At 54.3% G+C, this 69985-nt stretch overlaps 2 protein-coding genes and 1 long non-coding RNA gene across 3 annotated transcripts; 2 read left to right on the forward strand and 1 right to left on the reverse strand.

Moving 5' to 3' along the window:
- Nucleotides 1-20077: 20077 nt before the first annotated feature.
- LOC139603499 (olfactory receptor 14J1-like) lies at nucleotides 20078-21220 on the forward strand. Its single transcript, XM_071454463.1, has one exon. It carries the CDS (start codon nucleotides 20078-20080, stop codon nucleotides 21008-21010), a length of 933 nt encoding a protein of 310 aa, XP_071310564.1. The 3' UTR covers nucleotides 21011-21220.
- Nucleotides 21221-44809: 23589 nt separating this feature from the next.
- On the reverse strand, nucleotides 44810-45742 carry LOC139603519 (olfactory receptor 14J1-like). Its single transcript, XM_071454481.1, has one exon. It carries the CDS (start codon nucleotides 45740-45742, stop codon nucleotides 44810-44812), a length of 933 nt encoding a protein of 310 aa, XP_071310582.1.
- A 12215-nt stretch (nucleotides 45743-57957) lies between these two features.
- Nucleotides 57958-58505, forward strand: LOC139603501 (uncharacterized). The gene is made up of 3 exons (XR_011683701.1): nucleotides 57958-58011; nucleotides 58135-58233; nucleotides 58487-58505. It is a non-coding gene; the product is annotated as an uncharacterized lncRNA (long non-coding RNA).
- Nucleotides 58506-69985: the final 11480 nt, after the last annotated feature.

Here is a 69985-nt window from a genome sequence, read left to right on the forward strand (position 1 = left end):
TCCTTGCCTGGGGAGCGCAGGGCTGGGCTGTGTTCTCCGGCCTCTCCCGCAGCCCCTCAGCTCTGGCTGTGCTCGCTCTTTGCCAGATGCAGCCCTGGACAAGACACGAGAGCAGGAACCCGGCCCTGGCCGCTTCTGCAAAACCCTGAAGGTACCTGCAGCCACCCCCACCCGGGCTGGGCCTGCTGTCCCTGCTCAGCCCAGCACCACGCTTGGAGCATGCCATGGAGCATCCCTGCCTTCCCTGTCCTTTGTTCTGCTGCAGAGGTTACGGAAATTCCTGCGCATTCGACGTAGGAAGACCGGCACCTCAGCAGCTGAGGGCCCAGCCCAGCCTGACTCCAGGCCGACCCAGTTCCAGGCAAAGCCTCATGCCGGCCCAGAATGGACAGCACACTCAGGAAATCATGCAATGAATTATCAAAGGGTGAAGGCTGTTCACATGGCAATGACTGGGAACATGGCCATCAGAAACACTGACACCAGAATGACTCAGGGCATCACAAACACTGGCACCAGGCCAGCTCCCACTGGGATTCATGCTCCCACTGAGGATTTTTTCAAGGAGAGTGATATTTATCCTCAGCAGCAGGTAAGCAGCCCGAGGCCAGGCCTGGAGGCCTGCCAGGATCGTGTCCCCTCAAGCCATGGTCACTGGGCCCCCTCAGCCTTTGAGTCCAGCACAGTGTGACCGGAAGGGAAGCCCTTCTTGGGGGAAGCTGGGCAAGTTCCTGCCTTGGACTTCAAGTCTTCCCCATGCCTCCTCCAGGTGCCAGCCATTGTAAGGAGCATTCACCAGAGGCTGGTGTCCCATGGCACTGTGGATGCCAGGCTGAAAAGTGACATAGTGAGGCTGGCTGAAAAACACCCTGTGGATGTGGTGCTGACCCTCCTGCGCTGTGCCCCAACGTGTGACAGGTACAGGGCCCACGTGCCTGCACAGCTCAGGGCTCACCAGCCTTTGGGGCCCGTGGCCCTGCACAGCCTGTGCTATGGGCTCTGCCAGACAGGCAGAGAGGTCCAGGACCCTGGGGCCCCTCTGTTTCCCGAGCCTGCTGCCAATGCTCCCTCCCTGCCCCTCAGGGCATCGGGGCTCTGTCACCTTGGCCCCCACAGCTGCACAGGGCGAGGTACTGGGACTGAGATGCCCCTGACACAGAGCTCTGATCCCTCAGAGCTGCTGCAATGATGTGGAGAACCATAGGGTCATCGGGACCAGCAGTGGAGAAAGTGCTGCCAACACTAATCTGCGTGATGGCAGATTGGCCTCTGCACAGCACACGCACCTCTGATGGGGACGACAGGGACGTTTTTGCCCTGGCTGTGAGTTTCTGGATTTGGCCTCTGCTTACCCCTCAGTCACCTCCCCAGCAGCTCTCCATCCTCTCCATGCCTCAGGCACTGGGCTGAACCCTGGGCTAGGGGCAGGCTCAGGGGGCACCAGGCCCACTGCTCCTCCTGCATCTGCCCTTGGGCCTTGCCCCATGGACACCTCGGCACTGAGCGCTGTCTTGGGCTGCTTCTTTTGCAGGCAACTCTGGCGCTCTGGGTGATTCTCCAGGTGCCCAAGTGCCACGAGGCCATGACCCTTTATTCCTCCCGCCTGTTTGTGGCTCTGCTCTTCCATGTTGTCCTCACCACACAGCAGATGCCACCAGTGGAAGCTAGTAACTTCTGGAGAGCATGCCAGGAGGAACACCGCCTTCCCAGCAATTCCAACAGGTCCCAGTCCTCCTGGCCTTCCCATGCCCTTGTGGCCAGTGCCAGTGCTCCCAGTGTGACCTGGGCTTTGCTCTGCACACAGGTTTGCAGTGCAGGCCATGAAGGCTCTGCTGTGGCGACTGTGCTGTGACAATGAGGTGGTAGCTATAGAGCGCAAGTGTGGCTGGGACACGCTGCTGTGTGCTGACACCCAGCACTATGCCATGGGTCTGCTGGCCAGGTGAGACCCCCTGCTCCCCATTGCCCCCGGCATTTGTGCCCTGTGCCCCACTCAGTCCCTGTGTCATGGGCCAGAGAGCCTCGTCACTGAGGGACGGCCAAGGAGACTGGAAAAGGCTGGGAGAGGAGGGTGCCCAGAAGGGGCCACCTCCCAGAGCACCCACATGCCCTCCAGGGATGCTAGGGAAAGACCAGACCTCTGTGAGTCCCAGCAAACCTGGGAAAGGTTTGCTCTCCACCTCAGGGTCTTGGTACCTTTTTCCCCCTGCCAGGGAGATGCGCCGTACCTTGGTCCCTTTGTGCTCTCGCATCGCACTCCACTTGCTCGGGCAGCTCAGCACTCAGGACCCATACTGGGATCTGCCCTTCCTGGCATTCTTTGTGGAGGTGAGCCTCAAGGCCAGCGCTGCCTCCCAGCTCTCTGCCCTCTCACAGCCACAGCTGCCAGGACGGTGCCTGTGCCCTGTGCTGCTGCTGCTGCTGCTGCTGCTGCTGCCTGGGCCCAGCCCTGTGCGGTTCCGGGCTGCTGCTGGCTGGCTCCCTGTCACTGCCCTGTGCCTTGCAGGTCCTCGAGTGCCTGGACTTGAGGAAATGTGGTGGCATTGTCCTGAAGGTCTTGTTGAGGTTCCTGCACAGCGAGTGCAGGGAGAGGCGTCGCCTGGCACTCAGAGGCCTCGTTGTGGTCAGCAAGGATCCCTCGATGGTGAGAAGGGGGCAGCGGCTGAAGCTGCACTGGGGAAAGCAGCTCCATGGGCTGGCACGGTTTCAGGAGCTGAGGCAGCTGCTCCCAGCTCTCCTGCCTCACCTGCCCCAGTGCTTTGCCTCAGGCCTTTGGCCCGTGGGCCCTGCAGCTGCAGGGTGGCCTTGCAGTGCCAGGGTGGTTGTGGCGGTGCAGCCATCCATGGATTCCCAGCACAGCCTTGTGTTCCACACAGGCCAGGAGAATGTGCAGTCTGTTTCCAAGCCTTCTGGAGCTGCTGGATGATGCAGAAGGAGAGGTGGTCAGCATGACCCTCTCTGTGTTCACAAATGTGCTCCAGCAAAAAGACAACCTGGTATCCAGCACCACGGCCCCAAAGCTGGCTGAGGCACTGCTGCTGCTCTTTGACCATGTAAGGTTCTGCATCCTGAGGCACAGACATCAGGTGTTTCCCAGAAACTTTGTGCCCTCTGGATTTTCAGGCCTTTGCCCAGGTGGGACTGGAGCAATTGATGTAGGTCTTTTGTTTCCTCTAGGACAACAGCCATGTGCAGGTGCTCTCCATTCAGCTCTTCAGCAAAGTGATAGAATTGGTAGTGGATGAGGGAAAAAAGCCCCTGAGGACAATTGTGAGCAAGAGCCTGTATGCACTCTTAATTTACTGTCATGATAAGAACTGGGATGTGGCAAAGGTGAGGTTTCCTGTGATGCTGGTGGATCTCTGGCAGGGGCTTGGCTGCCTCCTGCCCTGGTGCCTCTTGGGCTGATGCCTCCTCCAGGCCTTGGCACAGGAATGTGGGTCCTGTACCCTGGGCTGTGGGGCTATCTCTGGGTCTCTGCTACTCTCCAGGCCTCTCGGGAAACGCTGATTAATGTGGCCGAGTTCCTGAAGAGGAGGAAGCTCGTACAGCTGTTGAAGAAGCAGCCACCCTTGAGGGTCGATGAGTGCCTGGTAAGGAGGGCCTGGAAGGCCCAGGCTCAGCCTGGAGAAGGCCCCTGAGGGCAGTGCTCAGGTGCGGGGCCGGACAGCTGTGCCCGTGCCCACTGCTGCAGCCAGAGGCCGCGGGGGCTCTGCTCCAGGCTCCCGTGGGCCCCAGCCGGGTGCCCATGGAGCCCCGGCCCGGCGGGGCTGCGGGCCGGCACCGCGGCTCCCCGGGCAGCAGCCGGCCCTCTGCCCCCTGCCCTCGGGAGCCCTTGGCCAGCGGCTGCTGGCCGCGCCTCAGGCCTGTGCGGCCAGGGGAGGCCGGGGCTGGGCGCAGGCAGCGCCCGGCCCAGGGGCTGAGCCCGCGCCAACCCTTCCCTCCTGCCGCTCTCTGCAGCTGGCAGAGGACAGGAGCAGAGCGGCCGAGCACTTGCGCCGGGCCCTGCGCTATCTGCGGAGCCCACAGGAGCCCCTGCGAGAGGCGGCCATCAGGTTCATGGGTGAGCCACGAGCCCGGGCTCCCTCCCCGGCCCGGCCCGCCGCAGCTCGGCCCCAGCCCCGCCTGCTGCCCCGGCAGCGCCAGCAGGGCCCGGCGCCGTGGAGCCCCGCCCGGCCTGGGCATTGCTGCTGCCGCCCTCTGGCAGGCGTGCCCTGGGGCGGCAGCGTGCGGCAAGGGCCCGGGCTGAGCCCTGCCGGGCCAGCAGCCCGTGTGGCCACAGCGCCGGCAGCGCCGCCGGCAGGGAGCTGTGCCGCTAGGGCCAAGATGAATTCTTTGTTCTCAGAGATGGCCGGGTTTCCCAGGATGAGGGAGCAGCAGCAAGAGCTCCAGGATCTCAGTCAGGGTGAGTGAGGGCAGTGGCCTGGGCAGGCCAGCTGCAATGCCTGAGCAGGGAGCTGCAATCCCTGCCCCGGCTGCAGTGGGCTTCCTTCAATGTGTTGACAAGAGGTGGCGTGGGAAGAGCACACAGAGATTTCAGGGACACGGGCGGAATTCCTGGCCCGCAGCTTGCTGCTGATCCTGTTGGCAACACCTCTCTCTCAGCCATGGCAAGAGTTGGGTGGGGTGGCCCTGGCTGGATGCTTTCCTCAGGTCACTGCAGATCCAGGCTCTGACCATGGCTCTCTTTCTCTCTCTTCCAGGCCTAGAATCCCCAAAGAACAATGCCAGCCCATCCTGCTCTAACATTGAAAGTCATGCTAAAGTAGGCCTAAGACCTGAAGAAATAGGGTCCTTTTCTGGATCCAGTGAGCCAGTGTCCCAAGAACAGTACCAGGAGACACTGAAGAGGACACCATCTCCCATTGCCCCTGGAGCTCTAGACATAGTTGATGATTGGTACGGCTGAGCCTGTGGGAAGCTCGCGTGGCTTCAGCCCTCTCCCTGCCTGTAGATAGCTCCCTCCCTCCAGCCCTCAGACACTGTCCATCCACTTTTGCCCCTCCACCCTCCCTCCCTTTTGACAGCGTCATCTCACCAGCCCTCAGACCATGCCTATTCCTATGTTTTCCTTCCACTCTTCTTTTGATAGGTCCATTTCTCAAGCCCTCAGACACTGCCTGCCCATTCCCTTTTTCCCTCCCATATCACCCCTTTTTTTGCCTTCCATTAATAAACAGTTTGGCTTCTTCACTTTGCCTGCATCCCTGTGGAGCTGAAGCAAATCCGGGGCCCTGGGACACACAGGCCCCAGCTGCCGTTCTCTGCCACGCCGTGTTTTGTGCACAGAGCCAGGCTGGAAAGGTCCCTGTGCTGAAGGTGCAGTTCCACAGCACCGTGCAGTTCCACATCTTGCTGAGCACACTGAAGGCCAGCAGTGAGACAAGAAGCCTGTGTGTGTCAGGGACCAAAGTCATGTCTAAGACCCTGCCATATTTGGTCCCCTGTTGTGCACGTCAACAAGAGAATGCAGAGCAGAGAATGAAGGAAACCTTATGGTTTAACTGGTGGGAATTTGACCCTTCAGGGAAACAATGGACTGGTCAATCGATGGGAAGTGAACCTGTGAAAGAGGAACGATACACAATGGAGCTGTGGTTGGCATGGAGGTGGTATCACAGGTCACTGCAGCCATCTCACACACTGGCCAAGCATGAGATGACCTTGTAACTGGAAAAACTCCACTCCAGAGGAGGAGATGTCAGGCCTGGTTCTGGGCTGGAGGGATGAAAAGGACAAAATGCCTGTCCTTTTGGTGCAGGGGATGCCCTGAATGTGGGAGGCCTGCCTGCCCTTCCCACTGGAGCCCCATGCTGAGATACCCTGAGCGCAGCCCAGTGCTCCTTGCTCCTCTCTGCTGACCTGTGAGCGTTTGTCTGCTTTCGGGATGGCCCTGGCTGTGTCAGGGCTGCTCCATGGACATGAGACAGCCGGTCCTGTCCCGCCGGGTCCCAGCAGTGCCTGGCAGCAGCCCTGCACCCACGTCAGGATGCTGGCCAAGAGAGGCCCTGGAAGCTGAGGCACCTGATTTGAAGCTTTTGCAGATCCACACAGGGGATGGCCACACACAGGGGATGGCCAACAGCAGTCCTGAGGGGCCTCCCTCATTCAAAGAAATCCGCAGACAAATGCATTGTCCACCAAAAGCCCATTTATTGAGCTGGCAGGAGGGCAGGGGTCTACAGCCACTAAAATGCTGCTCTGCCACATGTAAATTTCAGTGGGATGATGTCAGAAATGTATCTCAAAAATACCATCCATCTTGACTCTGCTGAGGTGATTCGATAGGCAGGGGGTTAGAAATACATTCTGTCAGATTCCTGTACTTGAAGCTAATGTCCAGGCGCTGGCCAGGAGTGGGCTCCATGCCCTAAAGCAGCACTTCTTCCTCATGGCTTCCCTGCACAGGGCTCATTTTACACTTGCCCTTAGTTCTTCTGGTAGAATGTGTCTAAAGCTTTTTGTCAAGTCCCTCTCCTGTCAAGTTAGGCCCGCCAGGTTTTTCTTATGCTAACTGGTGCTAAGTGCTTATGTAGGTCTGTGCTAAGTACTTGTTTACTTATGGGAATTGCTTGTGCTTATGTCAAACAAAGGCCTTGTTTCATTCTCCCCTTCTCTTTATCCCGATGCAAATTCTTTTGCAAGATCCTCTGGACAGTCCACAGTACATATGTACTGTTCTGCTGCTGTTTTAATTTTCTACCACATCCATAGGTTTATGATGGTTAAGAGGAGGGTTAATTTTTTTAAAATTAGAACTGGTTTGCTGAGGAAGCTAAAAATCTGAGGAGCTGTTGGTGGTTCCAGATTTGTCCATCACAAGAAGCCATCTGACTCATGATGTTCTCTTTCTTTCTCTATTTTGGTGATGATTTCGGTAACAACTTTGATACCGGATTTGAGTGTCCATCAGGCTCTGTGAGATGCATTTTGGACTCCTGCCACTAGCTATTCTATATCAGGCTGGTACAGCATTTGCTTTAGAACATTAGTGTCCCGTCCAGTTTGGAATTTGGGCGCTTGCTGATACCCATCATGTGCATTCTGCAGCATCTCTAGAGAAGTTCTTGTGTGGTGCAGCTGAAGTTGCATCCACTTTTGGTTGTGAAATTACAAATAGAGAAGTTAGTATCATTAGTAGTTTCATTAAAAGACTCTATTGGAATAGTTGTGCAAGCAGATCTCACACAGGCACAGCCCCTTCCCACATAACACACCTGTGATAGTGCACAAGTAACTGGGCTCATTTCAAAAATACAAGTGCTGCCCTCAGCATGCAGACACCCATCCTCTCTTTCAAGCACCGCATTTTTGCACACAAAATTCAGTGCGTCCCTTGGTACACATGCTTTGATACTAAGAGTTTGCCAGCTTCTAGTTTTCTTGTTGAAAATGGCCCAGACATTATGCTGAATGGGTCTGACAGTTACGTGAGTTCTTATAACTCCAAGGGCCAAAATTGGAATGACACGGTATTTTGTTGCATTCTTAACGGTTAATACAAAAGACTGCAGGGTTCTGTTCATTCTATGTGAAATTGGCCAATTGCAACCAAGTGTGGAAGTCTTTTTCAAATTGCTTTGTGGTTTCATTTTTAACCATGATTTAGTTCATTCTTGTGGCAATTTCCCCAGCTCTCCTTTTTTTAAGTTTTCCTGAGATTACAGACCGTAGCCACATACAGCTCAGTTTGTATACATTAAAATGCTTAAGAAATGTCACCCTGTAGTTTTCCCATAAAGCCACCAACTGCTTGAAAATCCTGCTGTGTATTGTTGGCCAGGGTGCTTAATAGGTTAGCTGCCAGGCTTTGGGTATGGGCAAGTGATAGCAGGGTTGATCTGAGAGGAGTTTGTATCTGTCCAATATAAGAGCTCACAGTGCTTACTTTCTTGAGTAAGACTTCTTGATCAATAGAATTTAATACTCCCAGTTCAGACCCAAACCATCCCCTTAAGTCTATTTTATACCTATCATTTGGTGTCTGGGAATGTATCCACAGCTCCCATTCTTTTAGGCTTTGCTGTATGAGTGGGCAGTATTGCTGTTTAATTTTGGAAACATTAGCTTGTATCTTTACCTCCAGCTTTTTCAGAGAGTACTGTGGATTTAGAGGCAACAATTGTTCATTTGTTTGTCTTACCCCAGAGTGAAAGACTATATTATTTCACTTATGGGTCCTGTTCTACGGAGTTGTTTGCTGATGTAAAGTTGTTTGTTTTGATTTTAATTTTAAATGTCTGTTGTGTGACCCATTCCGTTTCGCTCCTTGTCGAGTGCCCAAGGCATGGTAACTGGTTTCTTCAGATACATTGCCTGCCTGTAGGCAAGCATTTCAGAAACCTTCAGAAACCTTGCACTGGCCCCTGGGAGTATTACAAAGGATAACTTACGAAGTTCCCACTACAAATAGTTGAGTATTCTGAGTACCTCAGCCCATAAGAGGATGCAGCTGTGCTATTGGATTCCATGCATATCTGGGTTGCCATCACGTGGTCATGAAATTGGACATGATATACCCTAACAGGACGATTGTGCTCCTGGCTACCCCTCTAGCTTGATTGGTTACTATTTCTGATGGCCTGGAATATCCCAAGAATGAAATTCAATTCTCAAAAGCAGATCCTGTATGAGACCTGTTCCATGTACTGAGCGTACAAGCTGTACAATTTCTAACTCCAGTCGCACAAGAGCTGCCTGTTGGAAACAATATGTGTTGGGTCGGATTCCTGGCGGGCTCAATTCCTGGATCTCTGTGTGATGATGGTCCTCCCACCCCACCTGTGCGCCGCAGAAGAAGGCAACTATCTTGTGCTAGGTTATAGTCTCCCATTTTAATTTGCATAGGGCAAAAATCCTGAGGGGATTCACATGAAAATGAATTCACACCCTGCTTGTTAGAAAGGTCGCAGATGCGCATGATCACTCAAGCAATCTTCTCTGAACGAGGTTTGTGAGTTTCAAATTTACAAGCCACAGAGATCCTGCTTTTAGGTGGGACAAGAAAGGCATGGAGTCAGGTTTTCCTCAATCTTTAACTGCTCAGTCATTAATCCTTAAAATGGTGTAAAGTGCTTTTACCTTTTTAATCTCTTTTAGCCAGTTAGGTCCTGAATATTTTTGAGTGTTCCATCTACCAGGATCTTGCAGGCCAAGGAGATCATTATGGTAGTGACAGCCGTCTGCTGTGGCTTGCATTCTGATTAGAAGTATCAGGAAGACGATGATGCTGTGAAATGCATCTTGGTTTCTCCTGTTCTTTCTGAGGTCCACTTTTGGACTCCACTTGCCTTTTGCAAAGCATTTTAATTCTGGAATAATGTATCCAAGAGATGAACGCTTTAAGCTTTAAAGGCTGTGTAAGTGATTAAAAGTACTAAATAGACTCCTTTTTAATTTTGGGATAAGAGGCTTTCTACCTGGTCTACCTGGTCCCCAGGCTGGATTTGTGGAGGGGAGCATCCTCTTGCTCATGTGCTCAAAATGTGTTGGTTTATTTTCTGCAGCTGTTGTGTTAGTTGGACAACATGGTTCTGGAGATACCCTTCTCCAACTTGTACAGTATCTTCCCCTTGCTAGTTTTGCTTATATGGTCTTCTGTACAGTATTTCAAAGGGATTCAGATTTTCTTTTGTTCTTGGTCTTATCAAATCCATTATAAAGGCAAAGGTAGGGCCTGGGGCCAAGGTATGTTGGCCTCTGGTACAGTTTTGACTATCTGTTGTTTTACCGGATAATTCATCTTTTCCACCTGGCCACTGGCCTGGGGCCAATCCAGTGTGTGTAGGTGCCAGTTGATTTGGAGATTATTGCAAAGTTGCTGTGCAATACTTGCTAGGAAACGTGGTCCTCAGTCAGAGGAGATGTCTAAAGGCACTCTGAACCAGGGCATTATATTGTTTACCAAAATGTTGAAAACTTTGGCTTTATTTGTTTGGGTTGGGAATGCCTCAGGTCATGCTGAGAAGGTATCAGTTAAAGGCAGAAGGTATTTCTACCCCCCTTTTCTTGGCAATTCAGAAAAGTCAACTTGCCAGTGCTGTCCAGGATATTGTCCCTTGTCTACTGTGCCAAGCTCAACTCTAGTCCTGGTTTGTGGATTGGCTCTAAGACATTATTTCACACCCTTGGGTTACCTGCTTTACACTAGAGTACAGGCTGCATCTTACTGTTGTCCTTATCAAATAATTATGTAAGGCATCCCCTTCCCAGTGTACACAATTATGTTCATCTTTAATTAATTTCCATGATGCTCTTTCTGGCATAACTGTCTATCCCTGAGGAGCTGAAAAAACATAATGTTTTCATTCTGCTTGCAAATTCTTTGGTAATTCTAGATCTTTCTGATTATATGACATACATCACTGTCATATTGTTCCTTACCTTTGGGCATTAGTGCCTGAATCTCAGCATGGCTTTGTTCTGCTGCTCTTTTTGCAACCTGTTACCTCTTTAGGGGTTTGTTTCCCCTTTCTGATGTCCTTTTCAGTGCAGAATTGCAACCTCTTGAGGCAGTAGTACTGCCTGCAGCAATTTTAAGATTTCTTCTGAATGCTTCAACTGCTTTCCTTGAGCTGTCAAAAGTCCTTTATCTTTCTAAACTGCTTCATGGGCGTCTATTACTCTAAAGGCATTCTTGGAATCTGTTCATCTATTGATCCTTTTTCCTCAGGCTGGTCAGAGGGTACGGGTTAAAGTGATTATCTCTGTCTTCTGAGCTGACTTGTGCAGGGCTTCTATCCCCTATTGCTCCGTGCTAATTGTATATCCTGATTTTCACTGATCTGCTCTTACAAAGCCACTCCCATCTGTGTACTGAGATTCTGCTCTTGGAATTGGGGTTTCTTTAAGATCTGGGCAGCTGGAATAAAGTGGACTGAATGGTTTTGATCCAGTCATGCTACAAAGGCTCCTTGTCTGTCTAGTGAGTAGCTGGGAATGCTGCTGGATGAACTAGAGAAGAGATTTGTTTTGTAATGCTGCGTTGTTCCACCAACATTGCCTGATATTTAAGGAATCTGGAGAACGTGGGAGCCCTGGAGTGGGGAGAGTGCAGAGCGGCGATGCCGGAGCCGGGGGATCCCCAGCAGCCTGGAGGAATGGGGGAGGCTGGGGATGAGCAGGGTCCGGGTCCCCGAGGCTGGAGGGAGCAGTGACATCTCCATCCAAAACTTGGGCAGCGGGACCATTAAACCCACCATGCTGATCCCTTGTTTTTCCCCAAACCAGGATTCCCACACCTTGGCCAGATGGAGCAGGAGACTGCGAGGAAGAGGAAGATGGCCCAGGACACCCAGGCAGGTGAGGAGGAAGTCAGTGCCCCTTTCCCCCTCTCTCCTGCTCCATCTCCCAGCCCAGCACAGCCCCCAGCTGCAGGACAACCCTGCTGCCAACGCCGTCCTGCTGGGGATGCACTGGGGGGATCTCCTTCCCCTTCCCTCTGGCATGGAGGCAAATCCCATCCTCTCCTTGTCCTTCCTCCCCCAGGGAAGGAGCTGAGGATGGAGAGCAGGGAGGACAAATCCCCACAGCAGAACCTCATGGAAGAGGCCGTTTTGAGTGACTCCAGGGCACAGGAATCCAATGGGGAGGAAAAACCTTGGAGAACCTGCAGGATGAGGGGCTCCAAACCCAGCCCAGGGTGCTCTGAAGAGGAAAGACCCAACCTGAGCCAGGAAGGTGGACAGAGCTTCAGCCAGAGCTTGGAGCTGGTGGCCCAGGAGCAGCTTCCCAATGGGGAGAAGCCCTACAAGTGCTTGGAGTGTGGGAAGAGCTTCAGGCAGAGCAGCACCCTGATCAGCCACCAGATGATCCACACCGGGGAATGGCCCTACGAGTGTGGGGAATGTGGGAAGGGCTTCAGCTGCAGCTCCACCTGTTGGATTGGCAGAAGAAATGCAGCACTCAATATGAGTGATCAGCAAGTCTCAAACTTTATTGATAGTCACACTTATTTATATTGGTGTTAATGAAGCTCATACATATTGCAAGGCTGAGCTCATTATTGGTTAGTTACTTATCAACCAACTATGCCTACTTCTGCATTCTTATGGTTATTCTGTTGCTACTTCTACATTCTTGTAGTTATTCTATTGAAACTATCTTCATATTTTTGGCAAAAGATCCTCTTCCCTATCCTGTTGTTGCACCAAGGGCACAATGCCCTTGTCCACTATTGGACACTGACTGCTGACTCCTAGACTTGTCTCCTTGTCGCTTAACCAACGGTATTATGTCTACATGACCTTTCTCAGCTAGCCAACTGTCCACAAAGCTCTCCACACTTCCCCCGTTTTTCTGTTGAACAAGCATGGTCTGATTAAATGCAGCAGATATCATCCTTTGCACCATGTTCTGTAGGCACATGCAAAACCACGGCAAAATTAATACTACTAACAAAGCTATAATGCCCACTATAATGCTGACCTTAACAATAGAGCGTAACCATCATCCCAGGCCTAAAGATTGGAGCCATTCATCAATATCAGCCCAATTCTACCTGTAAGTTTCCAGTTAACCTCCGCAACTCAGAGAGTTGGGAGTGGATGGATCATGAATGGTCAGAAAGGTTCATGCAACGCATGCCTTCAAATTCTTCACAACCATGGCCTTGTGCAAGTAAAAGAAAATCAATTGCAGCTCTATTTTGAAGCGTTGCATGGCGAATAGAATCAACATCAAGCAAAAGGCTAGAAAGCACCATAGAAGTGGCATTGGTTTGCTTCGCAAGCCAGCATCCCAACTTATTTAGGGTGGCATGGGTGCCTGCTGCTGCCACCCCTGGAGCCAGAAAGCTACCGACTGAGCTATCTAGGCTGCAGGGCTCCCATACTATGCATCTGATCATTGATGGCACGTAGATCATGCAGGAGACGACACCTGCCAGGATCATCTCCTCTTGATCACAAAACCAGGAGCACTCCAAGGACTAACAGATGACCGGAGATGTCCTTGGTCAAACTGCTCCTGCACCAGCTTGTGTGCCTGAATGAGACTTTCCCCTTTTAAAGGCCATTGCTCAACCCACACCAGGTCCTCTGTTTTTCATCGGAGTGGGATCAGGAAAGTCCATGCAATGGCCGTTAGCCCAAAGGGTGCTCATTTGTCAGCACTACTCCCATTTGAGCCAAAATATCCCAACCAATGAGGCACTGCACAGTAGGGGGCAAAGGTACAGTTGAGAAAACATTCTGTAAACTTTTTCCGTCAATAGTTACAGATAACATGGGTGATTTTCTTGCAAGTGTTAGGCCTCCAACCCTGGTAACTGTCCCTGTGGTTGGCTGTAATGGCCAGTTGTGGGGCCAGAAATCTGGACTAATAATGCTGGAGTCCGCACCAGTATGTAATAAACCTTCCAAGGTTTGCCTCCCACCCTGCTACTCTATTATTACAGTGCGCTTTGGTCGATCATTCAGCTTCCTTGTTAATAGAGTGAGTCCTCCAGTGGAACCAAAGCCTCGTTCCCCTCTCGACTGTGATTGATGAGGGGTAAAGTTTTAGTCATCTGCTCCAATGGAACCAATTGAGCTATCCTCTCTTGATTCGTACTGGCGGAAAAGGAGTATGCACCATGGCACAAAAATTTCCCCCATATAATCAGCGTCTATTATCCCGGCTAAAACAAACAATTCCATCATAATGGCTGATGATTGTCCCAGGAGCAAAGCTTGGATAGGTTGTCCATCAATGATGATTGGTCCCTTTATTCCAGTCGGAACCTTTTCCGGTTGGGTGGTCATCAATGTTACTGCTGCTGCGGCTGCCACATCCAGCCCGAGGCTCCCGCGGTGGCTGGTTGAAGGGAAGCTGGGCTGAGGTGTTGACAGGTTGAAGGGAAGCTGGGCTGAGGTGTTGACAGCAGCTACTTGTGTCTGGGCACGGCAGCTTGTGGACGCGCTGGCCTTCCCGTTTCCCGAGCGGCGTCGGCAGGCTCCGGTGTTGCGGGTATCCAAACGACAATTTTGGCACCAGACGCTGGCTGCTTGACAAGCCCTTCGGGTATGTCCTATGCTTCCACACCGGTAACATTTAAATCGGCCAGCAGATGGAGCCCGTGGAGTATTTGTTGCTGCTGCTTGTAGGGGTGCAAGAGCAGCTAACACCTGACTGTGAGGCTGCTGCCTGTTTTTGTAATCCTGCTCCTAACTCCTTAATAGCTTCTACTAACATCGCTTGATTTCCTATGGGCACATTTGCCAATTGTTCTAAAGCTTCTTCTATAGACCAATTAGCTCTTAGGGTATTTAATACGTTCCTTGTAGCCTGATTACAGTTCTTGAGTGCGCATTGTTTCAACAAAGTACCCTTCATGAAATCAGGGACTCCTGCCCGCTCGATAGCGTTGGCTGCCTTATCTATAAAAGATCCGAATGACTCATCTCTTCCTTGCTTTATTCCCATATAAGAGGGGACCCCTCCTGGCTCTTTTATCCTATCTATAGCCAACAGCACCAGATGCATAGCCTCCCGACATTTATCAGGACCGAGTAACGCCTGTGCTTCTGTCTGAAGAAAAGGCCCTAGACCCATAAGCTCCTCTAGGGTTATCCTGTGTAATGGGTCGCCTGGCTGCCGTATTACTGCTACGCATTCCTGGCAGAGTGCCTGCCAGTGTGCATTAAACAAGAGCTGCTGATGCTGAGTGAAGATAAGCTTCGCTATTCCACTGCAATCAGCCAGCAGTAACACCTGAGTCCCCTGGATATAGTCAAGCATTTGTTTTGTGGGCTCACTGGTTAGCCCAAATTGACTAACTGGGGACCGTAATTGCGACAGCAGCTTCCAGTCTAGAGCAGTTATTGTTGCTTGAAACCCGCCCCCTGCCACAGGTGAATATATCACTGGACAAGCAACATCCATAGCTGCTTTTATAGGCTCTTTATCCCCCGTAACGATGATATCTTTTGCTACCGCTGCCCATGCCTCCCTTCGCCCCCGTGCAATGGCCCCTGCTAGGTCACTCTCTGACCCAGGGATCGGCTCATTACCAGGAGGAGGAGATGGAGGGTTTGACACAGGCGGTGCAGGCAGTGCTGTTGTAGCACAGGCGGTGGGTGAGCTGCTGCTTGAAGCAGGAGCTGATGTTGGTGGCAAAATGACTGTAGATGTGGCAGGAGGTCACGGACAATTGAACCAGTCCCCATAACTCTTATTCTTATCATGCGCCATGCTAGCTTGCTGCGCAGCCTTCTTTTCTGCCTGATATTGTAATGACTCATTATGCACAACTCGCCATAGCTTTCCCAACTTTTTTGCAGTTTTATTTTCATCTATAACTGCCTCCCACAGCGTGTCCCCAAATTTACACCACTCCGTTAGTTCATGTACTGTATGAGGATTTTGAAAAATTCCTTGTTCACACCCGTAAGCTAACCTGGGAAGCTCTTTCTGCAAATCTATGCCCTTAACCTGACGCTTTTGTAAAAAGCAAGTAAATAAATCATATGCTGCTTGCCTTTCTCTTTCCATTTTAAGAATGTCAGTGCTGTTGCAGCCCTACAAGGTCTCGGCAGCACGTATCGGCCGGGCTCTTTGTTGAGGTCACCCAGGGCGCGGCACCTTCCCTTTTTCAGCGGTGCTTGTTCGCCGTCCTTGCTGCGACAGGACCCGAACTCCTACACCGATCCACCGTGGTTGCCGTTACAGGAATCACATTGCAGGGTCACCATATGTGGGAAATCAGCACAAGAAATGCGGCACTCAATATGCGTGATCAGCAAGTCTCAAACTTTATTGATAGTTCACACATATTTATATTGGTGTTAATGAAGCTTATACATATTGCAAAGCTGAGCTCATTATTGGTTAATTACTTATTGGCTAACCACACCTATATTCTGATGGTTATTTTGTTACTACTTCTACATTCTTGTGGTTATTCTGCTGAAACTATCCTCATATTTTTGGCAAAAGATCCTCTCCCCCATCCTGCTGTTGCACCAAGGTCACAATGTCCTTGTCAGTGGTTGGACACCAACTGCTGAATCCTAGACTTGTCTCTGTCTAACTTAAGCAATGGTATTATGTCGACGTTACCTTTCTCAGCTAGCCAACTGTCCACAAAGCTCTCCACATTGCCTTATCCTAATGAGCCCTGTGGTGCATTTGGAGCTGAGCCCTTGAACCTCAGGGCCTGGGAGGAGATTGCACAAACCTTTCCAGGATTCAAAGTCAGAAGAAAACTCCAAAGTGTCTCAGAGCATTAGTGGGTCTCACTGAGATCCATCCCGAACACAGGCTCCTCATGGACTCCTTGGAGGAGAGAATTGGTGGCCAGGATGGCACAAAAATCTCTTGGACACTCAGTGTGGAAAGGAAAATCCAAACTACCTTAAAAAACTTGAGTATCTCCAAGCATTACTGAGCACCACTGAGTGCCAGTACAAAGCTCTCAGGGGACTCATTAAAGCAGATAATTGGGGCCATGACTGCACAAACCTTTCACAGAGTCTATATCAAAAGGGAAACACCAAGTACCTTCAAATAACTGAAGTACCCTGAAGCATTAATGAGCCCCACTGAGTGTTGTTACTGACAAAGCCTCTCCAGGGACTAATTACAGCAGATAATTGGAGGCCATGATTGCACAAACCTCTCAGAGACTCCAAGGCAAAAGCCAAAGCCAAAGTCCTTTGAAAAACCTGCAGCCCCTGCAGGGAGCATGAAGGAGCCCCCAGGGCCATTGCTGAGCAAGGCTCCCCAGGGACTCCTTGCAGCAGATCCTTGAGGCCACTGGGATGTGGGCTAGGGGGGGATGCTGAGGGCAGCACAAGGGGCTGACAGTGCCCAGCCTGGCTGGGGCTGTGCCAGGAGGCCCCAGGGCCTCAGGACAAGGTGTCTCCTCCCAGCCCTTGGTGGCACAGACCCTGCTGTGCCCCAGGGCACCAAGACTTGGCTTCTCTTTGTCCCCACCTGTCATCACTGCCTGCAGTTCTCTGCTCTGCCTGGGGCCTGGGGACACTTGCTCAGTCGTGTCCCTCTCTGGGACCCATTAAAAGTCCAAGAAACTTTGGAGTTGGATTCTGCCTTGGAGTTCTGCAGAGGTTTCTTCAGCTCCCTCTCAGGGACTGATGTCCAGGGCCTGAGCACAAAGCCCCAGAGGCTGATTAAAGTCCTTGTGCTGTGTCTGTGCTGCTGAGCTGGGCTGGGCTCCTGGCACAGAGGCAGCTCCTGGTCACCAAGAAGAGCTTCAAAAGCACATTTCTCTGGATGAGCAGCTCTTGTGCCAGCCCAGCAGGGCTGGGGCACTGCCTGCAGCCAGCGCGGGCACAGCACAGAGGCACAGAGAGCTTCAATCAGTCAGGGCTGGGAAGGGGCTGAGAAGTGCCTGGGGCACAATCACTGCCAGCCCTTGGCACAGGAACCTCTGGCTGCAGGACAGTGCAGCTGCAGCTCCTGGAGCCATCTCCTCAAGCTGGAACATGCCAATGCCTGCAGAGCCTGTGAGTACATCCTCTGCTTGTCTCTTGTGCAGAGCAGCCAGGGGTGCCCAGGGCTGTCCTGCAGAGCAGGGTCCTGCAGCCCAGGGTGCTGTGCTGGGGCAGGGACTCTGCTGCCTGCCAGGGACAGCTCTCAGCCAGCCCTGGCAGCTGCTCCCAGCGCTGGGGAGAAGCTCTGGGGGGAAGGAGCCGCCCTGAGCAGGGCCGGGGCTGCTGCTGAGAGGGGCTGGGTGGGGCAGGGCTGCTCCCAGCTCCAGACCAGCCTGGGCACAGCGCCGGAGGGCACTTCCCAAAGAAGGTAAGCCTGGGATTGCTGTAAAGATCAGGAGCTTTCCAGAGAGTGTTTTCTGTTTCCTGCTTGGAGCAGGGTGGGAAAGTTGGGGTGATGGCAAAAAGATTATTGCTTTTTATACATTTCTGATACATTCATAGCTCTGTAAATTACTATTATATAGTTATAAATCTACATTCCTTACTTAACACTACTAAATTCCTATTAACTATATTAAACTACTCTTATATACTTATATAAATATAATCCTTAATTAACTCTAGTACATTTCCTAACCATTCTCTTAGATTTTAGAAAAATGAGCTCACTGTCAAAATACATTCCTGAAATACTGTCTTATCAGTCTTATTATCAAATAGTCCTATTGTCAGGAAGAAAACCTACAAAAACATTTTTTTATTGACCAGAATGTGAGCAGTCATAACAAAAAGTGAAGGTAAAGAAGCCCTTGGACCTATTCCAATGCATTGAGCCAGGGTGTGTAACTGGGGCAACTGAATCTGCTATTGGATGTTCCTGTTAAATATCCTAATTAATCAACCTTGATAAATTGTTGAAGTCAGGCACCGGGTGTGCCCCATCCCCATTGGGACACCTGGAAGCTTCCAATTTATGTCTGGTTTTTACTTTACTGTTCTAACCCTGTTGCAAGGGTTGTTTTTTTTGTTTTTTTTTTTTTCTCTTTTGATTATAGACAACAGGGGGATGAGAGGAGCAGAACAGGAATTGTAATCAGATACAGAATATTCTGAGTTGAAAGGGACACACAGGATCATCCAAGGAGTGTTTGAACATTTACAGAGACTCCAGAACTGTAAGTTTGGGTGGTCAGTGTCCCTGCTGGGAGCCTCCCAAAGGGCCCTCAGCCACTCCTCAGCCCTGCACAGCAGCAGCATCACCTTTGCAGGGCCCAGCAGGGCTCTCCGGAGCTGCCCTTGCCCAGCTGCACACAGAGCCTGCCCCAGCCAGGGCCCTGCACACAGGCAGGTTTCTGTAGGGCCCCAGCCAGGGCACACAGGCTGGGATGGGCTCTGTGAGCGCTGGCAGGGACAAGGCTCCTCTCAGCAGGGAATGTCCAGGCCCAGGGAGATGCTCAGGGAAGGAGAGGGGGCTGGAGAGAGCAGGGCTGGGGCAGGAGGGCACTGTTGGTGTGTGGGAGGTGCCGGGCACAGCTGGGCACGCGAACACTGTCCTGAGTGCCCGGCTGTCTCTGCCCTGCCCTCTCAGGCACAGCACCACAACATCTGCTCTTGGTTCTGCCCTGCCCTGACATTGGCACTGTTACCTGCTGCTCTCAGGGAGGCTCTGGCATCTGCAGCAGCTGAGTCAGGCACTGCCCTTGGCATTCCTGCCAGGCAGGGCTGTCCATGGGAATGGGGTGTCCAAGCTTCCCTGGCACCTGTGGGGCTGTGGGCAAAGCAGTCCATGGCAAAGGGGAATGAGCTGAGCCCCCTCCCTGAGATCCCATCATGGGCACAGCCAGGGATCTCCTTGCTGTGCCCTGCCAGGCTCTGAGCTGCCCTCCTGGGTGCAAATCTGTGCCAGAGCCTCTGGGAGTTCCCTGAATGTCCCACAGGGAAGGGCAGAGCTGCCACAGCTGAGGAAATGCTGCTGGGTTTGCCCAGGGAGCCGTGAGTGTCCTTGGCACAAGGGGGTGCTCAGACCTTGCCCAGAGACCTTGAGAGAGGGTGAGACATTCAGGGATCCCTCTGCTCTGGGCAGGGTCTGGTTTATCCCAGGGTGACCCGGGAGTGTGATTGTGCTCTGATTGCAGCCAAAGGTGCAAAGCCAGGGCAGTTGGGAACAAGCCCATCCAGCCCCTCACATTCCCTCAGCCACAGGGAATCCTTTGCCTCTCCCATCTCTCAGTGGCAAACTCTGAGTGCAGAAGAAATGCTGGGGATTTGTGACCTCAGAGAGCCAGGAATGATGTGTGGGTAGGAAAACAATTCCTAAAACCAACTCATGCCATCTATTTCCTTTAGAAGTTTCCTTTAGGAGTGCAGATGCTACCAAGACTTTCTGCATTAGGAGTGATTCCCCTGACAAATCTTGAATATCCAGCCTTGTCCCTCTGCCCCATGGCCACAAACCCAGGGCAGTAGGGCAGGGATGGCTCCTCAAGAGCGCCCATGCACAGGCCTGGCTGCTCCTCCACACTCAGCCAGCACAACTGGAGCTCAGGCAGGGACCTGGGTGAAGGTTTTCCCAAAGCAGGAACAAGGCTGGGTGAGTCCCAGTGGGACAGTCTGCAGGGAATGGGCCAGGTTTGGCCCAAAGCAGCCTCTGCTGACTTGTCACTGTCCTTTCTCCATGAACAGGTGCCCATGTGCAGCCCCAGCAAATGTCCAACAGCAGCTCCATCAGGCACTTCCTCCTGCTGGCATTGGCAGACACGCGGCAGCTGCAGCTCCTGCACTTCTGCCTCTTGCTGGGCATCTCCCTGGCTGCCCTCCTGGGCAACGGCCTCATCATCAGCGCCGTAGCCTGCGGCCACCACCTGCACACGCCCATGTTCTTCTTCCTGCTCAACCTGGCCCTCAGCGACCTGGGCTCCATCTGCACCACTGTCCCCAAAGCCATGCACAATTCCCTCTGGGACACCAGGGACATCTCCTACACTGGATGTGCTGGACAGGTCTTTTTCTTTCTGTTCTTCATCTCAGCAGAGTATTCCCTCCTGACCATCATGTGCTACGACCGCTACGTGTCCATCTGCAAACCCCTGCACTACGGGACCTTCCTGGGCAGCAGAGCTTGTGCCCACATGGCAGTAGCTGCCTGGGCCAGTGCCTTTCTCAATGCTCTTGTGCACACAGCCAATACATTTTCCCTGCCCCTGTGCCATGGCAATGCCCTGGACCAGTTCTTCTGTGAAATCCCACAGATCCTCAAGCTCTCCTGCTCCAAATCCTACCTCAGGGAAATTGGGCTTCTGGTGTTTTCCATCTGTTTAGGACTCGGATGTTTTGTGTTCATTGTTTTCTCCTATGTGCAGATCTTCAGGGCTGTGCTGAGGATTCCCTCTGAGCAGGGACGGCACAAAGCCTTTTCCACCTGCCTCCCTCACCTGGCTGTGCTCTCCCTGTTTGTAAGCACTGCATTGTTTGCCCACCTGAAGCCCCCTTCCATGTCCTCCCCATCCCTGGATTTGGCCCTGTCAGTTCTGTACTCGGTGGTGCCTCCAGCCCTGAACCCCCTCATCTACAGCCTGAAGAACCAGGAGCTCAAGGCTGAAGTGTGGAGACTGATGACTGGATGCTTTCAGAAACATTAAACTGCTGGCCAGTGTCTGCCAATCACTTGTAATAAAAGTCAGCTGTGATATTCCTTTTTGGTTTCATTTTGGAGGTTCTTTTCCTTTGTTTTATTTTTTTCATATTGTCTGCAGAGAAATGTCACTTTTTGTGCTATTTCTCATTTTGTTTCTCTCCACCTTCCCTGTGGCCACAGACTGTGTCAATGAGGGGCTGCACTCTCGGTGGCTTTAAAGGAACTCAAGGATCTCCCAGCAGAGTTTTCTGCAGAGATGCCCTTGTGTTGCCTTCTCTGGAGCTGCAGCAGCAATGTCTGTGTGCAGAGCTGGGGCAGATCAGTGCTGGCCCAGCAGCTGTGCCCAGCAGCAGCAGCAGCAGCAGCACTTGGTGTTGCCAGTGCTGCTGCCGTGGCCCTGCCCCGCTGCCCTGGTGGCCCTGGTGTTGCTGCAGGGCCTGAGTGCTCTCGGGGCCGGGCACAGCCCTGGGGGTGGCAGTGCCGGGGCTGCAGCAGGGACAGGCCATGGGCACTGCTGGGGCAGCGCTGACGCCTCAGGCCAGGCCCTGGGGGCTCCAGGCTCCTTGCCCAGGCTCTCTCAAGAACACGGCCAGGCCAATGCTCAGCACAGAAACCCCCGTCAGCAGCCCCAGGCTGGCTGTGGGCAGGCTGGGGGCAAACAGCATGGCTGGGGCTCTGCAAGGGCCCTGGGGCAGACGGGAAGGAGCAGCAGAGCAGGGGCTGATCCATGCCCAGTGCGCTGCACAGCCCAGGGCAGCGTCCCAGAGCATCCTCATGCAGCTGCCAACAACATCCCCCCTCTGCAGCCCTGGCCTCTCCCCCAGCTCACACAGGTGCCCCATCCTTGCAGGCACAGACACGGCAGCACTGCCTCAGCAGCCCCTGTTTGCATTGCACACAGCAGGAGGCAGCACCCCCATGCTGTTGCTGTGGGGACATGAACCTGAGGGAGCACAAATGCCATCAGCCCCTGGGGCCAGCAAGGGCTGAAGGACACCAGGGAAACCACTCGGCTTTGTCCTGGCCTCTGCACTCAGCCAGAAAGTTTGTTCCCATCAGCTGGGAGTTTCCTGTGCCACTGCAGACGCTGTTGCTCAGAGCCAGGGCGGCCTGGCATCCACCCCCAAACTGCCCTAAGCATTTCCTTGGCTGAACCTTTGCTTTCTTTACTCTTCCCTGGTACAAATTTCTTCCCATTGCCCACCTTCGTTCCCTGCCCTGCAAACAGCCCATCCCTGTTTGCCCTTTCCTCTCTGGCCCCACTCCCCATTGCAGTTCCTGACTTGTCCCCATAGGAACGTCCCTTGGGCAGCAGGATCATCCTACAAGTGTTGCAGGAATTGTCTGCAGGCTCCTGCAGTGCCTGGTGCTGCTCCCTTGCCAGAGGCACCCCAGGCCAGGGGGGCACATCTGGGCTGCTGTGTCTGGCTCTGGGGCTCCCTGTTCTGGGCAGTGAGGAGAGGCTGCAGAGGCTCTGCAGGACTGACAGGATGGGCTTGGGGGCTGGCAGGAGAAGCTGAGGAACCTGGGCTGCTGGAGCTTCTGCAGAGGAGGCCCAGGGCTCATCCTGCAACTGCTCCAAGGGTGGTTCCAGAGAATCCCAGAATCAGCAGGGTTGGGAAAGGCTTTGGAGATCATCAAGTCCAACCTGTGTCCTGACACTGCCTTGTCTCCCCTGAGCCTCCTCTTCTCCAGGATAAACAACCCCAGCTCCCCCAGCCACTCCTCACAGGACTTGTGCTCCAGACCCCTCCCCAGTCTTGTTGCCCTTCTCTGGACACACTCCAGCCCCTCCATGTCCTTCCTGAATTGGGGGGCTCAGCAATGGATACAGCACTCGAGGTGCTGCCCAAGCAGTGCTGAGCACAGGGGAAGAATCCCTGCCCTGCTCCTGCTGGCCACACCATTCCTGATCCAGACCAGGAGCCATTGGCCTTCTTGCCCACCTGGGCACACTGCTGCCTCATGTCCAGCCTGCTGCCCATCAGTCCCTGCAGGTCCCTTTCTGCCTGGCTTCCCTCCAGCCACTCTGTCCCCAGCCTGTAGTGCTGCAGGGGTTGTTGTGGCCAAAGTGCAGGGCCTGGCACTGGGACTTGTTAAACCTCACCTTGCTGGATTTGGGCCCTGGATCCAGCCTGTCCAGGGCCCTGTGCAGAGCCCTCCTACCCTGCAGCAAATCAACACTCCCAGACAACTTGGTGTCACTAGGGTTCCATGAGACCCCAGAGTGTCCCAGTGGTCACCATGATTCCATGAGGCCTCCCAGTGTCACAATGTTCCTTTGGTTCCATGGGACCCCATGGTGTCACAAAGTCCCTGGGATCCTTGGGCCCTGCAGTGTCACAATGACACCATGGTCCCAAAGGCCCTGCAGTGTCACAATGGATCCTTGGTTCCATGAGGTCTGGCAGTGCAGCAATGCTCTCCTTGTTCCACAATGTCACAATGGCCTCTGGTCCCAAGAGCCACCACTGGGTGTCAAACATGTTTCCTTCATTCCATGAGTCCCTGAGGAGCAGCCCTGGCCCCTCGGTTCCATGGGGCCCTGCAGTGTCACAATGGCCCCATCACGACACCAGGTCCTGCTGTCACAATGCTCTGCATGGTTCCACAAAGCCCTGCAGGGTCACAATGGCCTCTGTGGTTCCAGCAGGACCCAGACTGTCACCATGGACTCCTTGCTTCCATTCTGCCCCACAGTGTCACCATGGCCCCTTGGCTCTATGCTGCCATGTAGTACACAGTGTCACCATGGTCCTCTTAGTGCCACCAGGCCCCGCAGTGTCACCATGGCCCCTTGCTTCCCCAGGGCCCTGCAGTGTCACAATCATCTGAGAATCAACCAGGCTGGAAAAGACCTTGGAGAGCATCAAGTCCAACCTGGCACCCAACACCACCTTGTCACCCAGACCATGGCACTTATTGCCACATCCAGTCTTTCCTTAAACACTTCCAGGGACAGTGACTAACTTACCTCTCTGGGCAGCCAGTTCCTGTGACCTAACACTGTGCTGCCCAAACAGAACTGAGCACAGGGGAAGAATCACTCCTGCTGGGCACACTATTCCTGATCCTTTTGAGTCCCACGAGTTGGATGAGGGAAATGGTGGGGAGGAAGTGGGGAGAAAAAGTTGTTGATTGTCAAGCAATGAAGGGTCTTGATGTTCATATCTATTCAGACTGCATTAGAAGGTACTGGGGGTCAATATCAATGGGACCAATATCAATTGGTCAGTATCAATTTGTGATACCAAACTATGAACAGGAAAAGAAAACAGAACAACACAGTTTTCTCTGCTTTTTTTTTTTTTCAATATAGCAGAATCACTTTAAATACACTTCCAAAATATGTCTAATTAACCACAGTAGAATTGTAAACTTAGCTTATTCCTTGGGGATTTTCTTTTTTGAGCGTTTTGAACAAATGTTCATGAGCCTTTTTCACTGAATTCCTGAACTGAAGAGCTCAAGAAAGAAGATGACTTTGGGGTAGTAAAATACATTATCACCTTCCAAGTGAGGATCCATCCCCATCAGAGCAGCAATGAACAGAAATGGGCACAGCTTTGTGGCTGCCCCAGCTTTGGCATGGGCCCTGGGCCTGGAGCAGGAGCAGCTCTTGAGGGCCCCAAGGCCGGGGCTCTGGTGCTGCCCTGGGCAGATGGGATGGCAGCAGGGGCTGCAGAGCTCTCAGCACCTCAGGCCGAGGGGAGCAGGGCAGCCAGGGAGCCTCCTTGGGCCTTGGCCAAGCACCTTCCCCCATGGCTTGGGCTGAGTCCTGAGGCAGCTGCAGCTGCTGCTGTGCCCCTGGAAGGGGCTGAGGCCATGGGGCAGTGCCCAGAGCAGCCTGGCCTGAGCAGAGCTGTGGGGCCAGAGCCGGCTGGGCTGGGCTGGGCTCAGAGAGGCCCTTGGTGCTGCCCAGAGCTCAGGGCAGCTGGCAGAGCTTGCAGGGAGCTGGGCTGGGCTCCAAGAGCCTGGCCCAGAAACCATCAGTGTCCATCTCAGCCTGGCTGAGCGTGCAGGGGCAGGACTCAGGCCAGGCCTTGTGGGGCAGGGCCAGCGTCTGTGCAAGGCATTGCAAACAGGCAAGTGGCCCAGAGAGGAGGCTGCTCTGTGCCCTTGGTGGCAGGGACAGAGCACGGAGGGGGCCCAGGACATTTGTCAGTGCCAGCCTCTGTGCCCATACGTTGGCAGCCCTGGCTGCTGAGCCCAGCTTTAGCCTGGGCTGAGTTTGGCTGTGGCCCAGCTCCATCCTCCTGCAGGGCTCAGGGCCTGTTCCCGGCCATGGCCAGCCCTGGCTGCCTCTCTGCTGGCCCAGAGGCTGACAGAGCCCGGGGCAGGGCTGTCTGTGCAGCCCCACAGGTGCCACGGGCTCTGCAGGAGCTGGCAGAGGCTGCCCAGCAGGGAGGCCATGGGGCACAGAGCCCCAAGGCTGCTGTGGGCACCACGGCACAGGGGCCGTTCCCAGCCGCAATGCTCCTGGCCTGGGCTGGGCCTGCACAGGGGCTGGGCCACCATGGCTGGGCCAGCACCGCACCACAAAGGGGCCACGCAGCCGCTGCCGGGGCTGACAGCAAGGCCAGGCACACACAGGCAATTGCTGAGCATGGCCTGCACTGGCCAGGCCTGACTGTGCCAAAGGCAGAGCTCAGCTGCCCTTGGGGGCTGCAGCAACACTCCAGAGCCCAAAGAGCCTCCATGGCTGGGCTGGAGACCAAGGCTGCAGCAGGGAAATGCAGGGCTGCTGTGGGATGGGGAGGCCATTGAATTCCAGCACACACCTCAGCTCTCTGATGATCCCAGCACCATACTGGGCCCTGTTTCACACTGGAGCAGAGCAGATGTTGATGGGACAGGAGCCCTGCAGGGCTGTCAGGGACCTGCAGCTTGCAAGGTGCTCTGCTCTCCCTCAGGTTCTCTCGGAGAGACCCAATCCCAGCTGGGCACCTCAGGGCACAAGTGGCACTGCCTGTTCATGGGCACACAGCTGATGTCTTCCTGGAAAGGTGTACAGGCGTTAATAACTCTTAGTTTCATAATATACAAGCAAATCTTTATTATCTGGGTCATTTGAGTATTTTTAAGAAATGACAAAGTTTTCCCGCCAGGAATGGGAATTTTCTGCACGTGTGCTGATGCCTGGAGATGAAATACTGATCTTCTCCTCTACTTTTGTCACCACTATTCAGTTTATTATTTAATCTCTCTTTTCCACCAGGTGTTTCCAGCTCTCCTGTTTAAATGGCCATGTCAAAGGACATCTCTACTTTTCAAGCTGGTGGATCTTTTTACTTCCTGCTGCTCCCAGATTTGCTCCTCTAGGTCCTCTCTGGTCATTCAAGCACCTCTCAACTGACTGGTTTCATGCTTTGAGCTGCAAGAAGTTGCTCAATATTTCTCAAGTTCAAATAAATATATAATTAATCTTCATCTCAATTGTATTTTTATTTATCACAGAATTGCGTTTTCTTATGTCTTTGTCTAAAACAGTTCCTGTTCGGAGATACCTTGTGGATGTGAGACGTGTCATATGCTGCTGGGACATCTCAGGGAGCTGAGGGAAGAGCTGTGATGGTTATTAAACTGTTCAAATGATCAGGTTCTGCTTGCTGGAAAGAAACCTTTCTCTGCCTCTGAGTGTCACCAGGCCCTGAGCCCAAAGGACACAAACCTGATGAGTTGTGGCTCCCACTGCAGGGGCTGCACTTGGACCTTGGCTCTGCACAGGAGAGCTCTTCATCCCCTTTCTCTCTTTTCCTCCCTCTGGGCATGGAGGCAGCTCCTGACTTCAGCCTGTGACTCGTGTGTGCAAAGAGCAAATCTGGGCAGAATTGGGGCAGGGAGGGTTTGGGGAGCCTTGGGACCTGTGCTTGTCAGAGAAGGTGTTTTCCATTTCTCTGAGACTGTCTGGAGTGCAAAGTGGGTTTAAAATCCAGCAGAGGAATGACTTTTGCATTTGATGGAGCTGTGCCTTCCCTTGGCTTTGTTGGCTGATAAGAAATGAACATCCCTCTGTGTCTCGGGCAGCTCCTTCTGCAAGGAAAGCAGGTGGGAGTTGGAGCCAAGGAGCTGAAAGCTGCAGGTGCAGCCTGGGCTGGAGGGAACTCAGATTTGCACAAGGCTGCTCTGAGTGCCAGGGCTTGGATGGGGGAAATGGTGGGGTGGGGGTAGGGACAGAGTCTGATTGATTGTCAGCCATGAAGGGTCTTGATTTTCATATCTATTCCGACTGCATGAGGAGGTGCTTGGATTCAGTGTCAATTGGAGACTACACATATCAATTTATGATCAGGAAAAAAAAACCTAAACAGGACCTAAAAATTGTTTTCTCACTGTCTTTTTAAAAAAAACAGATTCAGTTTGAATACACTACTGAAATCTGTCTAATTAACCACAGAAGATTTGAAAATTAAAATCAATTATTCCCAGAGGCTTGGCTGTTAAGGTGTTCTGAATGTTAATGAGCCCTGGGACACTGAATTCCTGCACTCAAGAGCTGAAGGCTGAACAAGCCTCTGGAGCAGGGAAATTCAGCAGCAGCCTCCAAGTTGCTGAGGATGTCAGCAGCCCCCAGTGAGGCCATCCCTGCCCAGAGACCGTGGGGGAATGGGCAGACAAGGAGAGCGTCCCTGGGGCTGGGGCAGCACAACTCAGAGGCACCAGCGGCTCCAGCTGGGCAATGGAGTGTGGAATGTGGCTGGGAAAGCCCTGCCTGGGCTGGGCCAAGCAGGACACACAAGCCCTGACCCCCATCCACTAAAAAACTCTCTTGAGGAGACATTTAAAAGCAATTACAATTGTTTGTGTCCTCTGAGTTGGATGCACTGGAGAAATACTGACAAGAAATCCTCAGGAGCTCAAAACAACCAAGCAGCCTTTACTGGCAACTTTAGAAAATCAAAGAAATTTTCGCAAATGGTTTAATAGGAAATTCAATCAACAAAAAACACTTCCTAAAACATTAATTTGGCCCATTCAACTTCACAAACTCTAAGCCTGTTCAATTTCATGTTAATCAAAATTTGCAAGAGGACAAAAACAGAAGAAGTATTTTTCTTTCTTTCTCAGAGAGAGAGAAAGAAAAATAAGATACAGAGGAGCACACACACAGCTAACAACTCCTGGATTCCAGCACTGTTCAGATGGAAATTCCAAGAGGATCCAGGGTGTGTGATTGCCTTGTGGTCAGCCTTCAATACCCCTTGGTCTTCCTGGGCCCTTTCCCCAGGTGGGGCTTGGGCTCATTTGGTCCCTCAGGAGCTGGGCTGGGGCTGCAGAGGTGGCTGTGGAGCATTGCCTGTGCTGTGCCAGGGACTGGCAGCCACTGCTGGGCTGGGATAGAGGCTCTGGGGGATTGAGGTTCCAAGGCAGGGCAGGGCTGGGCTTACAGGGCAGGGCAAGGCTGGACCTGCCCCTTCCTCCCCCACACACAAAATGTTTTGAGCCGACAATCTCCCCCAGTCTGTCACAACAGGCAGTGTTGGAGGTGAAATCCCAAATTTGGCCATGGGTGCCTGGCTGAGAAGGACAGTTCCTTTCCATAGGAAGGAAAGCACAGAGCCCCAGTGTTTGGAAGGCAAGTGAGAGCCTCTCTAGTCCAAGGCCAGCCAGACTTGTCAGGAATGGCAGATTTTTTCTGGGAGCAGTCTTTGGATATAGGGAATTTGGCGGTGACTCTTTGTGTCTGTGTGCACACAGGAGTGCCTGTGCTGGGGAAATGTGGCAGAAATGCTGCTCTCTGAGGGGTTTGAGAGCCTTGGATGGCTGAGTCAGTCAGGCCTGTAAGTAAGGTTACATCATAAAGAATAAGTTAAATGCTGTTAAGAGCTTTTTTTTTGCTAAGTAAAGTTTAATATGTTTTAAGCTAAGTTGAATATTGTTTAATGTTATTCTACCATTAAATCATTAAGTCATGGGTTGTAAGTTAGGTTAAATACTGTTTGTGGGAATACATAAAATTTGAGGGTCTAGGAAAGCTGCAAAAGGCAGGCCTCAGATACAGCAGAATTGTGAACAGTGCTAAAGCAACAGTCATGAGATAGGGCAGCAGAAAAATTATTTAAACTGTAGAAAAGGCAAGGGCAAATAGAACAATAGCCTATGTATTAATGCTTGTCTGAATAGCTCTCTAAGTTGCAGAAAGTTTATCTAGCAGGATATTAGGAAGGTTAAAGCTTAATAATGGAGCTCTGTGCATTGTCTCTTACAAACAGGTATTGTATTCTAAATAAGCAAGCATTGTTTTAACCAAAGGTACGTGTGCTTATGGTGATTGGATAGAACTACTGTCAATATGCTTTTGCTTTCTGTGATTGGTCAAGAAGCTTATAAAGTATGTTGTAACATTAAATTTTCTGGCCTGCTGCCTGGATTGTGAGCTGCTAGCATCTTCCCATTATCATAATCATGTAATGAGACTGATGCTGAAAAAATGAACAGCTCGAGACACTTTCCATATAGCAGCCCTGTCTCGTTCGTGTCTGTAAATAAACCCCCGGTCTGCATCAAAGTTAAGTGCTGTTCTTTTGCTAAATTGTCAAGTTGAAGGTATCAGTTAAAGTTAAAGTCCTGTTAAGTGTGAGCTCTTTTCAGCTTTTGGGCCATATTCCTTTTATCCTTGCCCTCACTGTCCTTTCATCACACACACACACACACACAGGGACAGTTCTTGGTTCATTTCTGGTTTGATTGCCTGGATTTTGTTTGGTTTTGGTGTTCCTTTGTTTCCTTGGTGTGCCTGAAGGGTCCAGTCAGGAGCAGAGTGACTCTTGCCAAGGAACTTTGTGCTGCTGTCCCTTAATATTAAATCTGGTTTTTGCTGATCCCTTGCTGGGGATTTTTTCAGCGCTCTCAAGGCCTCGTTGGTACCAGGGTGAAGGAGCCCTGGCCCAGGCTCTGGCCCTGGGGGACACGGGGACACTGCCAGGGGGTCCCTGTCCCCCTGTGCCACCCCCAGGGCCCCGGCCCCCCGTCCCCGTGTCAGGCTCTGGGGTCGATCTCGTGGAACATCCTCTGGGGGAGGCTGCGGCGCCGGGGGCGGGGGGACCCGGGGGGACAGGGGACCCCGCTGTGCACGAGCAGGGTTGGACTGCTCTGGGGGGAACTGTGAGGGGGGCCGGGGCAGAGTGACCTCCCCAGGAACCTCACACAGCCCCTGTGATGTCACACGGGATCCTGTGATGTCACACAGCCCCCTGTGAATATCACATAGCCACTGTGATGTCACACAGCCATCTGTGATGTCACAGAGCCAGCTCTGGGATGTCACCCTGGAATGTCATGCAACTGCACTGTGATGTCACAGAAGACTCTGTGATGTCAGAAAGTCACCCTGTGATTCCACAATCTGTTCTGGGATGTCATAGCCTGCTCTATGATGTTTCACAGCCAGGCAGTGATGTCACAACCAACTGACTGATGTCACAGAGCCACCCTCTATGAATGCAGGATCTGCTCTATGGCCTCACACCCTACACTATGATGTCACAGACAGATGTGTGATGTCACAACCCCCTCAGTGATATCACAAAACCCTCTCTGTGATGTCATATTGCCACTCTCTAATGTCACAGCACACACTTTGACCTCACAGTCTTCTCTATGATGCCATACAGCCATGCCATGATGTCACAGCCTGCTCTGTGATGTCACACAGTTCCCTCTATGATGCCATAGCTGCTAAATGACCACACACAACAAACTCTGTGATGGCATAGCCCAATCTGTGACCTCACACAGCCCACTCTGGCTGTCACACAGCCCTTGCTGACATCACAGCTGCTCTGTGCCTCCATGACACAGCCACAGAGGAGCTGCTGTGACACAGCCCCCTCTGGGACATGCCACAGCCCCTGCCAGTGCTGAGCCCCTGGGAGCTCTGTCTGTGCCCTGCTGGTGTCCCTGAGGGGCCCTGGCAGTGCCCCAGCCCTGCTGGGCTGTGCACAGGAGCTGCTCCTGGCCAGAGCTGTCTCTCTGCAGCTCTGCTGCCCTTGCCAGGAGCTGCCTCTGGGCCAGGAGCCCGGCCCAGCTCAGCAGCACAGACACAGCACAAGGACTGTAATGACCCTCTGGGGCTTTGGTGCTCTTAGTGATGCTGGTAGAATTACATGTCTACATCAGGTTACAAGTTATCCCTCACTAGACCTCAGACCCGAATAAATGATATCCTCTTAAATAGGAAATTAGTATTAAGGGGTCTTATTTTGATATTTTGGATATTTGGTGGTGGCGGGGCCTCACAGAACAAAGAGTCAGCTGTGACACTGAGCAAAGCCAGGGCCCAAAGGGTCCTTTGTGAGTCTGCAGAACTCCATGGAACCAAAATCCGTTTTGGTACATTGGGGCCACATTGAACCAATGGTTCATTGTGATACTGCAGCTCCAAGGAGACCATTGTGACTCTGAGAAATCTCTTGGAACCACGGGGCCATTGTGACACAGCAAGGCCTGGTGGAACCATGAGTCCATTGTGGCACTGCAGAACCTCACGGAACCAAGGTGACCATGTTCTGCTATGGAACCTCATGGAACAAAGAGACTATGGTAACAGTGCAGAACCAAGGAGATGCTGTTGGCTGGGTGAAAACTCATGGAACCAGAAATCCATTGTGACACAGCAAGGCCTCGTGGAACCAAGGGTCCGCTGTTAAACTGTGTGGCCTCATGGAACCATGAGCCATTGTGACACAGTGTGGCCACATGGAGCCAAGGGGCTACTGTGACACTGCAGATCCAAGGAGACCATTGGGACTGAGGAACCTCATGGAACCAAGAGTCCATTGTCACACTGTGGGGCCCTGTGGAACCAAGGGGATGACAGTGACTTTGTGGGGCCTCATGGAACAATAGAGACTGTTCTGACACTTTGGGACCCACTGGAACCAAGGGGCCATTATAGCATGGCAGGGCCTCATGGAAGCAAGGGGACTACGGTGAACACTTTTGATCTTCATGGGATGAAGTTCCAATGGAGCCAAGGATACCATTGTGACACTCTGCGATAATAGGGAACCAAAGGTCCATTATTACCCAGCAGGGCCTCCTGGAACCTTGCAGGCCATTTTTACACTTTGAGCCTTGTGGAGCCAAGGGGACCATAGTGACACTGTGGGGCTCCATGAAACCAATGGTCTGTTGTGACACTGCAAGGCCTTATGGGATCATGGAGATTAATGTGACACCAAAGGCCTCATTGAAACAAGGGGCCGTTGTGACACTAGAAGGCCTCTTGGAAGCAAAGACTCATTGTGACACTATGGAGTATTGGCAGGCCAAGGGGCAGTTGTCACACTGTGTGGCACCAAGGAGTCCATTGTGACACTACAGGGCCCCATGGAACTAAGGATTCCTGGAACAGTGCTGGAACACATGGAACCAAAGGTCCATTGTGACACTGCGGGGCCTCATGGAATCCTGGAGGCCACGATGACACTTTGAGGCCTCATTGAATCAAGGGGCTCTGCAGGGCCACATGGAACCAAGGAGCCCCTTCTGACACTGTGAGTCCCCATGGAACCAAGGTCCAGTGTGACACCACGGAATCAAGGAGACTGTTGTTGGCTGGTTTTGGCAGTACAAAAGCTCATGGAACAAAATGTCCATTGTGATATTGTGGGGCCTCACAGAACCATGGAGACTGATATGACACTTAGGGACCCATGGGAACCAAGGGGCCATTGTGACACCACGGGGCCTCATAGAACCAAGGAGCCATTGTAGCACAGCAGAGCCTCATGGAATCAAGGGGATCACAGTGACCATGTGGGGCTCCACAAGGGGCTGTGGGGCTCTATGAGACCATGGGGCCATTCTAACTGTGGAACCAAGGATACCACTGTTACACTACAGGGCATCATGGAACCAAGGAGGCCATTGTGAATAAGCGGGCGAACCTGCTGAGACCATTGTGACACTTCAAGGGCCATTGTGGAGCTGCAGGGCCTCGTGGAACCAATGACACCATTGTGACATGGCACGGCCTCATGGGAGCAAGGGGCTGCTGTGACACTATGGGGCCTTGTAGAGCTGAGGGGCCCTTGTGACCCTGAGTGGCACCATGGAACCAAGGAGAGCACTGTGACATTGCAGGGCTCCGTGGAACTGAGAATTCCTGTGACAGTGAGGATCCCAATGGAACCAAGGGATCATTCCGTACTTCAGGGCTTCATGGAACCAATGAGACCATTCTGACACTCTGAGTCCCCATGGAACCAAGGGGCCATTGTGACACCACAGGGCTTCCAGAACCAAGGCAACCACTGTGACACTGCAAGGTCTCATAGAAACAAGGGGCCACTGTGACACTGCAGGTCCCCATGGAAGCAAGGGGCCAGTGTAACATATCCAGGCCTGCTGGAACCAAGGGAGCATTGTGATCCTCAGGAACCCATGGAAGCAAGGAGCCATTTTAAGACTACGACCTCATGGAACCAATGGGCACATTGTGGCGTTTCCCATGGAAACAAGGAAACCATTTTGACCCTGAAAGGCGTCATGGAAGCAAGGGGCCATTGTGCCACTGTGGAGCCAAGGAGACCATTGTTATATGACTGGGCCTCATGGAAACAAAGATCTGTTGTGATCCTACAGGGCCTTATGGAACCAAGGGGCCATTGTGATGCTGCAGGACCCCAAGGATCCAAGAACATGGAACAGGTCTGGCTGGCTGGGCCTCCTGGGGGCTGCCTGACTGGTCCAGCTGACCTTGGCATGTTGAGGGTCACTTCTCATCTGCCCCTGAAGCCCTGGAGTTGTGTGCTTTCCTTCCTGTGGGAAAGAACTGTCCTTCTCCTCCAGGGGTTCATGGCTGAAATTGGGATCCCTCTTCCAAATTTGATTATATCCAAGGATTATTCCCATATGTCACCTGTCAGGACAGACAGCTCCGGCTGGTCTTGGTTTTTTGAGGGGCAACTCTCATCTGCCTTCAAAAAAAAGGGGGCCTGTCCTTTTCTTCCCATGCAAAAAAACATCTTTTATGTCCAGGCATCCATGGCCAAAACTGAGGATCTACCTCCAAAATTCCTTATATCCAAGGATGGCTCCCAGACAAAAGCTGCTAGGACTGTCCAGGTTCCCTTGGCTTCCTGAGGGCCAGCTCTCATCATCCTTTGAAACACTGGGACTCTGTACTTTCCTTCCTATGGAAAATAATTGTCTTTCTTGTCCAGATGCCCATAGACAAAAGTGGGGTTTGGCCTCCCAAACTCTGTCTATCCAAGGATTCTTCCCTGACAACAGGTCTGGCTTGCCTTGGCCCCCTTGGGGCTGCCTCAAATCAGCCTTTGAAACACTGGGATCCAACCTTCCTTCCAGGACCCCATGGCTGAAATGGAATTCCACCCCTAATACTCCCCAAATATCCAAGGGTTGCTTTCAGACTAAAGCTGCAAGGACAGGCAATTTGAGGTGTCATGGGACCAAGGGTCCATTGTGAAACTGCGAGACCCCATGGAGCCAAAGGTCCATTGTGACTTTGCAAGGCCTCATGGAATCATGGAGACACAATTAAGACACTTCACAGCCTCATGGAACCAAGGAGACCAATGTGACACTAAGGGGACTCATGGAATCACAGAGACCATTGTGACACTGTGAGGCCTCATGGAACCAGTGAGACCATTGTGACCCTGGGGGTCCCCACAGAACCAAGAGGACCATTGTGATACTGTGGGGCTTCCTGAAACCGAGAGGCCTTTGAGACACTGCAGGGCTGCATGGAACCAAAGCTCCAGGGTGACACAGAGGGGCCTCCTGTCATCACTGGTCCATTGTGACACTGTGGAGCCAAAGGAGACCATTGTGACACTGCAAACCCCCAGGGTCCAAAGGTCCATTGTGACACTGCAGGGCCCATGGAATCATTGGGACCATTGTGACACTGCGGGGCCTTCTGGAACCTAGGGGCCATTGTGACACTGCTGGACCCCATGGGATCAAGCCACCATTATGGCACGGCAGGGCCCCGTGGATCCAAGGCACCATTGTGGCACTGTAGGGCCCCACAAAACCAAGGGAACACAGAACAGATCTGGCTGGTTTGGCCTCCCAGGGGCTGCCTGACTGGTCCAGCTGACCCTGGCATGTTGAGGGTCTCTTCTCATCTGCTGCTGAACCACTGGAGCTTTGTGCTTTTCTTCCCATGGAAAAGAACTCTTCTCCTCCTCCAGGCACCCGTGGCCAGAACTGGGATTCCACCTCCAAATTTCCTTATTATAGTAGAGGAAATGTATTGTATTTGAATATCTGTATCAAGGCTTTGCCCCGGGAGGTCCCAGTTGTCCTTGATGGGCTGCAGCTGCAATGTCCTTAATTGGGCTCTAGCTGTGACCAATGAAGATAACTGGGATAAAAGGGGGTAGATTAGCCAGTCAGGGAGAGCCTTGGAGGAGCCCTGAACTGTGAGAGAACAAGATGTAGAGGAAGGAGTCTGTGCTGTGAAGATCTGCAGCTGTAAGAACACACCAAGGAGGTATGGACTTTAGAAATCTGATAACAACAGTATGGGCCTCCAGGAATAGAACAACACCACCTTATATCCAGCGATTATTCCAATAGGAATATTCCCAGGACAAGTCTGTCTTGCAGTGGTTTTACAAGAGTCACTTTGCATCTGTCTCAAAAAACACTGGGGAAGGCTCTGTGATTTCCTTCCTATGATAAAGAACTGTCCTGCTTCTCCAGGTGCCCATGGCTGAGATTGGGGTTCCACCTCCACAATTCCCTATATCTAAAGTCTGGTCCCAGACAAAATCTTCCATTCCTGACAAGTCTGGCTGGCCTTGGCCTACTGAGGCTCTCCAAACACTGGGGCTCTGTGCTTTCCTTCCTATGGAAAAAAACTGTCCTTCTCAGCCAGGTGCCCATGGCCAGAATTTGGGTTCCACCTCCAATATTGCCTGTTGTGACAAATTGGAGGAGATTGTTGGCTGGAAACATTTCATGTGTGGGGGAGGAAGGGGCAGGTCCAGCCTTGCCCTGCCCTGGAACCCCAATCCCCCCAGAGCCTCTATCCCAGCCCAGCAGTGGCTGCCAGTCCCTGGCACAGCACAGGCAATGCTCCACAGCCACCTCTGCAGCCCCAGCCCAGCTCCTGAGGGACCAAATGAGCCCAAGTCCCACCTGGGGGAAGGGCCCAGGGAGACCAAGGGGTATTGAAGGCTGACCACAAGGCAAGCACACATCTTGACCCTACCTCCTCTTGGAATTTCCATCTGAACTCTGCTGGAATGCAGGAGCTGGAAGCTCTGTGTGTGCTTCTCTACATCTTTTTTGTCTCTCTTTCTGCGTCTTCTTCTGTTTCTGTGCTCCTGTAAATTCTTATTAACATTAAATTGAACAGGCTTAGAGTTTGTGAAGTTGAATGGGCCAAGTCAATGCTTTGAGAAATGTTTTTTGTTGATTGAATATCTGTTGTAATTTGACATGAGAAGAATTTTAAAAAGTAATACAAAACTTCTTGTGTTACTGACAATCTGTTAAACCACTGAGATACTGAACATGCCTCTGTTAAACACAAATGTAAAAGACAAAAAAACACAGGAATCTCCTTTCTTTTCCAGTCGACAAAGAAGCAGCAGCCCTGGCCCCGGCCCCCATTCAACCAAACCAAACCAAGCAACCCTGCCATGGGCTGAGCCCCTTCCCCCCTCCCCAGGCTGCGCCCCCCCCCACCCCCATCGGCCCCATTCTGACCAAACCAAACCCCAACAGCTCCCAAACAGGAAAACAAAAGAGGCTACAAAACCCCAACCAGAACAAACCAGCCACAGCTGTTAAAATCTTACCATCAAGTCCCCTCCCACCCCAACACAACTAAAACCAAAAACCCCTACAACCTACCACCTGTACAAAATAACCCTACAACTAAAATTAAACACAAAAAAACCCCCCCAAAACCAACCATTAAACCAATTTTAACACAACCCAACCACAACTTCCACCACAAGTTACTGGCAGGTCAGGTGTTAATCCTTTCAATACTTCATTGCTCCATCAAGTAAAAGAAAAAACCAAAATACCAGCATATAAAAAAATATATAAAAACATTAAAGTCAGTAAAGGAGAAAATAAATCCCAAGTAAAAAAAGAAAAAATACCTTAATCTTAAAACTAAAATCCTCTTGTAAACTATAATGAAAAAACTCTTTTTCTTTATAATACAAAAAACTTTTTAAAAAATTACAATTAATATAAAAAAAACCCTCTATACTAAAATAAACAAATGTTAAAATAACCATAATTTCATCTAAAGTTTAAACAGGAGGGAAAAAATCCAAGTAATCCAGTATCCACAAGAGAAGATCTCTATTCCCAGAGATAAAAATAATTTTAAAAGTAAAAAATAAAAGCTTTTACCCTTAAAGAACTCATCTTTAAAACAATACCCCATAAGTTGACATGGCCCATCTACAAGCTGTAAAAAAACTTGTAGCAATAAAAACAACTTCACAAGAACAAAGTTCCCCAGACAACTGTTATCCATGACAGAATTAAGAACCACAAAAAAAAAATTTTCTTCTTGTAAAAAAATCTCCATAACCTTAACAAGAAAAACTTCTCTACTAAAGTAAACTAAAAAAAGACTATTCTAGAAATAGTAAACCAACTAGAAATTTTAAGTTTATTTTCTTTACATTGTCAGTAAAAAGAAAAATTTGTAAAGAAAAAAAAGTGTTCTAAAGGGTTTATTTTAATTCTTATTACTTTTTTCTTTTTCAATTTACTTTTAATAAAAATTTCTCTATACCCTTTTAAAATGTTAGGACTACTTTACCTTTCCCATAATCCTATCTCACAACAAAATAAATACATAAATAATTAACCAACACTAAAACTCACCATACTCATCAATACATTAATTAAGAAATCTCAATATTAGAAAAATCTTAAATTAACAAACTAAAATTACTACAATGTCATAATAAACCATTTGCCAAAGTTTCTCTGATTTTCCAAAGCTCCGGGTAGTGACTGTTTTGTTCTTTTCAGCTCCTGAGAATCTTTTGTTGGTATTTCTCCAGGGAGTCCAACTCAGAGTACACAAACAACTGCAATTCCTTTTAAATGTCTCCTTGAGGGAGTTGTTTGGGGGGATGGGGGTCAGGGCTTGTGTGTCCTGCTTGGCCCAGCCCAGGCAGGGCTTTCCCAGCCCCATTCCACACTCCATTGCCCAGCTGGAGCCGCTGGTGCCTCTGAGTTGTGCTGCCCCAGCCCCAGGGACGCTCTCCTTGTCTGCCCATTCCCCCATGGTCTCTGGGCAGGGATGGCCTCACTGGGGGCTGCTGACATCCTCAGCAACTTGGAGGCTGCTGCTGAATTTCACTGCTGCAGAGGCTTGTTCAGCCTTCAGCTCTTCAGTGCAGGAATTCAGTGTCCCAGGGCTCATTAACATTCAGAATACTGGAACAAGCCAAGCCTCTGGGAATAATTTGATTTAATTTTCAAATCCTTTGTGGTTAATTAGACAGATCTCAGTAGTATATCCAAAGTGAATGCATTATATTTAAAAGGACAGTGAGAAAACATTTTTTTAGGTCCTGTTTAGGATTTTTTCCTGTTCATAAATCAATATGTGCAATCTCCAATTGACACTGTATCCAAGTACCTCCTCACGCAGTCTGAATAGATATTAAAATCAAGACCCTTCATGGCTGACAATCAATCAGACTCTGTCCCTACCCCCACCTCACCATTTCCCCCATCCAAGCCCTGGCACTCAGAGCAGCCTTGTGCAAATCTGAGCTCCCTCCAGCCCAGGCTGCACCTGCAGCTTTCAGCTCCTTGGCTCCAACTCCCACCTGCTTTCCTTGGAGAAGGAGCTGCCCGAGACACAGAGGGATGTTCATTTCTTGTCAGCCAGCAAAGCCAAGGGAAGGCACAGCTCCATCAAATGCCAAAGTCATTCCTCTGCTGGATATTAAATCCACATTGCACAGCAGAGTCTCAGAGAAATGGAAAACACCTTCTGTGCCCAGCACAGCTCCCAAGGTCTCCCCAAACCCTCCCTGCCCCGAATTCTGCCCAGATTTGCTCTTTGCACACACGAGTCACAGGCTGAAGTCAGGAGCTGCCTCCATGCCCAGAGGGAGGAAAAGAGAGAAAGGGGATGAAGAGCTCTCCTGTGCAGAGCCAAGGTCCAAGTGCAGCCCCTGCAGTGGGAGCCACAACTCATCAGGTTTGTGTCCTTTGGGCTCAGGGCCTGGTGACACTCAGAGGCACAGAAAGGTTTCTTGCCAACAAACACAAGTTGGACATTTGAACAGTTCGAGAACCATCCCAGCTCTTCCCTCAGCTCTCTGGGATGTCCCAGCAGCATCTGAAATGTCCAGATCCCCAGGGGATTTCTGTACTGGAACAGTTTTAGACAGAGACATAAGAAAATGTAATTCTGTGATAGATATAAAGACAATTAGGATGTTTACTGATTTCATATTTATTTGAACATCAGAAAATTGGGCAACTCCCTGGAGGTCAAAGCATGAAACCAGTCAGTTGAGAGGGACTTGAATGACCAGAGAACACCTGGAGGAGGAAATCTGGGAGCAATGGAAAAGTCATAGATCCATCTGGTCTAGTGAAGAGATGTACTTAGACATGACAATTTAACCAGGATAGCTGGAAACACCTGATGGAAAAGAGATGTTAAATATTAGACTGAATATTGGTGACACAAGCTGACTGAAAGAACAGTATTTCTTCTCCTGCCATCAGAACGCTTCCAGGAGACGCCCTTTTCTGATGGGAATACATTGCCATGTCTTAAAAGTACTCAAATGACCCAGATAATAAAGATTTCCTTGCATATTATGAAACTAAGAGTTATTAAAAACTGTGCCCCTTTCCAGGCAGACATCAGTTGTGTGGCCATGGACAGGCAGTGCCACTTGTGCCCTGCGGTGCCCAGCTGGGATTGGATCTCTCCCAGAGCACCTGAGGGACAGCAGAGCACCTTGCAAGCTGCAGGTCCCTGACAGCCCCGCAGGGCTCCTGTCCCATCAACATCTGCTCTGCTCCAGTCTGAAACAGGGCCCAGCATGTGCCTGGATCATCAGAGAGCTGAGGTGTGTGCTGGAATTCAATGGCCTCCCCATCCCACAGCAGCCCTGCATTTCCCTGCTGCAGCCTTGGTCTCCAGCACAGCCACGGAGGCTCTTTGGGCTCTGGAGTGTTGCTGCAGCCCCCAAGGGCAGCTGAGCTCTGCCTTTGGCACAGTCAGGCCTGGCCAGCGCAGGCCATGCTCAGCAATTGCTTGTGTGTGCCTGGCCTTGCTGTCAGCCCCGGCAGCGGCTGCGTGGCCCCTTTGTGGCCCTGTGCTGGCCCAGCCATGGTGGCCCAGCCCCTGTGCAGGCCCAGCCCAGGCCAGGAGCATTGCGGCTGGGAACGGCCCCTGTGCCGTGGTGCCCACAGCAGCCTTGGGGCTCTGTGCCCCATGGCCTCCCTGCTGGGCAGCCTCTGCCAGCTCCTGCAGAGCCCGTGGCACCTGTGGGGCTGCACAGACAGCCCTGCCCCGGGCTCTGTCAGCCTCTGGACCAGCAGAGAGGCAGCCAGGGCTGGCCATGGCCGGGAACAGGCCCTGAGCCCTGCAGGAGGATGGAGCTGGGCCACAGCCAAACTCAGCCCAGGCCAAAGCTGGGCTCAGCAGCCAGGGCTGCCAACGCATGGGCACAGAGGCTGGCGCTGACAAATGTCCTGGGCCCCCTCCGTGCTCTGTCCCTGCCACCAAGGGCACAGAGCAGCCTCCTCTCTGGGCCACTTGCCTGTTTGCAATGCCTTGCACAGGCGCTGGCCCTGCCCCACAAGGCCTGGCCTGAGTCCTGCCCCTGCACGCTCAGCCAGGCTGAGATGGACACTGATGGTTTCTGGGCCAGGCTCTCTGAGCCCAGCCCAGCTCCCTGCAAGCTCTGCCAGCTGCCCTGAGCTCTGGGCAGCACCAAGGGCCTCTCTGAGCCCAGCCCAGCCCAGCCGGCTCTGGCCCCACAGCTCTGCTCAGGCCAGGCTGCTCTGGGCCCTGGCCCCACGGCCTCAGCCCCTGCCAAGGGCACAGCAGCAGCTGCAGCTCCCACAGGACTCAGCCCCAGCCATGGGGGAAGGTGCTGGGCCAAGGCCAAAGGAGGCTCCCTGGCTGCCCTGCTCCCCTTGGGCTGAGGTGCTGAGAGCTCTGCAGCCCCTGCTGCCATCCCATCTGCCCAGGGCAGCACCAGAGCCCCGGCCTTGGGGCCCTCAAGAGCTGCTCCTGCTCCAGGCCCAGGGCCCATGCCAAAGCTGGGGCAGCCACAAAGCTGTGCCCATTTCTGTTCATTGATGCTCTGATGGGGATGGATCCTCAGCCACTTGGAGGTTGCTGATGAGTTTTACTACTCCAGAGGCCTCTTCTTTCTTGAGCTCTTCAGTTCAGGAATTCAGTCAGGAAAGCTCATAAGCATTTATGCAAAATTCCAGAACAACAACAGCCACAGGGAATAGTCTATGTTTTTATTAAATTCTGTGAATAATTAGACAGATTTCAGAAGTGTATTCTAAGTGAATACACTGTATTGAAAACAATGCAGAAAGAAGTGTTTTGTCATGTTAAGTTTTTTTTTTTTTTCCTGTTTGTAGATTGGTATCAGCAATCTCCTATTGATATTGACCTCTAGCACCTTCTAATCCAGTCTGAACAGATATGAAAATCAAGACACTTAATGGATGACAATCGAGAACACTTTGTCCCTATCCCCTCCCCACCATTTCCCTCATCCAACCACTGGCACTCCAATGGATCAGGAACAGTATGGCCAGCAGCACCAGGGCTGTGATTCTGTGGTTGGGCATTGGAATGGGCTGCCAGGGAGGTGGCTAAGTCACCATCCATGGAAGTGTTTTAGGAAAGACTGAATGTGGCACTCAGTGCCATGGTCTGGGTGACAAGGTGGTGTTGGGTCCCAGCTTGGACTTGATGCTCTCCAAGGTCATTTCCAGCCTGGTTGATTCTCTGATGATTGTGACACTGCAGGGCCCTGGGGCAGCAAGGGGCCATTGTGACACTGTGGGGCCTGGTGGCACCAAGAGGACCATGGTGACACTGTGTACGACATGGCAGCACAGAGCCAAGGGGCCATTGTGACACTGTGGGGCTGGATGGAAGCAAGGAGTCCATGGTGACAGTCTGGGCCCTGCTGGAACCACAGAGGCCACTGTGACACTGCAGGGCCTTGTGGAACCATGCAGAGCATTGTGACAGAGCAGGACCTGGTGTCATGATGGGGCCATTGTGACACTGCAGGGCCCCAAGGAACCAAGGGGCCAGGGCTGCTCCTCAGGGACTCCTGGAATGAAGGAAACATGTTTGACACTGTGGTGGCCCTTGGGACCAAGAGGCCATTGTGACACTGTGGAACCAAGGAGAGCATTGCTGCACTGCCAGACCTCATGGAACCAAGGATCCATTGTGACACTGCAGGGCCTTGGGGACCACGGCGCCATTGTGACACTGCAGGGCCCAAGGATCCAAGGGACTTTGTGACACCAAGGGGTCCCATGGAACCAAAGGAACATTGTGACACTGGGAGGCCTCATGGAATCATGGAAACCATTGGGACACTCAGGGGCCTCATGGAACCCTAGTGACACCAAGTTGTCTGGGAGTGTTGATCTGCAGGAGGGTAGGAGGGCTCTGCACAGGCCCTGGACAGGCTGGATCCAGGGACCAAATCCAGCAAGGAGAGGTTTAACAAGTCCCAGTGCCGGGTCCTGCACTTTGGCCACAACAACCCCTGCTGCACTACAGGCTGGGGACAGAGTGGCTGGAGGGAAGCCAGGCAGAAAGGGACCTGCAGGGACTGATGGGCAGCAGGCTGGACATGAGGCAGCAGTGTGCCCAGGTGGGCAAGAAGGCCAATGGCTCCTGGTCTGGATCAGGAATGGTGTGGCCAGCAGGAGCAGGGCAGGGATTCTTCCCCTGTTCTGGGGACTGGTTGGGCAGCACCTCAAGTGCTGTGTCCAGTTCTGGGCCCTCCAATTTAGGAAGGACATGGAGGGGCTGGAGTGTGTCCAGAGAAGGGCAACAAGGCTGGGGACGGGTCTGGAGCACAAGTCCTGTGAGGAGCGGCTGAGGGAACTGCTGGGGTTGTTTATCCTGGAGAAGAGGAGGCTCAGGGACACAAGGCAGTGTCAGGGCACAGGTTGGACTTGATGATCTCCAAAGCCTTTCCCAACCCTGCTGATTCTGTGATTCTCTGAAACCACCCTTGGAGCAGTTGCAGGATGAGCCCTGGGCCTCCTCTGCAGAAGCTCCAGCAGCCCAGGTTCCTCAGCTTCTCCTGCCAGCCCCAAAGCCCATCCTGTCAGTCCTGCAGAGCCTCTGCAGCTCCTCCTCACTGCCCAGAACAGGGAGCCCCAGAGCCAGACACAGCAGCCCAGATGTGCCCCCCTGGCCTGGGGTGCCTCTGGCAAGGGAGCAGCTGCAGGCACTGCAGGAGCCTGCAGACAATTCCTGCAGCACTTGTAGGAGGATCCGGCTGCCTAAGGGACGTTCCCATGGGGCCAAGTCAGGAACTGCAATGGGGAGTGGGGCCAGAGAGGAAAGGGCAAACAGGGATGGGCTGTTTGCAGGGCAGGGAACGAAGGTGGGCAATGGGAAGAAATTTGTACAAGGGAAGAGTAAAGGAAGCTAAGGTGCAGCCAAGGAAATGCTTAGGGCAGTTTAGGGGTGGATGCCAGGCAGCCCTGGCTCTGAGCAAAAGTGTCTGCAGTGGCACAGGAAACTCCCAGCTGATGGGAACAAACTTTCTGGCTGAGTGCAGAGGCCAGGACAAAGCTGAGTGGTTTCCCTGGTGTCCCGCAGGCCTTGCTGGCCCCAGGGGCTGATGGCATTTGTGCTCCCTCAGGTTCATGTCCCCACAGCAACAGCATGGGGGTGCTGGCCCTGCTGTGTGCAATGCAAACAGGGGCTGCTGGGCCAGTGCTGCCGTGTCTGTGCCTGCAAGGATGGGGCACCTGTGTGAGCTGGGGGAGAGGCCAGGGCTGCAGAGGGGGGATGTTGTTAGCAGCTGCATGAGGACGCTCTGGGACGCTGCCCTGGGCTGTGCAGCGCACTGGGCATGGATCAGCCCCTGCTCTGCTGCTCCTTCCCGTCTGCCCCAGGGCCCTTGCAGAGCCCCAGCCATGCTGTTTGCCCCCAGCCTGCCCACGGCCAGCCTGGGGCTGCTGACGGGGGTTTCTGTGCTGAGCATTGGCCTGGCCGTGTTCTGGAGAGAGCCTGGGCAAGGAGCCTGGAGCCCCCAGGGCCTGGCCTGAGGCGTCAGCGCTGCCCCAGCAGTGCCCATGGCCTGTCCCTGCTGCAGCCCCGGCACTGCCACCCCCAGGGCTGTGCCCGGCCCCGAGAGCACTCAGGCCCTGCAGCAACACCAGGGCCACCAGGGCAGCGGGGCAGGGCCACGGCAGCAGCACTGGCAACACCAAGTGCTGCTGCTGCTGCTGCTGCTGGGCACAGCTGCTGGGCCAGCCCTGATCTGCCCCAGCTCTGCACACAGACATTGCTGCTGCAGCTCCAGAGAAGGCAACAAAAGAGCATCTCTGCAGAAAACTCTGCTGGGAGATCCTTTAGTTCCATTAAAGCCACCGAGAGTGCAGCCCCTCATTGAGACAGTCTGTGATCACAGGGAAGGTGGAGAGAAACAAAATGAGAAATGGCACAAAAAGTGACATTTCTCTGCAGACAATATGAAAAAAATAAAACGAAGGAAAAGAACCTCCAAAATGAAACCAAAAAGGAATATCACAGCTGACTTTTATTACAAGTGATTGGCAGACACTGGCCAGCAGTTCAATGTCTCTGAAATTTTCCAGTCATCAGTGTCCACACTTCAGCCTTGAGCTCCTGGTTCTTCAGGCTGTAGATGAGGGGGTTCAGGGCTGGAGGCACCACCGAGTACAGAACTGACAGGGCCAGATCCAGGGATGGGGAGGACATGGAAGGGGGCTTCAGGTAGGAAAATATGATAGTGCTGACTAACAGGGAGAGCACAGCCAGGTGAGGGAGGCAGGTGGAAAAGGCTTTGTGCCGTCCCTGCTCAGAGGGAATCCTCAGCACAGCCCTGAAGATCTGCACATAGGAGAAAACAATGAACACAAAACAACCAAAACCGAAACAGATGGAAAACACAAGAAGCCAAATTTCCCTGAGGTAGGATTTGGAGCAGGAGAGCTTGAGGATCTGTGGGATTTCACAGAAGAACTGGTCCAGGGCATTGCCATGGCACAGGGGCAGGGAAAATGTATTGGCCGTGTGCATGAGAGCATTGAGAAAGGCACTGGCCCAGGCAGCTGCTGCCATGTGGGCACAAGCTCTGCTGCCCAGGAGGGTCCCGTAGTGCAGGGGTTTGCAGATGGACACGTAGCGGTCGTAGCACATGATGGTCAGGAGGGAATACTCTGCTGAGATGAAGAACAGAAAGAAAAAGACCTGTCCAGCACATCCAGTGTAGGAGATGTCCCTGGTGTCCCAGAGGGAATTGTGCATGGCTTTGGGGACAGTGGTGCAGATGGAGCCCAGGTCGCTGAGGGCCAGGTTGAGCAGGAAGAAGAACATGGGCGTGTGCAGGTGGTGGCCGCAGGCTACGGCGCTGATGATGAGGCCGTTGCCCAGGAGGGCAGCCAGGGAGATGCCCAGCAAGAGGCAGAAGTGCAGGAGCTGCAGCTGCCGCGTGTCTGCCAATGCCAGCAGGAGGAAGTGCCTGATGGAGCTGCTGTTGGACATTTGCTGGGGCTCCACATGGGCACCTGTTCATGGAGAAAGGACAGTGACAAGTCAGCAGAGGCTGCTTGGAGCCAAACCTGGGCCATTCCCTGCAGACTGTCCCACTGGGACTCACCCAGCCTTGTTCCTGCTTTGGGAAAATCTTCACCCAGGTCCCTGCCTGAGCTCCAGTTGTGCTGGCTGAGTGTGCCAGGAGCAGCCAGGCCTGTGCATGGGGGCTCCCAAGGAGCCATCCCTGCCCTACTGCCCTGGGTTTGTGGCCATGGGGCAGAGGGACAAGGCTGGATATTCAGGATTTGTCACGGGAATCATTCCTAATGCAGACAGGCTTGATAGCATCTGCATTCCCAATTCTATAGGACATGGATGGCAGGAGCTGGTTTAAGGAATTTTTTTCTGCCCAAACATCATTCCTGGCTCTCTGAGGACAGAAATCCCCAGCATTTCTGCTGCACTCAGAGTTTGCCACTAAGAGATGGGAGAGAAAAAGGATTCCCTGTGGCTGAGGGAAGGTGAGGGGCTGGATGGGCTTGTTCCCAACTGCCCTGGCTTTGCACCTTGGGCTGCAATCAGAGCACAATCACACTCCTGGGTCACCCTGGGATAAACCAGACCCTGCCCAGAGCAGAGGGATCCCTGAATGTCTCACCCTCTCTCAAGGTCTCTGGGCAAGGTCTCAGCACCCCCTTGTGCCAAGGACACTCACGGCTCCCTTGGCAAACCCAGCAGCATTTCCTCAGCTGTGGCAGCTCTGCCCTTCCCCGTGGGACATTCAGGGAACTCCCAGAGGCTCGGGCACAGATTTGCACCCAGGAGGGCAGCTCAGAGCCTGGCAGGGCACAGCAAGGAGATCCCTGGCTGTGCCCATGATGGGATCTCAGGGAGGGGGCTCAGCTCATTCCCCTTTGCCATGGACTGCTTTGCCCACAGCCCCACAGGTGCCAGGGAAGCTTGGACACCCCATTCCCATGGACAGCCCTGCCTGGCAGGAATGCCAAGGGCAGTGCCTGACTCAGCGGCTGCAGATGCCAGAGCCTCCCTGAGAGCAGCAGATAACAGTGCCAATGTCAGGGCAGGGCAGAACCAAGAGCAAATGTTGTGGTGCTGTGCCTGAGAGGGCAGGGCAGAGACAGCCGGGCACTCAGGACAGTGTTCGCGTGCCCAGCTGTGCCCGGCACCTCCCACACACCAACAGTGCCCTCCTGACCCAGCCCTGCTCTCTTCAGCCCCCTCTCCTTCCCTGAGCATCTCCCTGGGCCTGGACATTCCCTGCTGAGAGGAGCCTTGTCCCTGGCAGCGCTCACAGAGCCCATCCCAGCCTGTGTGCCCTGGCTGGGGCCCTACAGAAACCTGCCTGTGTGCAGGGCCCTGGCTGGGGCAGGCTCTGTGTGCAGCTGGGCAAGGGCAGCTCAGGAGAGCCCTGCTGGGCCCTGCAAAGGTGATGCTGCTGCTGTGCAGGGCTGAGGAGTGGCTGAAGGCCCTTTGGGAGGCTCCCAGCAGAGACACTGACCACCCAAAGTTACAGTTCTGGACACTCTGTAAATGCTCAAACACTCCTTGGATGATCCTTTGTGTCCCTTTCAACTCAGAATATTCTGTATCTGATTACAATTCCTGTTCTGCTTCTCTCATCCCCTTGTTGTCTATAATCAAAAGAGAAAATAAAAAAACAACCCTTGCAACAGTGTTAGAACAGTAAAGTAAAAACCAGACATAAATTGGAAGCTTCCAGGTGTCCCAGTGGGGATGGGGCACACCCGGTGCCTGACTTCAACAATTTATCAAGGTTGATTAATTAGGATATTTAACAGGAACATCCAATAGCAGATTCAGTTGCCCCAGTTACACACCCTGGCTCAATGCATTGGAATAGGTCCAAGGGCTTCTTTACCTTCACTTTGTGTTATGACTGCTCACATTCTGGTCAATAAAAAAATGTTTTTGTAGGTTTTCTTCCTGATAATAGGACTATTTGATAATAAGACTGATAAGACAGTATTTCAGGAATGTATTTTGACAGTGAGCTCATTTTTCTAAAATCTGAGAGAATGGTTAGGAAACGTACTAGAGTTAATTAAGGATTATATTTATATAAGTATATAAGAGTAGTTTAATATAGTTAATAGGAATTTAGTAGTGTTAAGTAAGGAATGTAGATTTATAACTATATAATAGTAATTTACAGAGCTATGAATGTATCAAAAATGTATAAAAAGCAATAATCTTTTTGCCATCACCCCAACTTTCCCACCCTGCTCCAAGCAGGAAACAGAAAACACTCTCTGGAAAGCTCCTGATCTTTACAGCAATCCCAGGCTTACCAACTTTGGGAAGTGCCCTCCGGCGCTGTGCCCAGGCTGGTCTGGAGCTGGGAGCAGCCCTGCCCCACCCAGCCCCTCTCAGCAGCAGCCCCTGCCCTGCTCAGGGCGGCTCCTTCCCCCCAGAGCTTCTCCCCAGTGCTGGGAGCAGCTGCCAGGGCTGGCTGAGAGCTGTCCCTGGCAGGCAGCAGAGTCCCTGCCCCAGCACAGCACTCTGGGCTGCAGGACCCTGCTCTGCAGGACAGCCCTGGGCACCCCTGGCTGCTCTGCACAAGAGACAAGCAGAGGATGTACTCACAGGCTCTGCAGGCATTGGCATGTTCCAGCTTGAGGAGATGGCTCCAGGAGCTGCAGCTGCATTGTCCTGCAGCCAGAGGTTCCTGTGCCAAGGGCTGGCAGTGATTGTGCCCCAGGCACTTCTCAGCCCCTTCCCAGCCCTGACTGATTGAAGCTCTCTGTGCCTCTGTGCTGTGCCCGCGCTGGCTGCAGGCAGTGCCCCAGCCCTGCTGGGCTGGCAGAAGAGCTGCTCATCCAGAGAAATGTGCTTTTGAAGCTCTTCTTGGTGACCAGGAGCTGCCTCTGTGCCAGGAGCCCAGCCCAGCTCAGCAGCACAGACACAGCACAAGGACTTTAATCAGCCTCTGGGGCTTTGTGCTCAGGCCCTGAACATCAGTCCCTGAGAGGCAGCTGAAGAAACCTCTGCAGAACTCCAAGGCAGAATCCAACTCCAAAGTTTCTTGGACTTTTAATGGGTCCCAGAGAGGGACAGGACTGAGAAAGTGTCCCCAGGCCCCAGGCAGAGCAGAGAACTGCAGGCAGTGATGACAGGTGGGGACAAAGAGAAGCCAAGTCTGGGTGCCCTGGGGCACAGCAGGGTCTGTGCCACCAAGGGCTGGGAGGAGACACCTTGTCCTGAGGCCCTGGGGCCTCCTGGCACAGCCCCAGCCAGGCTGGGCACTGTCAGCCCCTTGTGCTGCCCTCAGCATCCCCCCCTAGCCCACATCCCAGTGGCCTCAAGGATCTGCTGCAAGGAGTCCCTGGGGAGCCTTGCTCAGCAATGGCCCTGGGGGCTCCTTCATGCTCCCTGCAGGGGCTGCAGGTTTTTCAAAGGACTTTGGCTTTGGCTTTTGCCCGGGAGTCTCTGAGAGGTTTGTGCAATCATGGCCTCCAATTATCTGCTGTAATTAGTCCCTGGAGAGGCTTTGTCAGTAACAACACTCAGTGGGGCTCATTAATGCTTCAGGGTACTTCAGTTATTTGAAGGTACTTGGTGTTTCCCTTTTGATACAGACTCTGTGAGAGGTTTGTGCAATCATTTCCCCAATTATCTGCTTTAATGAGTCCCCTGAGAGCTTTGTACTGGCACTCAGTGGTGCTCAGTAATGCTTGGAGATACTCAAGTTTTTTAAGGTAGTTTGGATTTTCCTTTCCACACTGAGTGTCCAAGAGATTTTTGTGCCATCCTGGCCACCAATTCTCTCCTCCAAGGAGTCCATGAGGAGCCTGTGTTCGGGATGGATCTCAGTGAGACCCATTAATGCTCTGAGACACTTTGGAGTTTTCTTCTGACTTTGAATCCTGGAAAGGTTTGTGCAATCTCCTCCCAGGCCCTGAGGTTCAAGGGCTCAGCTCCAAATGCACCACAGGGCTCATTAGGATAAGGCAATGTGGAGAGCTTTGTGGACAGTTGGCTAGCTGAGAAAGGTAATGTCGACATAATACCATTGCTTAAGTTAGACAGAGACAAGTCTAGGATTCAGCAGTTGGTGTCCAACCACTGACAAGGACATTGTGTCCTTGGTGCAACAGCAGGATGGGGGAGAGGATCTTTTGCCAAAAATATGAGGATAGTTTCAGCAGAATAACCACAAGAATGTAGAAGTAGTAACAAAATAACCATCAGAATATAGGTGTGGTTAGCCAATAAGTAATTAACCAATAATGAGCTCAGCTTTGCAATATGTATAAGCTTCATTAACACCAATATAAATATGTGTGAACCATCAATAAAGTTTGAGACTTGCTGATCACGCATATTGAGTGCCGCATTTCTTGTGCTGATTTCCCACATATGGTGACCCTGCAATGTGATTCCTGTAACGGCAACCACGGTGGATCGGTGTAGGAGTTCGGGTCCTGTCGCAGCAAGGACGGCGAATAAGCACCGCTGAAAAAGGGAAGGTGCCGCGCCCTGGGTGACCTCAACAAAGAGCCCGGCCGATACGTGCTGCCGAGACCTTGTGGGGCTGCAACAGCACTGACGTTCTTATAATGGAAAGAGAAAGGCAAGCAGCATATGATTTATTTACTTGCTTTTTACAAAAGCGTCAGGTTAAGGGCATAGATTTGCAGAAAGAGCTTCCCAGGTTAGCTTACGGGTGTGAACAAGGAATTTTTCAAAATCCTCATACAGTACATGAACTAATGGAGTGGCGTAAATTTGGGGACACGCTGTGGGAGGCAGTTATAGATGAAAATAAAACTGCAAAAAAGTTGGGAAAGCTATGGCGAGTTGTGCATAATGAGTCATTACAATATCAGGCAGAAAAGAAGGCTGCGCAGCAAGCTAGCATGGCGCATGATAAGAATAAGAGTTATGGGGACTGGTTCAATTGTCCGTGACCTCCTGCCACATCTACAGTCATTTTGCCACCAACATCAGCTCCTGCTTCAAGCAGCAGCTCACCCACCGCCTGTGCTACAACAGCACTGCCTGCACCGCCTGTGTCAAACCCTCCATCTCCTCCTCCTGGTAATGAGCCGATCCCTGGGTCAGAGAGTGACCTAGCAGGGGCCATTGCACGGGGGCGAAGGGAGGCATGGGCAGCAGTAGCAAAAGATATCATCTTTTACGGGGGATAAAGAGCCTATAAAAGCAGCTATGGATGTTGCTTGTCCAGTGATATATTCACCTGTGGCAGGGGGCGGGTTTCAAGCAACAATAACTGCTCTAGACTGGAAGCTGCTGTCGCAATTATGGTCCCCATTTAGTCAATTTGGGCTAACCAGTGAGCCCACAAAACAAATGCTTGACTATATCCAGGGGACTCAGGTGTTACTGCTGGCTGATTGCAGTGGAATAGCGAAGCTTATCTTCACTCAGCATCAGCAGCTCTTGTTTAATGCACACTGGCAGGCACTCTGCCAGGAATGCGTAGCAGTAATACGGCAGCCAGGCGACCCATTACACAGGATAACCCTAGAGGAGCTTATGGGTCTAGGGCCTTTTCTTCAGACAGAAGCACAGGCGTTACTCGGTCCTGATAAATGTCGGGAGGCTATGCATCTGGTGCTGTTGGCTATAGATAGGATAAAAGAGCCAGGAGGGGTCCCCTCTTATATGGGAATAAAGCAAGGAAGAGATGAGTCATTCGGATCTTTTATAGATAAGGCAGCCAACGCTATCGAGCGGGCAGGAGTCCCTGATTTCATGAAGGGTACTTTGTTGAAACAATGCGCACTCAAGAACTGTAATCAGGCTACAAGGAACGTATTAAATACCCTAAGAGCTAATTGGTCTATAGAAGAAGCTTTAGAACAATTGGCAAATGTGCCCATAGGAAATCAAGCGATGTTAGTAGAAGCTATTAAGGAGTTAGGAGCAGGATTACAAAAACAGGCAGCAGCCTCACAGTCAGGTGTTAGCTGCTCTTGCACCCCTACAAGCAGCAGCAACAAATACTCCACGGGCTCCATCTGCTGGCCGATTTAAATGTTACCGGTGTGGAAGCATAGGACATACCCGAAGGGCTTGTCAAGCAGCCAGCGTCTGGTGCCAAAATTGTCGCTTGGACACCCACAACACCGGAGCCTGCCGATGCCGCTCGGGAAACGGGAAGGCCAGCGCATCCACAAGCTGCCGTGCCCAGACACAAGTAGCTGCTGTCAACACCTCAGCCCAGCTTCCCTTCAACCTGTCAACACCTCAGCCCAGCTTCCCTTCAACCAGCCACTGCCAGGAGCCTCGGGCTGGATGTGGCAGCCGCAGCAGCAGTAACATTGGTGACCACCCAACCGGAAAAGGTTCCGACTGGAATAAAGGGACCAATCATCATTGATGGACAACCTATCCAAGCTTTGCTCCTGGGACAATCATCGGCCATTATGATGGGATTGTTTGTTTTAGCCGGGGTAATAGACGCTGATTATATGGGGGAAATTTTTGTGTCATGGTGCATACTCCTTTTCCGCCAGTACGAATCAAGAGAGGATAGCTCAATTGGTTCCATTGGAGCAGATGACTAAAACTTTACCCCCTCATCAATCACAGTCGAGAGGGGAACGAGGCTTTGGTTCCACTGGAGGACTCACTCTATTAACAATGAACCTGAATGATCGACCAAAGCACACTGTAATAATAGAGTAGCAGGGTGGGAGGCAAACCTTGGAAGGTTTATTACATACTGGTGCGGACTCCAGCATTATTAGTCCAGATTTCTGGCCCCACAACTGGCCATTACAGCCAACCACAGGGACAGTTACCAGGGTTGGAGGCCTAACACTTGCAAGAAAATCACCCATGTTATCTGTAACTATTGGCGGAAAAAGTTTACAGAATGTTTTCTCAATTGTACCTTTGCCCCCTACTGTGCAGTGCCTCATTGGTCGGGATATTTTGGCTCAAATGGGAGTAGTGCTGACAAATGAGCACCCTTTGGGCTAATGGCCATTGCATGGACTTTCCTGATCCCACTCCGATGAAAAACAGAGGACCTGGTGTGGGTTGAGCAATGGCCTTTAAAAGGGGAAAGTCTCATTCAGGCACACAAGCTGGTGCAGGAGCAGTTTGACCAAGGACATCTCCGGTCATCTGTTAGTCCTTGGAGTGCTCCTGGTTTTGTGATCAAGAGGAGATGATCCTGGCAGGTGTCGTCTCCTGCATGATCTACGTGCCATCAATGATCAGATGCATAGTATGGGAGCCCTGCAGCCTAGATAGCTCAGTCGGTAGCTTTCTGGCTCCAGGGGTGGCAGCAGCAGGCACCCATGCCACCCTAAATAAGTTGGGATGCTGGCTTGCGAAGCAAACCAATGCCACTTCTATGGTGCTTTCTAGCCTTTTGCTTGATGTTGATTCTATTCGCCATGCAACGCTTCAAAATAGAGCTGCAATTGATTTTCTTTTACTTGCACAAGGCCATGGTTGTGAAGAATTTGAAGGCATGCGTTGCATGAACCTTTCTGACCATTCATGATCCATCCACTCCCAACTCTCTGAGTTGCGGAGGTTAACTGGAAACTTACAGGTAGAATTGGGCTGATATTGATGAATGGCTCCAATCTTTAGGCCTGGGATCATGGTTACGCTCTATTGTTAAGGTCAGCATTATAGTGGGCATTATGGCTTTGTTAGTAGTATTAATTTTGCCGTGGTTTTGCATGTGCCTACAAAACATGGTGCTAAGGATGATATCTGCTGCATTTAATCAGACCATGCTTGTTCAACAGAAAAACGGAGGAAGTGTGGAGAGCTTTGTGGACAGTTGGCTAGCTGAGAAAGGTCATGTAGACATAATACCGTTGGTTAAGCGACAAGGAGACAAGTCTAGGAGTCAGCAGTCAGTGTCCAATAGTGGACAAGGGCATTGTACCCTTGGTGCAACAACAGGATAGGGAAGAGGATCTTTTGCCAAAAATATGAAGATAGTTTCAATAGAATAACTACAAGAATGTAGAAGTAGCAACAGAATAACCATAAGAATGCAGAAGTAGGCATAGTTGGTTGATAAGTAACTAACCAATAATGACCTCAGCCTTGCAATATGTATGAGGTTCATTAACACCAATATAAATAAGTGAGACTATCAATAAAGTTTGAGACTTGCTGATCACTCATATTGAGTGCTGCATTTCTTCTGCCAATCCAACAGGTGGAGCTGCAGCTGAAGCCCTTCCCACATTCCCCACACTCGTAGGGCCATTCCCCGGTGTGGATCATCTGGTGGCTGATCAGGGTGCTGCTCTGCCTGAAGCTCTTCCCACACTCCAAGCACTTGTGGGGCTTCTCCCCATCATGAAGCTGCTCCTGGGCCACCAGCTCTGAGCTCTGGCTGAAGCTCTGTCCACCTTCCTGGCTCAGGTTGGGTCTTTCCTCTTCAGAGCACCGTGCTGGGTTTGGAGCCCCTCGTCCTGCAGGATCTCCAAGGTTTTTCCTCCCCATTGGATTCCTGTGCCTGGAGTTGCTCAAAAAGGCCTCTTCCATGTGGTTCTGCTGTGGGGATTTGTCCTCCCTGCTCTCCATCCTCAGCTTCTTCCCTGGGGGAGGAAGGACAAGGAGAGGATGGGATTTGCCTCCATGCCAGAGGGAAGGGGAAGGAGATCCCCCCAGTGCATCCCCAGCAGGACGGCGTTGGCAGCAGGGTTGTCCTGCAGCCGGGGCCGTGCTGGGCTGGGAGATGGAGCAGGAGAGAGGGGGAAAGGGGCACTGACTTCCTCCTCACCTGCCTGGGTGTCCTGGGCCATCTTCCTCTTCCTCGCAGTCTCCTGCTCCATCTGGCCAAGGTGTGGGAATCCTGGTTTGGGGAAAAACAAGGGATCAGCATGTTGGGTTTAATGGTCCCGCTGCCCAAGTTTTGGATGGAGATGTCACTGCTCCCTCCAGCCTCGGGGACCCGGACCCTGCTCATCCCCAGCCTCCCCCGTTCCTCCAGGCTGCTGGGGATCCCCCGGCTCCGGCATCGCCCCTCTGCGCTCTCCCCACTCCAGGGCTCCCACGTTCTCCCCCAGCTCTCCCGGGGATCCCCAAACCCAACATCACTCCCCTGCCTGCAGGTACCGGCAATCGCCACGTGGGACACCCCAAGATCCCTCCAGGGCCATTTCCGGCCCAGCTTTGGGGTCCTGCAAGATCCAAACATCCCCTGCCCTGCCAAACCACCCTGCCGGAGACCGCCCGATGCATTTGGGGTGAGCTCCCCGCTCACCTGCGGTTCCGGGAGGGCGATGCCGGGGGACCCCGGCCCGAGCGGGGGAACCGCGTGGGGTTGGTGCTGCTCCTCCTCCTGCTCCTCCTCTGTCCCTCCTCTTCCTGCTCCGCCTCCTCCTGCTCCTCCTTTCCTCTCGATCCTCCCTTTCCCTTTGCCTTTCCTTTTCCTCCTCCTCTCTCCCTCCTCTCCCTCCCGCTCCATCTCCGCTCCCAGCCCGCCCCGGGCAGTGCCGGCACCCAAAAGCAGCCGCGCTCTGGGGGGGTTCCAAAGCGGCCCCGCCCCGCCCGGCACTGGGAGCGATCCTGGGAGCGCTGGGAACGATGGTGGGAGCACCGGGCAGGAGCTGGGAACCCTCTCCCTGCCGGTGATGCTCTTACTGGGAGCGCTGGGAACGATGGTGGGAGCAGCGGGCAGGAGCTGGGAGCGCTCTCCCTGCCGGTCCCGCTCTTACTGGGAGCGCTGGGAACGATGGTGGGAGCAGCGGGCAGGAGCTGGGAGCGCTCTCCCTGCCGGTCCCGCTTTTACTGGGAGCGCTGGGAGGGGACTGGGAGCAAACAGCGCCAGGACGCGGCTGCAGCCGGCGGGGGGCGGAGCCAGGCCAAAGGGCGTGGTTATGCAAATACGGGAGCGATCGCGCGCTGGGATTGGTGGGTGGGAGCAGCGCGGGGCTTCCTCGGTCACGTGAGGCCGGGGGGGCCGGAGCGATGTTGGCGGCGTCCGGTGAGAGGGGACAGGGAATGGGAATGGGGATAGGAATCGGGACCGGGAATGGGGACAGGGGCCGGGAATGGGAATAGGGAATGGGGTCAGGAATGGGGATAAGGAATGGGAACGGGGAATGGGAATGGGGAATGGGGACAGGGACCGGGAATGGGGATAGGGAATGGGGTCAGGGACCGGGAATGGGGACCGGGAACGGGGAATGGGAACAGGGAATGAGGACAGGGAATGGGAATGGGGACAGGGATAGGGAATGGGAACAGGGAATGGAGACAGGGACCGGGATTGTGGACAGGGACCGGGAATGAGGATGGGGACAGGGCCAGGGACCTGAAATGGCACTGGAAATACGGTACAGGGATCAGGAATACAGGACAGGGAGAGGGAATGGGATCCGGACTGGGATGGGAGCAGGACGGGAACAGGATAGGGGGGACATGGGAACGGGCCGGGGAAAGGGGAGTGACTGTGGGAATGGGGCAGCCGCTACAGGGGACACGAGGCGTTGGGATGGGGGCACATGGGGACAGTTCTGGGGCAGGGGGTCCTTGATCAGCTGTCCCAGAACCTCCTCCAGGGTCTCCCAGTGCAACTGGAGCCGCTCAGCCTGGTGTCCCCAAAGCCCTGAGCAAGCCCCAAGTCTCTCCCAGGAACCCTCAAGTCCCTCACACCCAGCATCCCCCACATCCCCTGCAAGACCCCCTGTGTCCCCATCCTTGTCTTAGCTCAACGTCTTTATTTTTACCCTGCTTTTAGGAGGTTTGGAAGGGCAAAGAGAAATGAAAAGAAAATCCAGGCCATGGGGTGGGGAGCCAGGAGGATATGGAGGCCCCAGCCAGGTGTCTCCTCAACAGAGATCACCAGCACCACAGACCATCGGGGGTCTGTCCACCGGGGTCACTGGGGATCATCCAGCGCGGATCCTCCCGTGGGGGATGGAGCTGGAGCAGCACATGGAGCTCTTCCCACACTGGGCGCACTCGCAGGGCTGCCCTTGGTGGTGCCTCCGTTGGTGTTGGGTCAAAGCTGAGCCATTTGAGGTGCTCGTCCCACACCTGGGACACTCATAGGGCCTGGGACATCTCCAGGAGCAGGGCTGGGATGGGCTCTGGTGCCTGGGACATCACCAGGAGTGGGGCTGGGATGGGTTCTGGTGCCTGGGACATCACCAGGAGCAGCGGGGCTGGGATGGGCTCTGGTGCCTGGGACATCCCCAGGAGTGGGCTGGGATGGGCTCTGGTGCCTGGGACATCCCCAGGAGCAGCGGGGCTGGGATGGGCTCTGGTGCCTGGGACATGCCCAGCAGCAGCGGGGCTGGGATGGGCTCTGGTGCCTGGGACATGCCCAGCAGCAGCGGGGCTGGGATGGGCTCTGGTGCCTGGGACATCCCCAGGAGCAGCGGGGCTGGCTGTGATGCTCTCCAGTGCCTGGGCCATGCCCAGGGGTGCTGCTGGCTGGGGTTGGGTTGGTGCCTGTGCAGTGCCCAGGGCAGGGTCACAGCGGGGCAGCTCTCAGTGTCCCCAGCAGGTCATGCTGTCCAGGGCAGCCGTGCCAGGGCTCACTGCGCACACGGGGCAGGCTGGGCTGGACGGGGCTTGGGGCACAAACGCCGCCCCCGGGGCTGGGCTCTGCCCCTGCCTCTGGGGCCCAGCCCCTGCCGGCAGCGCCTTGGGCAGGGCACGGGGCTGCTGCTGGCCCAGGGGGACAGGCCTTGCCCCCTGCCAGCTGCACGGGCCCCTTGGGTGCCCGTGCCACATCCCTGTGCCTCCTGTCCCCGCTACTCCCTGCCACCTTCACTCCCTCCATCAAAGCCCCTCTCAACCTCTTCACTGTCACCTCTGGAAGGAAAGAAAGAATGAAGGAAAGGAAGTGTTGTCTCTTCACCCTGGCTGGATGCCAGGCACCCACCATGGCTGTTCTCTCACTCTCCTCCAGAGATGGGCAGGAGGGAGAAAAATAGAAAATAGAATGAAGGCTTCATGGCTTGAGTTAAGGACTGGGACAGATCACTCAGCAAATGCCATCATGGGCAAAGCATTTTTGAAATTACAGGTATTAATTGAATTTATTTCTATCCAGATCAGGGCATGATAGTGAGAAGTAAACTAAAGCTTCAAAAACACCTTCTGCCCGATCCTCCCTCCTTCCCAGCTCTGCCTCCTCCCCCAGTGGTGCAGGGAGACAGGCACTGGGGGCTCTGCTCCGTTCATCACCCGTTGTTTCTCTGCTGCTCAGGGAGAGGAGTCGTTCCCCTGCTGCACTGTGGGGTGCCTCCCCGAGACACTTCTCCATGAACTTCTCCAGGGTGAGTTCATCTCACGGACAGCAGCTCTTCACAAACTGCTGCAGCTGCCTCACTCTCCCATGGGCTCACAAGTCCTGCCAGGACCCTTCTCCAGCATGGGCTCCTCTCTCCACGGCTTTGCAGGTCCCTGCCAGGTCCCTGCTCCAGCACAGGTTTCTCATGGGGTCACAGCCCCTGCTCAGGCACCCCCTGCTCCAGCACGGGATGCTGCAGATGCTGCAGGTGCATCTCTGCTCTCCGGGCCCTCCAGGGGCTACAGGGGCCCAGCTGCCTCCCCAGGGGCTGCCCAGGGAATCTCAGGGCAATCAGCTCCAGCCCCTGGAGCAGCTCCTGCCCCTCCTCCTGCCCTGCCCTGCCCTGCCCTGGGGTGTGCAGAGTTGTTCCTCTCACATGTTCTCACCCTGCTCTTCCCTGCTCACAGGGACACAACTACACAATCACCCATTTTCTTTTTCTTAAATCTCTTTTCCCAAAGGTGTTACCACCATTTCTAACTGGGCCAGCCTTGGCCAGCGGCTCGTCCATCCTGGAGCCAGCTGGATTTGACTCTGTGGGACGTGGAGGAGCAGCTGCTTCCAGCAGCCTCTCACAGAAGGTGCTCCTAAAGCCCCTCACCAAAACCTGGCCGTGCAAACCTAGTATAAGTATGGCAGGGATTTTATTAATTCTTCTTATTTCCATTATCTTTTTTTTTTTTTTTTTTGCTAATTATAGTACAGTTCTTATTATTACTAGTAGTTTTAGTCTTTTTGACTCTATATTAATAGTGGCTAGAGTAGAATTGGAAACAAAGGTTCTTCATTGCAAGTAGAAGTTATAATTTTGGCAGCCTCTTGCCCTGCCCTGTTCTGTGTCATTGCTGTGTGTGAAGCTGCTGCTGCCAGGGCTCCCTATTTGCCTGGTTTGGGAAATTCAATGGCATTGCTCACATGTCAGAAAGAGAGGGCTCCTTCCATTCAAATGGATTGCCTGAGCTCTTCTAGTCCCAGTGTTGGAAGCTTGTTTTCTATCATTGTTGACTTTCTCAGCTTCTATTACTATTTGTGATTTTATAACAAAATGTTCTCAGATGCGACTTTGCAAGATTCTCTAATCAGATTCATGTTTTTTTTGCTCTTGGATTTCTTAATGGTGTGTCAGAGCTGAAGGCAGCATTTTGGGTGGGAAGCCTTCAGTGGGAGCTGGGATTGCCTCAGCAGCAGCTGGTTGTGCAGATGTGAGCAGAGATAACGGAGATGCCATGAAGGGAATGTTGTGCCCGGCGGGAGCCCGCAGTGCCCGGCTGGAGGGAGCTGCGCTGGGAGCTGCAGGTTGTGCCGGGGCCGGGCAGTGGCCGGAGCCCCGGCCAGGGGCCGGCGATGGACACTGACCCTGGGCCGGGCAGGGGCTCGGGGCCCTGCGGCGCCGGGCGCTCGGTGCCCGCTCACAGCGGGGCTGTGCGGGAGCCGGAGCAGCGAGAGAGCCCGGGCCGAGCATCAGCCCCGGGGCGGGCACGGCTGGGAGGGGACCCAGCCCGGGGGTCCCGCAGAGCCTCCCTGCTCCAGAGCCGCAGCTGCGGCAGCACCGGGGGCAGCTGCCGGGACCTTTGGGGCACGGAGGAGCCGCGGGCGGGCGTTCCAAGGGCTCCTTCGGGGTAGGATTTTGTCCCGGTGCGGGGCAATTCCCGGGGCTGGGCGGGCTGGGGCCGCTGCCGAGCGCCGCCGCCTTTGCCCGGAGCCCCCGGGCAGAGCTCTCTGCTCGGGGCTGTGAAAAACCACGTTCACTCTCCTGTGAAGATTTAGAGTTTAATAAAGGACAAGGGGAGACAAGGACCACGGAGCAAAGGTTATTATGGCCGGCTGCATCTTGGCACTGAACCAAGTCCCCCTGTTATCTTCGGGGATAGCCCTTCAATACCTTTTCCTGACATCAACCCGTTGCATATTCATAGACCCTTGTGCATAGTAAACTTTTTCCCAAACTAGTTTCCATATTCCAAGAACTGTTTAGCATGGCTCCTCCTCGGTTCCACCTTTTTACAGCATGCGTATTCCTGGTTGTGGTTTTACTCCTTTTTTATTATCACCTTCAGTTTTGGCCCCGGCCCACGCTGCCTTCAGACGGTGAGTGCTGATAGTTGGCACATCTGCAGCAGGTGTCCTCATCCCACGTTCATTGGATGTTACCCCATCCAAGCAGGCATTTTAACACAAGCATACTTATATCAGCTATTTCACTACTATGTCTAAGCTTAATTAACAACAGAAATAAAAACTGTATCTTTATAACAGTTATTTTAACACCACACATAAAATCCATGTGAATATTTGCGAAAAGCCAATATTGCAATATGTATCTATAACAGGGCCGAGGGCCGGGCGCCCCTCGGCGGCTCCGGTCCGGCAGAATTTTGGGGGTCCCGGTGTTGGTGCCGGCAGAGCCCCGGCGCTGGGCCGGGGGGTGCGTGGGACCCTCCCAGGGGGGCTTGGGCTGCCCGGGGCAGGCGCTGCATCCTCAGCCCGGAGCCACGGGGGGATCGCCCGGGACCGGCGGGCTGGGGGCTGGGAGAGCGGAGAGGGCGGCACCGGAGCTGGGGGAGCCTCTGCAGCCTGTGGGGTCGGACACTCCGATAAGGGGGACCCCGGGAGCCCGGAACGGGGAGCCCGGATAGGGGGAACCCCGGCAGCCTGGAGATGTTGGGACCATGGACAAGGGAGACCCTTGGGAACCCTGGGCCCTGAAATGGGGACCACGCAAAGGTGGCACCCCATGAGCCAGAGGGAGCAGGAGAGTCCCCGTGCAGGATAAGGGGAGCAGGGGGGTCTCGGTGCCGGCAATGGGGGTTCAGGGTCCCGGTGCCGGGGGTCCCACTCCCCCCTGGCCCCCCAGGAGCGCCCCCAGCCCCAGCGCTGGAGCCATCGCGCTGCTCCTCCTCGCTCCCAGGATGATCCCAGTAGAACTCAGTCGTCCAGGAGCTGCTCCCAGGATGATCCCAGTACAGCCCAGTCTCTCCCATTCGTGGCATCCCCCCCAGCCCTCTCTGCGTTCCGACCTGTCCCGCCTCCATCCCCGCCCCTCCCGCGGGCTGCGAGGGCTCCGGGAGCGGGGGAGGAGAGGGAGGGAGGAAGGGAAGAAGAGGCGGAGCGGCAGCAGGAAGCCGCAGCAGGAGAGGGGAGGATGAATCGCGGGGCTCCGGCGCTGCCTGACCTCGGCCTCGCAGCCCCGGGAGCATCGTCCCCCATCCCGCAAGGGCCCGGGCAGGGGGAGCGCGGCCCAAATATCCTAGGAGTGCCTGGGTTTGGGGTTTTTGGGGGGGATGTTTGGAGCTGGCAGGGCTCCAAAGGCGAGCCGCAGATGGCCCTCGGGTGGACATCGGGGGTCCCCGGGAGGTGTTTCTGGGGGGTCCCGGTGTGGGTGACGGCAGAGCCCTGGCGGGGGGCGGGGGCATGCGGGTCCCCCCGGGGTGGGGGTTGGGCTTCCCCGGCCGGGCCCTCCGAGCTCTGCCGGGGCCACGTGGGCAGCTGCGTTCCCCTCTACTCGCTCCCTGAATGGGCTTCAGAGAGTTCCAGACAGAAAAGAAGCACGACTGAGCACCTCCTCCATGTCCTCCTGACTTCTCCTCTGTGGCTTGCACTTAGGCTGCCAGCTTCACTTTCCTTGTCTCCTTCTCTATCCCAGGTGACTACACCATGGATCCTGCCAACAAACACATCTTCTGTACCGCACCGGCCGATAGCCTGGCCACGGTGCTCGGTGCACGCGATGGGACAGAGCAGGGCTGTGGGGGGACCCCCCCAGAGCCCACTCTTCCTGGCTGACCCAGAGCTTTTCCGAGGCATTCCCTTTGCAGGTGACCTCGAGGCCAGGCTGTGGGACTCGGTGATGTGGAGCATTTCCAAAGCGTCTGCGATCCCTGCAGCCGGTGCCCTTGAGGACGGACTGCGGGACTTGCAGTCCTATTTCCTTTTGGAGACTTCTCTCTTGCTGGTGCCCTCGAGGACAGACTGCGGGACTTCCTGTCCTGTAGCCTTCCCGAGGCTCCTCTGTTGCAGGTGCCTTCAAGGCACAACTGCAGCACTTGCTCATCTTCAGCGCTTCCGAGGCCTCTCTGCTTCAGCAAGCACTCCTAACTGCAAAGAGTGACATGGAGCAGAGACCCCCCAGCGTGCCCAAGCTGGCCTGGCTGGAGGAGGAAGAGGCTGGAGCTACCTCAGCACAGCAGCCTGAAGAACTGGAGCAGTTCCAGCTGCTGCAGGAGCGTGAGTGTCCGAGCTGGGCCGCAGGGCTGGTGCCTGTAGCCAGCTTGGCCCCATCCCATCCCATCCCATCCCATCCCATCCCATCCCATCCCATCCCATCCCATCCCATCCCATCCCTGTCCTGTCCATGGATAGGACAGAAGCTGGGCTGGAGCACCTGGCAGCCGTGCTCCATCCCCCGGGGCATCCTGAGGCTCTCCCTGCCTGGGCGGTGCAGGGCTGGGCTGTGTTCTCTGGCCTCTCCCGCAGCCCCTCAGCTCTGGCTGCGCTTGCTCTTTGCCAGATGCAGCCAAGGACCCGACAGAGGAACAGGAAGCCGCCCGTGGCCGCTTCGGCAGAACGGCGCAGGTACCTGCAGCCATCCCCACCTGGGCTGGGCCTGCTGGCACTGCTCAGCCAAGCAGCAGGCTTGGAGCGCTCCATGGATTCTCCCTCCCTTGCTGCCCTTCTCCTGCGGACCCTCTGTGAATTCATCACGTGCCTTTGGCAGGAAGAGACCGCCGGTGCGGGCACGGGCATCTTGGAGAACCTTCCGTTCCTCGATGCCGAGACCGGTGCTGCCATGCTGGATTTGCTTGTGGAGAAGGGTGTCTCCAATCCAGCGCGAGTAAGCAGCCTGGGGCAAGGGCTCATTGGCCCCAGCAGTGGTGCGGCGCCTCGAGCCGGGTCTGCCGGCCTCCCTCGGCCTTTGAGGCCTGGCCCTATGCGTTTGGAAGGGAAGCACTTCTCAGGGGAAGTTGCTGCTCTGGCACCTCTGCCAGTCTGCCCGTGCCTTCTGCAGGTGCCCGCCATAGTGAGGTCCATCCACCAGTGGCTCACGGCCAATGAGGCTGCTGGGCACAGGCTGGACAAGGCCCTTCTGGAGCTGACCGAGGAATACCCCAGTGACGTGCTGATCACCCTCTTGCGCTGGGCCCCATCGTGTGACAGGTGGGGCAGCCCCACGTGCCTTGAGGGCTTGGGCTTCACCGGCCCATCACCCTGTAGAGCCTGTCCCTGCTGACTGCCAGACAGGCAGGGAGTTGCAGGATCCTCTGGCTCCTCTGTTTTCCAGTGCAGCCATGGCAGCTCCTGAGCCTGGTGCCATGCTCCCTCCCTGCCCCTCGGGGCCCCTGTACCCACGTGGGCTGGCTGGCCGCTGCCGGCCAGGGGCAGTGGGCAGAGGCAGGGCTCAGGGCCAGCGCAGGCCCCTGCAGCTGCCCAGGCCACGGCGCTGTGGCCGAGACAGCCCTGACACAGAGCTCTGACCCCACAGAGCTGCCACCACCATGTGGGCAACCATCATGTCCTCGAGCAGGACTGCGGAGCCGGCGCTGCAGCTACTCCTCGATGTGCTGAGCGCCTGGCCAGTGAGCAGCGTGTCCACCTCCGATGGGGACGACGCAGGAGTCTTTGCCCTGGCTGTGAGTTTCTGGAGCTGGCCTTTGCCAGCCCCTAGGCCAGCACTCCAGCAGCCAGCTCTCTGTCCTCCCGCCAGCTGCATCCTTCTGCCTCAGAGACCGTGCTGAATCCTGCCTTAGGGGCAGGCTTCAGGGGCACCAGGCCGGCTGTTTCCCCCCCTTGTCTCCCCCAGCCTCTCCCTCACATGCTCGGGCCCTGCCACGTGCATGTCTTGGCCACTGAGCCTTGACTCTGGCTCTTTGATTTCTTGCAGGCAACCGTGGCGCTGTGGAGAGTCTTCAATCTGGCCTGGCACTCGCCTGTCGTGCTGGAGTATTTCCCCAGTCTCTTTCTGAGTCTGCTCTTCCAAGCGTACATCAGCATGCAGGAGATGCCAGAAGAGGTTGAGACCTTCTGGAAGGGATGCCAGGAGCAACACGGCCTCTCCGCCAAGCCCAACAGGTGCTCCATGCCAGTCCTCCCAGCCTCCCCATCCCTCCCATGCCCCCAGGGCAGGAGCCGGGGCTCCCAGCGTGACCTGGCCTTTGCTTTGCACACAGCTTTGCCCTGCAGACCCTGAAGGCCCTGCTCTGCCAAATGCGCTACGAGCACGCGGTGCTGTCCATAGAACGCAAGCGCGCCTGGGACACGCTGCTCTGTGCCGACACCCACCACTGCGCAGTGGGTCTGCTGGCCAGGTGAGACCTCGTTCTCCCCACCGCCCCTCTCCTTTGTGCCCGCAACGCCCCACACAGTCCCCGTGGTCATGGGCGGCAGGGCCTTGTCACCGAGGGAGGGATGAGCAGACTGGAAAAGGCTGGCACAGGAGGGTGCCCGGGAATGGCCGCCTCCCAAAGTGCCCCCGGGGTGCTCGGCAGGAGACCAGAGCTCTGCCAGTCAGCCCTGGGAGAGCTTTGCCCGCCCGGCCCAGGAGCAATGGTGCCTTTTTCTCCCTGCCAGGGAGATGCGCCGTGTCTCCATCATCTGGTGTTGCGACATGGCATCCCGCCTCTTTGACCTGCTCAGCCAAGGCATTTCAGACTGGGAACTGCCCGCCCTGGCCTTCCTGGTGGAGGTGAGCCCCATGGCCAACGCTGCCTGGCTGAGCTGCCTCCCAGCCCTCTGCCCTCTTGTAGCCGCAGCTGCCTGGGACGCTGCACCAAGCCCTTTGCTGCTGCCTTGGCTCGGCCCTGTGCCCTTCTGAGCTCCTGCCAGCTGGGCACCTCTGTGCCTGCTCTGTGCCTTTCAGGTCCTGGATTGCCTGGACTTGAGCCAATGCGGTGAAAAAGTCCTGGAGATCTTGACAAGGCACCTGCAGAGCCAGTCCAGGCAGATGCGTCGCGTGGCGCTGCGAGGCCTCGTGGGGCTCACCTCGATGGTGAGAAGGAGGCAGCAGCTGAAGCTGTGCTGCCAGCGTGGGGCTGGGGCAAGCAGCCCCTTGGGCTTAGCTGGGCTTTGGCAGCTGTGCCAGCTGCTCCCAGCTCTCCGGGGTCGCTGTTCAGCTGCCTGAGTGCTTCGGGACAGGCCTTCGGCCTCTGAGCCCTGCAGCAGCAGCAGCGTGGGGTTGCCCAGCCTTGTTTTGCACACAGGATCCAAGCATGTACAGCCTGACTGAAAGCCTTGGGAAGCTACTGTGGGATAGAGATGAAGACATCGTTGAGATGAGCCTCGTTGTGCTCAGCTTCCTGCCACTGCAGAAAGACCTGGCAATAGCCAGCCCCATGGCCCTGCAGCTGGCTGAGGCGCTCTGGCACCTCTTTGACAATGTGAGGCTCTGTGCCCCCAGCCACGGGCACTCAGGTGGCGCCTTGGGCCTGGGCACAGGGGGGCCTGGAGCAGCTGATGTGGAGGGCTTTTGCTTCCTTTCCAACAGGACAAGAGCCTTGTGCGGCTGCTCTCCATTGGCCTCTTCCAAGACGTGATCACGCTGGTAGTGGCAAAGGGAGAAAAGGCCCTGAAGAAGCACGTGAGCCAGAGCCTGCTCCCACTCCTCTTCCACTGCCACGATGAGAACGGGCGTGTGGCACAGGTGAGGCCTCCTGGGTGTCCCCATGGGAGGGGGCTCAGCTGTCTCCCCAGCCCCTGGCACCTGAGGGGCTCCAGCCTCCTCCTGGCCTTGGCACAGAGATGCGGGTCCTGTGCCCTGGGCTGCGGTGCCATCTCTGGGTCTCTGCGGCTCTGCAGGCCTCTCAGGAAACACTGCTTTCTGCAGTTAGGTTCCTGAAGAGGAAGGATCTCAAGCAGCTGCTGAAGACGGATCAGATGTGGAGATTTGCCGAGTGCTTGGTAAGGACAGGCTGGAATGCCCAGCCCGATGCCTGCAGAAGCCGCCTGCCCCGGCGCCTGCGGCTGCTGGCCGGGCCTCAGGGCTCCGTGGGCGGGGGGCGAGCAGTGCCGGCCGTAAGGGGCGCCCGGCCCAGGGGCAGGGCCCGCATCAACCCTTTCCCTCCGTGCCCTGCCGCTCTCTGCAGCTGGCAGAGGACAGGAGCCGAGCGGCCGAGCGCCTGCGCCAGGCCCTGCCGTACCTGCGGAGCGCACAGGAGCCCCTGCGAGAGGCGGCCGTCAGGTTCATGGGTGAGCCCCAAGCCCGGCTCCCGCCCCGCCCTGCCTCGCAGCAGCTCGGCCCCAGCCCCGCCTGCTGTCCCGGCAGCAGGATCCGGGCGCGGGCAAGTGCAGCCCCCGCCCGGCCTGGGCATTGCTGCTGCCGCCCTCTGGCAGCCGTGCCCTCGGGCGGCAGCGTGCGCCAGGGGCCCGGGCTGAGCCCTGCCGGGCCAGCAGGGCGTGTGGCCTCAGGGCTGGCAGCGGCCGTGTGCGGCAGCTGTGGCTCTGAAGGCAGGACACGCTCTGTGTTCGCCAGGGATGGCCGGGCGCTACCTGACAGGGCAGCAGCCGGAGTTCCGCATCATCTGCAGGGGTGAGTGAGGCCCGCGGGCTCCCGCCGGGGGCTGCCGCTGGCACCTGCGTTCCCTGGCCCGCCCGCCCACGGCTCCGCTCCCTGCGCGCCCCAAGGGCTGCGTGGCCACAGCACAGACACCTTGCAGGGGCCTGCAGGACATTCCTGGCCAGCAGCTGCCAGCTCGTCCTTCTTGTCTCCTGCTTCCTCCAGGCTGCCTCCTCCAGGCTGTGGCATGGACGAGGCTGGAGGCTCTGCCCAGCTGTGCGCAGATCCAGCCTCTGACTGTGCCTCTGTCTCTCTGCAGCCCTTCAGGACATGACGGATGACTCCAGCCCAGCCATCTCATGCCTGGCGCTTCAAGCTCTGTACATCCTTTTAGCTGTACAGAGCGTTCCCTCCTCCCGACTGCAGAAGATGCGAGACCAACTGCGCCGCCTCTGGCCGTCGCGGCCTTTCCTGTGTGGCCGCGGCTGAGTGTCCTGCCGCGGCGCTGCGGAGAACTGATCCGGGAGGCTGTGTCTGCTGGGGCCACCTGAGCCTGCGGGGAACACCTCTCCTCTGCCAGCACTTCCTTTCCCTTCACCCACTAGAGGAACATTAAATTGCTGTTGTTGGATAGCTGGCTGGCCAGGAGCTTTCTCTCGGTGCAGAGGGTCTTCAGGCCAACCGGGAAGAGGGCAAAAAGGCTGCTTGCTCTCAGCCACTTGCCCAAGCGTGCGCTGTGGAAGGGAAAGTGGCCAAACAGCCCTTGGCCTTTGGTGCTTCCTGCAGGGATGTTTTTGTTCCTGCATCAAGTCTTCTGGAGCTGGGGGAACAAGTGTGTTCCGTCTCCATGGAAGAGCAGAAAGTGGCAGGATGTGTCTGCTTCCAGCGCTTGTCTTGGCTCTTCCTTCACAGTGCTGGCAGCGTCATCAGAGACACACCACCGGTTCTCTGATGCCAGAGTCATGCCAATCTTCGGCACTTGCCCGGGTTCCTGCCAGGTTCACCTGGGAAAATGGCTGCTGGTGCCAGTCCATTCCCTTGCCCAGAAGGCACCCGCTTGTGTTTGGACACCAAATGCTGGCCACAGCCAGATGGGCAGCACCCGCAGCATTGGCCATCGGACGTTGGGCTGATGTTTTTATCCAGAGAGCAAGAAAACCAGCCAGAAGCACACAAGGCAACTTGACAGTATCTTTGTAAGAATGTCATTGTCCTGTCAAAATCAATAGTGGATGGTGGTTTTGTGCTGCAGATAATCACTTCCGAGCAAAAATCATTCCAGGAAGGGACAACAGCTTCTGCCTTCTGACAGATACCCAGTGTGGCCACCAATTGCTCCAGGTGCTCCTGCCAACAGCAACCTGTTGGCAGAAAAGACGGCATAGCCAACAAGGCACGTTGGCTTTGGTTGTCCTCTGGCAGAGATGTCCCCCGCGGCCACAGGTCTCCGACCCAGCCCATCACCCCTTTTTTTTCCCTCCCAGCTCATCCCTTTGCTTCGCCTTATATTAATAAAAGTTTGGCATCTTCACTTTGCCTGCATCCCTGTGGAGCTGAAGCAAATCCCGGGTCCTGGGACACACAGGCCCCTGCTGCCGTTCTCTGCCACGCCGTGTTCTGTGCATGGACCCAGAGGAACTGGGGCAGGTCAGGCTGGAAAGGTCCCTGTGCTGAAGGTGCAGTTCCACAGCACTGTGCAGTTCCACATCTTGCTGAGCACCTTGGAGCCCCTGAATTTTGGAAGAGCCAACCTGAGTATGCTCTGAACCCAGCTGAGAGGGCTTCCATGGCAAGCATCCATGGTGGGCAAAGGAGCTTGGAATGCTGGAAGCTTTCAAGAATAGCTTCCTGAAAGCACAGCAGCGCTCCATCCCTGCACAGGATGAGGAAGAGGGCAGCAGCAGAGAGCATCCGGGCTTAGCAGGGAGCTCTGGCTGTGCCTGAGGGCAAATGAAGCAGCAGCACGGTGCCCAAGACTCGGACGCGCAGCCGTGACGGTGCCCGCAGCGCTGCCAGGCAGTGCCGGGATCCCGGCTGTGCTTCTGCTCCCCACAAGTGAGGAATGGCAGCCCCAGGCTCAGAGCCAGCCAGAAAGCCAACCAAGGGAGAGCAGAGGGAGGGCACCCTTCCAGTCTCTCTTGGGCATGGCCGCAAAACAGCCCCCGCTGCTTCTTCCTCCACCTGCGTTTGGGCTGTGCTGGTGGCAGAGCCAGCCAGGTTGGGCTCTGCGTTCCAAAGCCTGTTGGGAGTGGGCATGAAAAGCTCTGCATGCACAGCAGAGAGTCCTGGAAGGTGCGGGCAAGATCATCCTGCAGGAACAGGGCTCTGGTCCCTGGCCAGGAACAGCCTGGTTTTGGTGCCGTGAGCGCAGGCAGGAGTTGAGGCAGGTGAAGAGGCAGCGGGCAGCTTGTGTTTGTGGAGGACCTGGGGCTGCACCTCTGAACCTGCACCTGGAAACTCACTTGGGGGAATACGGGCTAGAGCTGGAGTGCCTGTCCTGAAAGGACCTGAAGTCATTCAGCCTTGCCAGTGTTTCTTAAGGGTGTGTTGGTGCTCCTCAGGAAAGCCGCACATTTGGGGAAACACCTTTGGAGGAAAGGGGCTTGCTTCTCAAGGAAAGTGCTTCCCAGGGAGCTCCCAGTGAGGCAGGTGCGAGTGTCCCCCCTTTGGCTCTCTGTGCTCCTTTCAGTCCTTGAGGCCTGTTGCACATGGCAGTGGGGCAGGGAGAAGGCAGGGAAGAGCAGGTTTGGCCTCTGCCTGGACCTGTGGAAACCAACCCAAGCACCTGCAGCAGGATGTGTAATCCCCTTTGGACAGAGGGCGGGCAGGAGCATCTGTGTCCAGCCATGAGCCCCAAAGCTCTCTGTGAGAGCTGTGAATTAAAAGGCCTTTACACACACACTTTTCACATCTTGCCTGTCTGCTGTGTTTCAACTCGTGGCAATATGCATTTGCCTGCTGCTTGGTGGCAGCTGCTGTGGCCCAGGGCCAGCACAGAGCTGGGCTGTGTGGGCCAGGCAGCGTGGAGAGCCTTGGCTGATCTTGGTGCATCCCTGGCCTCAGCAAAGGCCTCCCAAGGTGTCCTGCTCATTGGCTCTCCCTGTGCATCTTGGAGAGAACAAGGCAGGCATTTCTGGCAGCTGGGCATCAGCCAGCCTTAAAATGGGGGTGTGTGGTGGAGTGAGCCCAGCTGAGATACGCTGAGCGCAGCCCAGTGCTCCTTGCTCCTCTCTGCTGAGCCGGGAGCATTTGTCTGCTTTCGGGATGGCCCTGGCTGTGTCATGGCTGCTCCGTGGACACGAGACAGCTGGTCCTGTCCCGCTGGGTCCCAGCAGTGCCTGGCAGCAGCCCTGCACCCACGTCAGGATGCTGGCCAAGAGAGGCCCTGGAAGCTGAGGCAGCTGATTTGAAGCTTTTGCAGATCCACACAGGGGATGGCCAGCAGCGTTCCCTCAGGATACAGCAGTCCTGAGGG

Source organism: Agelaius tricolor, unplaced genomic scaffold (genome assembly GCF_023055355.1).
Source record: "Agelaius tricolor isolate 1412-34295 unplaced genomic scaffold, bAgeTri1.0.p SCAF_39, whole genome shotgun sequence".
Lineage (NCBI taxonomy): Eukaryota > Metazoa > Chordata > Aves > Passeriformes > Icteridae > Agelaius > Agelaius tricolor.

What these genes read in the sequence shown, in the direction of transcription:
- LOC139603499 (XM_071454463.1), top strand. Translation starts at nt 20,078, where the DNA reads ATGTCCAACAGCAGCTCCATCAGGCACTTCCTCCTGCTGGCATTGGCA.
- LOC139603519 (XM_071454481.1), bottom strand. Translation starts at nt 45,742, where the DNA reads ATGTCCAACAGCAGCTCCATCAGGCACTTCCTCCTGCTGGCATTGGCA.